Source organism: Strigops habroptila, chromosome 6 (genome assembly GCF_004027225.2).
Source record: "Strigops habroptila isolate Jane chromosome 6, bStrHab1.2.pri, whole genome shotgun sequence".
Classification (NCBI taxonomy): domain Eukaryota; kingdom Metazoa; phylum Chordata; class Aves; order Psittaciformes; family Psittacidae; genus Strigops; species Strigops habroptila.
Window position 1 is genome coordinate 40,864,279 of NC_044282.2, and position 72,089 is coordinate 40,936,367.

General features: G+C 38.1%; 1 long non-coding RNA gene across 1 annotated transcript; it reads left to right on the forward strand.

The window, feature by feature from the left end:
- The first annotated feature begins 29,884 nt into the window (after positions 1 to 29,884).
- Positions 29,885 to 45,472, forward strand: LOC115610022. Its single transcript, XR_003992078.1, has 3 exons — positions 29,885 to 29,895; positions 30,447 to 30,448; positions 45,383 to 45,472. It is a non-coding gene; the product is annotated as an uncharacterized LOC115610022 (long non-coding RNA).
- Positions 45,473 to 72,089: the final 26,617 nt, after the last annotated feature.

Genomic DNA, 72,089 nt, shown 5'->3' on the forward strand with positions numbered 1-72,089 from the left:
TGAAGGCATCTTCACATCTCATCTAAGATGTTACTGCCCTGTAAGAAAGAGATCAAACAGTACTGGAAATTTCCATTGTCTTCATCCTTTTAAGCAACTTCAAGATGCATCTGCAAGCATGAATTTGCATTACTGAAACTTTATATAAACCAGATCTGAACCTGTTAACCTTTCCCCTGTTAAGGTTAATGGGCAGTAGTACAAATAAATTTCTACAATTCTGCAGAATGTTTTAAGTGGGCCAATCCTAGACTCTTCCAGAAACATAGCTTCCATAAGTAGTCTTTAGTTTTTGGTAAGAACAGTTTTTTGAGATGGGCTTTCTGTGGGGAAAAAAAAAAAATATAAACCCCAACTGAAAAAAACCCTTCTGCTAAGCAGAAAATAAATGAAAATTTAGGTGATGTGGTTATGGTGACATCACCATGAAATAATTTTCTATAAATATGCCTGGAAAGTGGAAAGATCAAGACAGTGAAATGAGAGACCAAATTCTGAGCAGAATATGCTGTAACCCCAAAACGCTTTGTGGGCACAGACAACTAATTTACTTGTAGCACATGGCACAGATACTATACCAGTCTGTGAGATCTTAGAAATGGTATTTAAAGACTTCGTTTTCATTACGACTTTTGTTTTATGTATCTCCCCAGTACTGTATCATTTTAAGTGCCTAAAATAAATGAGCAAGTTCTTTTTATATTCATCTTCAGTATCAGGTAGGCTGTAGCTTTTAATAAATGTAATATTTATTTTAACTTTATACTTCTAAAGTACAGATGCCAAAGGAAGTTTTATGTGACTTGACAGCTACCTTCTGCATATTCAGGGCATTACAAAGCCTTTCTAACAAATAAAATCCCTTTCAGATAGATTTAACTGTAAGTTATCAAGCTGTTTGGTCTTTAATGAGTTAGATGTTTATTAAGTGAGAATAAATTAAATTATTTGCATCAATTTAAATATCTATGTTCCACTAACTGACAGATCTGAATTAGTAATGACTCACAAAAGGGAAATTTGTTATTAGTGATAAGAGGATCATTTTTCAATAATCTTTTAAATTATTCAGAGAAATAATACCCTAAGCATTTTAATACGCAACATGGATTTGCAAAAATATTTCAAATGAGTGGAAAATATTCTATGCAACAAGCAGAAAAGCATTATTAGATAAACATATAAATACATGTATAATCAAATTCAAAGCTAGCTTCATAAAGATGATTTTACACAAGACTAGCTTTGTTTTTCGGAAAAATTCGTCCTCAGCATCTGACGGAAATAAAAACACGTTTTTCCACATTTGGGAATCACTTCATTATAACGAATAGTAAACTCAGAGACCCTAATATAATAAAACTTTCTATCATTACACTAAAAATTGGACTTATTTTCCCTCATTAAATCTGTTTTCAAACCAGGAAAAAGAGTAGGGAAGCTATAAAATGTAGTAAAACTTTAATATCCCTATCAGGTTCAAAAATATTAGTTGGGGAATGTCAGGAATTAATATGGACTTACGTTTATAGAACAAGGCTGTTGTGGTTTAACCCCAGCAAGCAACTAAGTCTCACACAGTCTCTCATTCACTCACCCCCTCTGGGATAGGAGAGAGAATCAGAAAAGTCAAAGTGAGAAAACCTGTGAGCTGAGATAAAGACAGCTTAATAGATAAAGCAAAAGCTGCGCATGCAAACAAAGCAAAACAAGGAATTCATTCACCCCTTCCCATTGGCAGGCAGGTGTTCATCTCCAGGAAAGCAGCACTACATCATGGGTAACAGTTACTTGGGAAGACAAATACCATCACTCTGAGCATCCCCTTTCCTTCTTCTTCCCCCGGCTATATATGCTGATCATAATATCATATGGTATGGAATATCCCTTGGGTCAGTTGGGGTCAGCTGTCCTGGCTGTGTCCCCTCCCAACTCGTCGTGCACCCCCAGCCTCCTTGCTGATGGGGTGGGGTGAAAAGCAGAAAAGGCCTTGACTCTGTGTAAGCTCTGCTCAGCAATAACAAAAACATCCCTGTATTATCAACACTGTTTCCACATCCAAAACACAACCCCATGCTAGCTACTAGGAAGAAAATCAACTCCATCCCAGCCAAAAGCAACAAAAAGGCAAAAATGGTATTTTCATTCTGTGAAAAAGCATATGTTAAGTATGTAATCATGCATCACAGTACATTGGGAACTTAAAGTGAGTCTGTATCTAAGTTGAAGATAAAAAGCTAAATTCGACCTACCACTAACTACATATAAATGTAGCATTTCTGTTAATCTGTGTTAAAAGGGCATTATTTCTTCCATACTACTTCAAACCTCTGAAAAATTAATTTAAGTTTTATACTAATGTCATGATCTGTATCAGGGTAAGTAAGAGCAGAATGTATCCTATTTGTACTTCATCTAGGATCAAATATGAAGAAAATTCCCAGGGAGACATCTGGGTAGCTTAGAAGAAAATATATGGTCTTTTATTCTGTCATAACCTGGAGCACATCCCCCCCATCTTCTCTCATCTTGGTGCTCATAGGGCTGTTTCTCACATGTTTTCCCCTCACTCCTCACTGCTGTGCAGCTTTTTACTCTCTTACAAACCCTTGCTCCAAGGTACCACCATCACCTTGGCTGCAGGGTTGTCTCAGTCAACCTCACGTTGTGGTGGGTGGGTTGGATCTGCTGCCAACGCTTTGCCACCTACACTCAATGCATACACAAAGACAGAAATACAGCATGTTTTACCACAAGATATATTAAAATTTTGAGGTAGTAGATAAAAGTTTGTAAATACAACATCTACCTTTTTCTCTCCCTCCTTTCCTCCACCAACAGCTCACCGGGCCTTTAGATGTCATTTCAGTCAGAAGACAAAGTGGTTGAAAAGCAGAAGATGCCTGATGGTTCCTGCTGGGCTTTGGTTCCACACTCCACTACCTCAGCCCTCAGGCTGTTGAAACATCACTCAGATCTCTTCCACTCCTCATTTTCCTCAATAGGAAGGAAAGATTTTGTTATATTTAAAGAGATGCTGAGAACAAGTATCATGAATTATCCAAAGAGATTTTCCCCAAAATATTGTCTGTTTGCTCTGGCCTGCCACTTGAAGTTAGATCAAAAAGCAAGCTGAAACTCATTTTAGCTGGACAAGAGGGTGAAACAGCACTGTGCACAGATTTGGTTTCCTCTGAGGCTCAGTGTAAGAAGTCTGTGAAATAGCTGTTCTGCATATGTGGAGACTAAAAACAACAGAGACTAAGCATACTTTTGCTAACATTCAATTTGCAGTATACTATAAGGATCGCTTTCTTTAATTGGAAGATTAACAAAAGAATTCATAATAATCTGCTGATGCCAAATAATACTCATATTGCTGTTCAACTAAGTGAAACTCTGGAAAATTAATGGATGGCTTTAGAGAATTCTTTTGATTCTTCATGTATTTGTGTTCATAAATCCTTTGTTACTGGTGATCACACATATTCACTGCAGTTCTATTAAATTACATTATTTTGCATTTGTACAGATAAATGAATTAGCTACAAACCAAGTGATACTTCACACAAATCAAACTATTTAAATAAATATATATATTTTGATTAACCTCTAAAGACAAGAGAGTGGAAAATAAGGTTCAATTCTCCCATACACACTGGAAGAATTACAGTGCTTAACAGGGTGATATTTTGCAATGTATGATATTTTAATCCTAGATGTTTGATTTTCATCTGTGGTTATACCTTATTATCTTACAATGAAATTGTTAATTTCTATAAGAAATACTTTAGAAGTCCATACTCAGAGTAATGTCATCCCTTCCCTTCACGATATGCTGTAAAAGGAAGCATCTTTCCCATACTGATTGGTTTCTTTAAGAATCTATTTGGTTTGTGACAAAATGTGTCCACTTGTTCTTGAGTGCTTAGGAGATATGTTTTATCTAAGTTTCAAATTATCATCTTTTCTCTGACTTCAGGGAACATAGGGAGAATCATCCTTTTCAAGTAAATAAATACTTATTCTTTTACAAAATTACACTTTTTCTTTTTCCTGCAGTATTGAAAGATGGAAGTAAATATGATTAATAAAAACATAGCAGTTGTTCATAAGTATTTTGATGTACCCACTGCCTGTTTTTTGAAATGTGAATGTTTTTTAAATGGACTGGAAAACAAATATATTTTCCTAAAATTTTGGAGATGGAATCTGTTAAAATTCTGACTTGGACTTTGGATCAGATTCTGGTATCAGTTCCATTAATAACTACAAGTGTAACTAAAATTAGGATTCTTAAGAGTCGTTCTGTTTGACTGAAGTTGTTAGTTAAATCTCGGGTTTCCCCTAGGAAGATAAATAAGTAATAACATTGGAATATCTGAGGCAGTTCTGTTTGTTGACAGGGAATCGATACTCTTCTCCAGTACTCTCACCTCTCTCTCTTGTTGGCAGTTTGCTCTTCTCCCTATGTCTCTAGTTCTCACATCCTGCCAGCTGGTTGATATAAAGCTACGGTTGATTCAGAAGAAAGCATTAACTTCTACGACGTGGTGGAGTGAGCTCGGAAAGCAAATCAAACACCCACTCTCCCTTTCACTCATTCCCCTTCCCCTGTGGACGGTGAAACTTGTGGATAGAGGTAATGACAGTCAATTTCATAATAAAAGAAAAAACAAAGCAAAAGCAAAACAAAAAGAGAAATTCATTCACTACTGCCCATCAGCAGGCAGATATCCAGGCACTGGGAAGTGAGACCTCCAAATGCAGTTGCTTGCATGGTCTAGGTCCATTCAAGTATTTATGAAATAAAATTCAGAAAGGTTTTATGTCAAGATCTTACCCAGCACTCAAGAATGAACAAATGAATCTGTACTAGTTTTTGACTATCCCATCTTGGAAAAAAATTACATTCTGACTCCAGGCAGGATAATCAATTTAATCCAGAGTGTAAACAGGCAATTCATTTACACAGTGAACACATAATGCAATAAAACACACATGGCTTGCAAAGCCCCCTCCAAAATAACAACAAAAAGCCCCAACCACATTCCACTATCTTTTCAAGAAGCACATAGGCAGTGCAAAACAATTTCACGAAGTATTCTTGTCTCTGGGAATTGTTTTGCAAATGCCTTTAAAGGCTTAATCATAGAATCATAGAATCATAGAATAGTAAGGGTTGGAAAGGGCCTTAAGATCATCTAGTTCCAACCCCCCTGACATGGGCAGGGACACCTTGCACTAAACCACGTGGCTCAAGGCTCTGTCCAACCTGGCCTTGAACACCTCCAGGGATGGAGCATCCACAACCTCCCTGGGCAACCCATTCCAGTGCTTCACCACCCTCACTGTAAAGAACTTCTTCCTTATATCTAATCTAAACTTCCCCTGTTCAAGTTTGAACCCATTACCCCTTGTCCTACCCACTACAGTCCCTAAGGAAGAGTCCCTCCCCAGCATCCTTATAGACCCCCTTCAGATACTGGAAGGCTGCTATGAGGTCTCCACGCAGCCTTCTCTTCTCCAGGCTGAACAGCCCCAACTCTCTCAGCCTGTCTTCATACAGGAGGTGCTCTAGCCCTCTTATCATCCTCGTGGCCCTCTTCTGGACTCGCTCTAACAGCTCCATGTCCTTTTTATGTTGAGGACACCAGAACTGTATGCAGTACTCCAAGTGAGGTCTCACAAGAGCAGAGTAGAGGGGCAGGATCACCTCCTTTGACCTGCTGGTCACGCTTCTTTTGATGCAGCCCAGGATACGGTTGGCTTTCTGGGCTGCAAGCGCACACTGCCGGCTCATGTTAAGCTTCTCATCAACCAACACCCCCAAGTCCTTCTCTGCAGGGCTGCTCTGAATCTCTTCTCCACCCAACCTGTAGCAGTGCCTAGGATTGCCCCGACCCGGGTGTAGGACCTTACACTTGGCTTGGTTAAACTTCATTAGGTTGGCATCGGCTCACCTCACACGCGTGTCAAGGTCCCTCTGGATGGCATCCCCTCCCTCCAGCGTATCAACCGAACGAGGCTTAGCAAACTGTGCTTTAAAGTAATTTTGATTCTTTGCTTCACAGATATTCAGATGGTTATTTCAGAAGTTCCCTTGCCAGATTAACTGAAACCTTTGTCCTGGTTTCAGGATCCTTATCCTTATATAATATACAGTCTAAACTTATTCATAGCCATTTATGATATAGTAATATTATTCTTAAAACTGGAGGGCTTTTATTCCTTTCTATATCCAGTCTCAGTGTAGTTATAAAAAGTCATTATATTCCCTCTTAACCTTCCTCAGCTAGGCTAGACAAACAGAGCTCTCCTTAATCTTTTCTTTGTAAGGTAAATATTCCATTCTTTTAATCATATCTCTTATTTGAATCTGATCCTATTTAAATTAATCATTCCTGAGAGAAGTGATTGGAGATGTATACAATATTCCATATGAGGCCTTGCTAATGCCTTATGTAGTGGTATTTACATTCTCCTTTCTCTTAGAAGAGCCTGTCACTCAGTGCATTCTACAATAACAATAGCTGTGTTTCATAGCTACATTAGTCTGGCAGTTCATACTCAACTCCAACAAATATACCCAGATATTTTTACCCATTTTGTCACATCAGATTGACAATGTCCCTTTTGTAGCAAATTTTTATTAATAATTCTTGAAAATATGCCTCTGAACTTTCCAGCATTAAATTGCATTCCATTTGTGTGATTTCTCTTCTTAGGATGACCAAATTCTCTTGGTGAAGTCTCAGCACCTTGTTGCTTAGACATTTCTGAAGTGTACCTCTTGATGTCACAAACAAATACAGAATATGATCAGGCCCAACACTGATGTATCTGTGGTATGGCCCAACACTGAGAGGTATCTGTACTGATTTTACTCCCACCTGTCTAGCTGTTTTGACTATAGCTGGGGATGGTCTCCCTCCAAACAAGTTTCTTTCTTTCACACCTTGTATTAATAACTGCCACCACCATGTTCAATACTAATTCTCTTTCAAGAAATTTTATCAAAAGTTTAGCTTCAATCTGAATAGAGTAGCTTTATTTTATTAGTTTCTCTAGGAAGTCAGTTATCTAAAAAGATATTAAGTTAGTCTGACACAATCTGTATGAGATAAAACCATGTTATAATATAAATTCCATTTACCTCTATGCCCCTAATTAGTTCTCGTTCAAAATCTGCTCCAATGTTTTGCACAGCATTATAATCAAACTAGCTGCTTGGGTTGTGTTCTTCCCCCACTGCTTTTTATTCCCACTTTATATTACATTTGTTCTTCTCAAAATTTACTAGGAACAGATTTGCAGATTAATTTTAAATGGCTTCTACTAGATTTACAATACTGTGTGCTAATTCCTTCAGTTGATTTGTATAGCTCTTTAATTTGTTCACACTTAGAAATGACAGTTTTGCTTCTAACTTCCATACTTTGTGCCATGGTCTTCCCATTTGAAGCAGAAAATGTATACTGCCCTCACAATGACCTCAAGTTAAAAAAAACCCTACATGCATACATATACACACACACAAACCCCAAAACAAAACACGAAGGGTAGGATTAATTAAAATTTTTGGCCATTTCTAGATCTTCTTTGCTGCCTTCTAAGTCCAAGCATACAGAAGCTTCCTTCTTTTCTAGTTTCCTCTACTTATGTAAAAAATAATGCATAAAGACTAGTGTGTAAAAAAACCATTTTTTCGTTTTAGTTTCTAATGCTAGGGTAAGGCCTTCAAAATATTTAGTCTTTACACCTTTAACCCCTGAAACATTGTCTTTCTCCTAATGAAACCCTTTCCCCCATTCTTGTTGTCTCTGTTCTTTTTAATGAATCCCTTTTACCCTTTCTTTTTGTCTCCATTTTTCTTATTTAAACCTTTTTCACACGATTATTCATCTTGAAAAGCCCTTTCATACAAGTATTTACTTTTCTCTTTGAATATAAGCTCTGATTGTGTTGGCACATTTTACTTAAATCTAAAGTAAGAATTCTTCCAGGTCTTCTCTGAATTCAAATCTTTAATTTTCCCAAACCAATCAGTCCAATTTATTTGCCCAGCACCCCAAAGTCTGAATTTCTGAAATCCCAAGGATTGTTTATAGACTTATTTTATGTTTATCTTGAAGTTTAACATCAACTGAATTTGTTTGTGATTGCTGAATCATATTTAATTTACTGCTGCAAGGCCACAGTTCCGACGAACAGCTTCGTAACGATGGCACAATTGTCCAATTACAGCTTAATAATACATTGTTAACTGAATTCCTCACATTCGTCTTGGTTGTATCATTTGTACAACCATACAGTTCGTTTCTGTACCTACCATAACTGAAGAGATGCAACTCTTGAATTTTTGTAGTATTGCTCCATTTATCTTCCATGCTGCTTAATTTTAGCCCTCTCTACAGCAGGACAACTCTGAATATTCCGATGAGCTCCCACTGGGATCTCAGAGAATAACCCACTCTATTCGCAAACAATGCATACATTTTCCTCCCTCAGAATTAAGTATGTTAACTTATATTGTCAGTTCAGTTTCATTCTAGAAAAAAACCCATTCCCATGGGTAGCCAGCTTTCCCTAGAGTGAACTTGCCTTAAATGAGCAACAGTCTGGGCTTAGTATAAAAGCACTTTAGGATTCATTCCTCTAGATTTTTTCTTTTAATAAAATTGTTAAAAAAAGTAATGCTCATTACTTTTTAGTTTAAAAAACAGTGTCAGAAGTCTTTTATTTTTCTCACAACCTAGATATAAAACTCACAAGATATTTAATGTATAAATAAAAAAGAGCAATTTTTTCCTACTTTTTGATTGATTAAAATAGTATCAAAATTAAAAGTGACTGCAGTCACTGAAGATCTCAGTCAAGAAATTCTTCAGAATATATAAAAAGAAATGAGGTTTTCTTCTCATATGCAGGCACAAAAATTAAGTGGGAACTGCAAATTAATGGAATTATATGGTAATTCAGGTTTGAAGAGACTTTAGGAGGTCTCTGATTCAGCCTCTTGCTCAAAGTAGATTGCTTAGGGATTTACCCAGGAGGGTCTTGAAATCTTCCAGGATGCACTCTGAACAACCTCCTCCACAGCTGGGCTGTTATCTTGGTGAATAAGGTATTCAGTATATTAAATTTTATTTCAACATGTGACCACTGTCCTTCATCCTCCCACCATGTACCTTTGCGGAGTGCCTAGCTCTTCCTTTTCAGTAACCTCCACAGGGCACGGTCAGGCTGCTAAGTGCCCCTGAAAGCATCTCTGCTCAGGCTGAACAAGCCCAGCATCCTCCACTATTCACAGGACAGCTATCACAATGCTGATGGCAATCTCTGAATTCACTTCAGTTTATCTAAATCCCCATCCTTTCACTAATGAAAGTCCAAAATTTCCAATAATCCAAAGTCCAATAATCCAAAAGTGGATGCAAGATTCCAGGTGTGGTCTAGCAATTGGAACCATATAACATGATTTGTGAATACAACTTTGCTAAGAGTTAATTCTTTGTACTTAAATAAAGTACCCTTTTCCTTCTTGTAGGTATTATTGAGACTTCATTCAGTAAGAAATGTAAGTTAAACAGCTGTGGTTTGTTGCTTTTTTGGTTTTTTTGTTTTGTTTTTTTTTTTTGTTTTGTTTTTTTTTTTGTTTTTTTTTTTTGTTTTTAATAACTATGTTTCCTTGTTTTGAATCCAGGTTCTTCCAATTCCAGGGGAATTAAAAAAATCAGAATTACTTTCTAATAACTACAGATAGAAAATCAAACTCTTCTTTGAAAATTCAGGCATGGCTAAGAAACCTCTACACTTACAACAGTGAAGATGATAGCAAAGAGCAAAACAGAAATCTTTCTGAAGTGTTTTATATGCATGTATATGGACAAGTCAAAAATTTCAGCATGCACTTGACAGAGAAAACAGTTTGTCCTGTGTCATGAATATTTGTTCCAAATTCTTGTATAACAACTTCACTGAGTTTGTACAAAACCTTGAACAAATATTTTTATTTTTATGACCTGAGAATGATAGTTTAAGTGAATTGGAATTATTCTGAACCAGAACAACAGTGTTTAACATCAGATATTATGCATAGGATTTAAATCTGACTCAAAATAGAATTTTAGATATAAAATTCTAAGATATTCAAAAAAGGAAGGATTTCTCGCCTTTCAGTATACACGATGCAACTAGTTCAAGGTTTACTAGTTTGGTATCCTAAGCAGCAAATTATGTGTGAATGCAGCTAAACTTAATAAGGTAGTATCTTTCTAATGATTCAGCACTTGACTGCAAATAAGGGCTCTTTATTCTGTGTATGCTAATTTGTTTAGAAATAGGAAATCCAAAAAACAGACAAGAAAGCTATAGAGCTGGGTTAAACATCTAGGACTGGAAGATTATTACTATTATCTTCTGAATTGTAGAAGATAATCAGTTAGCACAGCCACCTAAGATATGGGAAAAAACACAACACGTGTTGCCTCCAAGTTGGAAAAAACATCATCTTTTTATAAGAGAAAATTTTTATCAAATGGAAGGCAAACACTGCAAAATTTTAGAAAAGTATAAAACCAGTGAATCAACAATATAGATACAGTAAGTGAAATACCTAATCTAACATTTTTTACTGCAATTCATAGCCTTTATTTCCACAGATCTGTGTTTCCATCCTCGAAAAAATACCTTTGAACCTTATTGTACCTTTCCTTCCTCTTTTTGTTTCTCATTTACATTCCAAAGTCAAGAAATTCCCGGAAGAACAAATGGATGCCCAGCTCCTTTCTCACTACCACCAGCCTCCATTTACTGTTGGGAGGCTCGTTCTTTACACGAGACTACTGTGGTATAAAGGAGAAATGGTTAGCATGGATGCTTTTCCTGGGCTAATAAGCCTAATGTTGCTTTTTTTATGACTATTGCCACTGAAATCTCCAGTTACATACATTTTTGTGTTGTAAATGCAAAACCTTTCTTACAGTTCATCCAGTTTTAGTGATATTCTCCAACTTCAGTGGAAAACTTTCACAAGTTCCTTATAAACAGTTCAGATCTGGATTTTTACTTTCATTATTTCATAGCATACACATGGTAAACACATTATTTCCAAAATATGAGCACACATTTTTACACAGCATTATTTGCACATAAGCCTGCTACACAGGCTTGAGCAGGGGGTTTTCTGAACAGAGCCACTCAGGGGACAAAACGACCAATCCCAAAACAAAACAAACCCCTAACTTCAGCAGTTGCCTGTTATATCTGAGCCTGCTCATTTTGTTTATTCTACCATTTTGTTAGGACAGGAGCAGGGACCTTCTTACATGAGCCCCAAAACCAAGTTTTCAAGTCCTTGCAAGGTCATTGTAGAACACAAAGAATTCAGAGTGATTTTGTGTTTTAAGTAGTAATATATTGGTCTGCTTGGTTTCCTATTTACAGTCATCATTAAAAACCTGTGTGATATTCCTAGACAGCTAGAACACGAATGCATTAAATATTTAAAATGCTCAGTATTCAGCAAGACTTTCATTTTGCAGTATCACTAATTTCATTTTACCTTAGCTGTTAGGAGTTTTTCTAAAGAAAGCTTCCCATTTGGTAGTCTTTTAGTTGGTGAAGAAAGTGTTATAGTGGAAAATTTTACAATATAGGTCTGGAAAGGTCATCTAATTCCTGCCCTTAGGCAGAATCAGTTTTACTTAATGGTTTACTGAGAAGGTCAAAAGCTGCTTTTATTGCTGTCCTTGTTGAAATCAGATCTTCCTTCACTCAAGATAGAAGAAAACAAATTACAAAAAAGGTTGGACAAAAGAACAACATGCACAACAGGCAGTCTGAGCTGCTTCTTCAAGACCCTCCAAACTTGTAGAAACATCGGGCTATGTAAGAGATGGCTTTTTAGCTGCTCTTTCCCTGTCGTTCACAGCAGCACTGTGATAAAGATAGTCTTGGTTCACTAAACTGACTTTCTTTATCAAAGGCAAAAAAGACAGACATAGGGAAGAAGAAAACAATAAACTAGACAAAGAAAGCACATGAAAATGTTTGTAGCATTTTGCAGACATTTTTGACACTCTAGATTATGTCCAAGATCTTGCCAAAGTGAGTCAAGACAGCAATATTGTAAGAATACTGTATCTCTGCTTTTATTCAGCAAGTTTGATGCTAAAGATCAACTAATTGAGACGGTTGAGTAAGTGGAAACTGAAAGGATTGAATTTGCTGCCAGATTTCCCATTAAGACACTTTTAAGACTTCATAAAAGAGCAATAGATGAAAAAGCTCAGCCGCTCAGTATTTTATCGAAAGTGCATTCTGGAGAAATTTTTAACATACCACTTTAAGTGCATTGATTTTTGCTTCCCTATTTCTCCAATGTATGATACATGGTTTCAGCTTAGCTCTTTTTTATTTAATCAGATTTCTTATTATTCCTATTCACAGTAATTCAATCTTCTCTATTAAAATTTATTTCAATATGCAAAATTAAGGTTTTGTTACTGTAACTTGTAATCCTCCTCTTTACATTATCTTTATGAACATTCACATAGGAATATTCACATCTGTTGTAAAAAGGAAATAGATTTTACTTTTGTGGTGTTATACCAAGTAAACAGGAACAGGATAGAGAGGCTTAGCTTAAGATGTAAACCAGAAAGTATCAGTGATAAATTAACATAAGAGAAAGATGGAGAAATGCTATATGTATTCAGTAAACTGTGTGAAGTAGTGTATAAAAAACTGTCATAATTTTAAAGCCTCATTTAAGATTGCTTGTTTGAAGATGAGCTCTGAACTGCCAAATATTCAGGCGACTGAGGAACCACAGTATCTACATATTTTCATAAGTATGCACAGAAGCACTAATAAAATCTTTAAAAATTAAAAAAAAAAAAAATCATTGACAAATCACAAGACAAATTATAGTCCCCTTCATTACCTAGTTTCTTTCAATGTGTCATTCATGGAAATTCATAAAATCTCCATAATAACATATATTCCCTTCTAAAGTTGCAGATCTGAGAATTTGCACATCCAGACTGCCACAAGGAAAATGAGACACACAGCAGGTGGGTTTCTGGTTCCGACTTACTGGCTGGGCTTAAACCACACCACCTGCAATTCTCATTACATAGTCTGATGCAAAAAGTTATCCCCCTGTGCATGGTGACATGATCAGAGGCATAAGACAATGTCCTGATTTTTCTTCAAAAACAAAAACTCTCTCCCACAAGTTGCCAATCTTTCACTCAGTCAATGAAAATGCTAATAAGATTCATTAAGAGTAATTTTTGAATTACCTGTCTCAAAAAATTTGAATGAAAAAATCCCTAAGAGACCTCTGGTCTGCTGGTGTTACCAGAAGGCAGAAAGCGATTGTGCCAGTACTCAGAAAATATTGTGTCAGTACTCAAAAAATAAAGGAAGGCTAGCCTACTAGCTAGAAGTTGATTAGTTTAACTTAAATGCGTATGGAAATAGAAGAAAATTCGTAGAGGAGTAAATTACTAAACAAGGGACAAAAGAGTGTCATTTGAATAGTTTTTTGTAGATTTGTCAAACACAACTAATTTTAATATACGTAAAGATTAAAAATTAGTAACTGAAAAGATATAATACACTAAAGCTTTTAAAATATATTCAGTATTATACATATATTTCATTTGCCCTAGGAATTAATGTAAATATCAATAAATACAGTGTTCAAACAGTTTGCAAAACTGTTAGTGAACATTTCACACAATACCTTACCATTTCTGGTAGGGTCTTACTAATATTGACATTATAGCTGATAATGTCCAGCAGTTGTATCAATCTAGACCTCAGACTTAAGTTTGATGTTGCTTTCAGATACTGCAAAGTCTTATTTGAAAGATAAAAAATGGCAAAAGACAGCCAAAAGAGATCCTGTGTCAGAAAGACCAGGAAAACATATTGACTGTCCAGTGGCTCAGCCACTGGGTCTACAATTAACCTTTAAAATTGTCAGTGAATTAACATATTCTAAATAAAGTTACAGATGGGCAGAATTAAACAGAATTCCTGTGGTTTATGCAGACATCTCTCCCAAACTCTCAAGTGTGGAAAAAAATGTCTTTAAAAATATAACCAAATACAGAATTATGTTTCTGGGAGAAATGAATGTTGATCTATGGGAAAACATTAGCCATAAATCACAAATGTTAAGAAATCTTTGTAAAGCCTCAGAGTGCTGTAGTTAAAAATCACCTAGCGCAGTTGCTGGGTTGGTGAAAAGGATGTGGAGCAAGTAGGAATACTGAGGTGATTTCTCTCTTCATGCACTTCTGATGAAACTAATACTGAAACAAACACACAAAAATCCTGCATGCAGTTGTGGGGTTCTTTCATTATAGCTGAAATATCAGACAACATTTAGAAAACCTTGAAGCCACAGCACCACTGTAATGCTTTAAGGGATGAAACAAATGCCACTCATAATTATCTTGTCATGCTTACAGTATGTTTAGACATCACTGAGCTCAGATGATCCAAGTAAATATTCCAAGTTTCCATGCTGCATGGTTGCATGACTGCTGAACCCAGTGTGCTGCAAATGTCACATGAGTAGACAGATGGGTGAATAGCCAAGTGATAATGCCAGGTAGAGGCCTGTGTTCCCATCAACATGTGACTTCTAATACCTGTATTAACCAGCTCATAAGTAACTTGTGTATGACTGAGGGGTAATGAGTTTGGTGTAAGCTGATATCACTGGTGTCAGAATAATACGAAATTTGTAATTCCTAAAAGCATCTAGGAACAGTCTGTGGCGAAACCCTCAAGTAGTTCCCAGCAGTATGAGTTAGGTTAAGAAGTAGAAAATCTATTGTTTTTCAACAGAGAAAGGAGACCTATTATTTCTGATTGTAGTATGCCAGTACTAGCATCCTTGCAACATCATGCTACACAAACATGATGACAAAACAGTCCAACTGCAAGGCAAGAGAACACATGCAAAATTATAGTCAAGACACAATATCACTTTAAACTAGCTATGTCTAAATGACTTAAGTATAATGCTAACAAAATCAGAAATGTATGCAGTAATAAGGAAATGATAAAATAATAGAGTACCACCAGTGATGAAATTGTAGAATATAGCATTATTTTTGGATGAAAAAACATGAAATTAATGTTTGTTATTTTATAATTTATGATGTGCTGATGAACCAAAAATCTGTTCAGATAACTGATTAATAGAAACATTTTAGAATCTTCTACCTATTATGCTATTAGATTATTAATAAATAAAATAAATCTTGTGCTTGGATCCATATCTATTGAGGAAATAAACATAATGTCTCAGTCTTTTCATCTGTGTTTGGGAATAACAGTGATTTTTTGGCAACAGAAGAAAGAAAATATTTGTGTAAGTTATACATGAATTACAGTCAAATGACATTCGTAACACCATAGGAGAATGGGGGTTAGCTATTCTGCAGTGCCAAGCGGTGTATCAAGTAACCTCTGCAATACTGATGTATTCATCCTTTACATGAGATCAAGCAGCCCGATATTTTTTGACTATTATAGACACTTGAAGGTCTTTATCCCTGATCTGTAGATGTGCAAGAGCTCTCTCTGGGAAATGCCAGCTGTCTGGTTATGTAAATGACTGTATGCCTTCTTGCTTTTATGTAATCTAGAGTCTTAATTTGCTTAAAAATGCTGCAGGCTAAGATGCTTTCCTCAAAAGTGTTCTGCTCAGGTGTTCAGCTGTTCTAGGCAGATGAGATATTCTGAGGCATTCTGTCCATGCAGAGCAGACACAACGGAAACACTTCAAAAAGGTGTGCTACATACAGGCCTTTAAGCCTGTTTTCAAAAAGCAGTTTGCACTTCAGTGCTGGTTATCACATACCAGCTGGAACACAAAGTCCCTGGGGAGCCATAGGGAAATATAGAGCTCTTGTTCCTGTACTAACCAGAGTACTCACATAACGTGGAGTCTCTGGAATGTTAGGATGAGCAGTAGGCAATAGTTTAGCCACAATACTCAAGCATACTCAGCATACATCTTCCTGTTAGCGAAGGATGGGATCTGTATTTGTTTTTGAATACAGACTTGATTAAGGTTCAAACTTTTTAAGCATGCATTGAGACTAGGTAGGAATCTCAACCTCTATTACCAGGAAAAGGTCAGGTACACACAGAGTGCTTCTATCAGTCTGAGCAGGTAGAACAGCTAAGGCACAGATAAGGCCAAGCATGTTACAGCCCAGCCCACAATGTTTTTATCCCAAGGTTAAGTTCTTCTTAAGCCTGCTAGAGATAAGCTGAACTACAACCAGGCTCAAAGCACATCATGAGCAGAAAACGTAGACTTGATGTATGATACGTGTTCCTTTTCTCAGCATCTCATATGCCATAGTAGTACCATGATAAAGTACCACCAAGACCTGCCTAACTACCAGTGAACATGTGCTGCTCCACAGTGGGAAAAAAGAAAGTTGCAAGATACAATAAATAAAACTCCTAAATTATATATATATTTTTTCCCCCAAAATATAAACTACTCCTCTCACTGACAATTGTTTGAGTTGCAGGGCTAGTCTGACCATTTAGCTGCATAATGCAGAAGAACTGAAGAATGAAGCAGAATAATGAATGAAGGCGAATAATGGTAAGGAAGCACAGCAAAAGGAAAACAAAAAGGGAAAAGAGAATTATAAAGGAATAACATTATTCCTAACTATAAGTCCATGCCAGTTTGTCATTCAGAATTTCATATTAGCATAAGATGACAACTCAGACCTTACTACTCTAGAGCTGAAAGAATTAACACAGACTTTATGGACATGCTCTTCAGCCAGATAACAGCATAGAGCAAACAAAAGGCAAATTTACTGCATTTTTAATTAAATCTTTTAGAGGACAGGTGTAAATACCCTTTTTGTCATCACATGCATTGAAAAAAAGGCAAACAACATCACAATGAGCTGAACGTATTTCCATTAATTATTCCTTATTTTTATGCTGATTTTTTTTCCAAAATGTCATTTGGCCAGAATTTCTCCTTTTTAAGTAGTGAATTCTATAATGCAAATGAAGTATTTTAGGACACTGAATCTTGCACTGATTTCCACTATAGTATGTAGTGTAATTAACATACATCTTTCATATTTAAACTGGTTAATGTAGCTGGACAGATTCACAGTCCTGACAGAATTTTAAATGACATATTGAAAAAAGCTTTTAAAATTACTTAAAGTTTTAGTTGCATTTTGACTATTATATACCCTATGCCTCTTGGTATAGAAATTGAAAGTACTATTCTTGTTTGGATTAAACTATTTTCCATGCAGAAAATAATTTACTGATTTAAACAAAAGGGAAGTGGAGAGGGGAAGGCAGACATTGAATGCTAAATATTTGGAAAAATAAGCTGAAAATAATGAATAAAGGAGGGGGGAAAAAAAAAGGAAGAAAAAAGCTCATTGATTTAACAGAAAAAGAATCAGAGGCAATGTAGTTTCCCTAATTTTCCAGAAAATCATTATTTCACACATCTTCACATTAAGAAAGAACTGCAGACTTGATGCTAGTCAGTGGATGAAAAATTAAGATGTATGCAACACAGGGCATCTTGGATGCTCATAAGTGTCTTTTTTTAACCAAAAAACTACATGCAGAAAGATAGATCATGAACTGAACACATTGATTCTTCCAGACAGAACAATAAATATGTGACCATGGCTATTATGTCAGGCCAGGACAGAGATCACCTTTGTTATTTACTTTGTGAAATAGGATTTTAAGAAACTTCCTTTTTCAAACATTGTAATGCTGAGTATGTGTGATGTGAAGGTGAGGTCCAAAAATTCCAAAGTCTGTGAATATACATGTGAACAGATCTTCCATGTTTGCTGGAGAGGAAAATGTGTCAAATTCACATTACGCTAGTTTGATTTTACTTATGAAAAATGCAGTTTAGTAACTGCAAGTCTGGTGCATTTACAGTTAAAACAATGACCTAATTCAGGATTTCAACAATGATCAAGTAGCAACAGCAGATTTCAAAGTTTTTTAAAAAGGAAGTTCTGATTTACAATGTAAGACTAAAAAAGCTGTGGGATTTTTATATGGGTACCTAAAGACAGAAGTGAGAGAAAAATGATCTAATACAGCAGAGGGAGAATTTGTGTTAACTTTGCCCGAGTATTTCCCAGTTTTCATGTTGCAAGTTCTAACATTCTCTGTCAGTACAGGAGACTTCACAATCTGTACAAACCCAGCTAATGACTGCCATACTATTCCTGCTTCAGAAAAGTATTATCAACGCTTTTATGCAGTCTCAGTTTTCTTTGTGGTCACCATAACACAAGGCAGGAACATTCATAAGCATCTAAAAATTAAGAGAACCTAATCTTTTTGAACTGTTTCTAGTAGGTCGTATTATTAGGAAAAGAAGAATATTGTTTGGAAAAGCCGGGAGTTTATTTGTTAAATGGCAGTTCTCAGAAGTGCTAAGTTCATTTGGTGAAAAAGGAGGGGAAGCTAGCAAAAAAAAAAAAAAGAAAATAATAAAGCAAATCATAAATAACTTCGTTTATAAGAACTAATCTAGATAGCTCGGAAGGAAAGAAACTGTCCAACTGGCTAAACCAAATTAAAATTCAGAATATACATAACCAGATGAAATTAAACTAAAAATCAAACAAGTATAACATTCAGATAACACTATACTACATAACAGGTATACTCAGTTCTTCAGAGTCTACTTCCCCTTAGAGTAGAAACAATCATAAGCAATATATGCAGTGGGCATTTATAATATTATGGAACTTTTCAGAGGTCTTAAATCTAACTATTAAAATATGTATCAAGAGCATTTTCTTTTCTGAATGTTATTTTTCATGATACTATATAGATATCATCTATACTTGAAAATGCAGCAGAATACAAGACGTTATGGCCTGATCTGCTGCCATTTAGTCTGTGCAGTGTTATCACAATTCAGAAAACCCTTTGGTACAGGCCATAATTTATTAAAGCACATTTAGTATAACTAGGACTGGGTGTCACGGTCCCGCTCGGCGGGTCCGAGGAGAGCTGATCTTTCGCTACACTCTGTACTGTTCACAGGGGAAACCGCAGGCCCTCCAGAGGTTGAAAAACGAAACAACAATTAATTTTATTGTAAACTTCCCTAAAACTGCGTCAGGAGGAACAAAAGTCTTGGCAGGTTCTTATTCTTATAAAAGATACGAAGTAGAAAGAAAACAGAGAAATATGGTCACCACCTCGTGGATCCAGCGGCGTCTTCTCCATCAGCGAGTAGAAATTCTTCCAGCTGTGGCCCTTGCAATCAGTAAGCCTGCTGAAATCCAGGATGGAGAGATACACAGCACGGCTGCAGAACGGCTGCCTCTTTATATTATAGGGTCAGGCTGTCTTGGCCCCATCCCACAGGTGAGGCTCATCCGCAGGGGATCTGGCGTCCTGGAGCCTCAGACCCAGTTTAACGTTGTGCCCTGGCAGGCGCCGCGGTGTCTTTGCTGCTGTCTCCGGGCAGTTTGTTGCTGGGCAGTTGATCTTCGCGGCTTCAGGGCAGACAGCACAGGAAAACATCCCCCACCTTGGTGGAGCAGGATCCTGCTCTACGCCTGGCTGTCTGCCCGCGCGACATCGAGCTGTCAGTTTCTTGTCTTTTTAGTTGTTTTGAGACGAACACTAGAAGGATCTCTATAGCATCACAGCGGGCTCATTCATAACTAAGTTGAGGATAGCCATAAAGAACTGCTCTTTGAAAATGTCCTTCTACCTTAAACCTTTGAAGGCTCCCTCCCTGCCAAACTTCGTCACCTTAGTCGTTTTCAGACGCAGATCCATTGGGCTACTGCCTCCAAATCTTGGTGTCTGTGCGAGTTCTCCTTTATCTGCTATACTTGCCACTTTTGCTAGTCCAAATACAGTGCTAAAATAGAATAGAATAGTAAGGGTTGGAAAGGACCTTAAGATCATCTAGTTCCAACCCCCCTGACATGGGCAGGGACACCTTGCACTAAACCATGTCGTCCAAGGCTCTGTCCAACCTGGCCTTGAACAGCGCCAGGGATGGAGCATCCACAACCTCCCTGGGCAACCCATTCCAGTGCTTCACCACCCTCACTGTAAAGAACTTCTTCCTTATATCTAATCTAAACTTCCCCTGTTCAAGTTTGAACCCATTACCCCTTGTCCTACCACTACAGTCCCTAAGGAAGAGTCCCTCCCCAGCATCCTTATAGACCCCCTTCAGATACTGGAAGGCTGCTATGAGGTCTCCACGCAGCCTTCTCTTCTCCAGGCTGAACAGCCCCAACTCTCTCAGCCTGTCTTCATACGGGAGGTGCTCCAGCCCTCTTATCATCCTCGTGGCCCTCCTCTGGACTCGCTCTAACAGCTTCATGTCCTTTTTATGTTGAGGACACCAGAACTGTATGCAGTACTCCAAGTGAGGTCTCACAAGAGCAGAGTAGAGGGGCAGGATCACCTCCTCTGACCTGCTGGTCACGCTTCTTTTGATGCGGCCCAGGATACGGTTGGCTTTCTGGGCTGCAAGCGCACACTGCCGGCTCATGTTAAGCTTCTCATCAACCAACACCCCCAAGTCCTTCTCTGCAGGGCTGCTCTGAATCTCTTCTCCACCCAACCTGTAGCAGTGCCTAGGATTGCCCCGACCCGGGTGTAGGACCTTACACTTGGCTTGGTTAAACTTCATTAGGTTGGCATCGGCCCACCTCACAAGCCTGTCAAGGTCCCTCTGGATGGCATCCCTTCCCTCCAGCATATCAACTGAACCACACAACTTGGTGTCATCAGCAAACTTGCTGAGGGCGCACTCAATCCCACTGTCCATGTCGCCGACAAAGATGTTGAACAGGACCGGTCCCAACACCGATCCCTGACGGACACCACTCGTTACAGGTTTCCAACTGGACATCGAGCCATTTACCACAACTCTTTGTGTGCGGCCATCGAGCCAGTTTTTGATCCACCGAGTGGTCCATCTATCAAATTGATGTCTCTCCAATTTAGAGACAAGGATCTCATGCGGGACAGTATCAAATGCTTTGCACAAGTCCAGGTAGATGACGTCAACTGCTCTGCCCCTGTCCATCAGTTCCGTGGCTCCATCATAGAAGGCCACCAAATTGGTCAGGCAGGATTTCCCCTTAGTGAAGCCATGTTGGCTGTCACCAACCACCTCGTTGTTTTTCATGTGCCTTAGCATGTTTTCCAGGAGAAACTGTTCCAAATTTTGCCAGGCACAGAGGTGAGGCTGACTGGTCTGTAGTTCCCTGGGTCTTCCACCTTCCCCTTCTTGAAAATGGGGGTTATATTACCCTTCTTCCAGTCATTGGGAACTTCACCTGACTGCCAGGATTTTTCGAATATGATGGACAGTGGTTTAGCAACTTCATTCGCCAGCTCCTTCAGGATCCGTGGATGGATTTCATCAGGTCCCATGGACTTGTGCATGTTCAGATTCTTAAGATGGTCTTGAACCTGATCCTCTCCTACAGTGGGCCTAAGGTCTTTATTTTCAAAGCATTTGCTTTCCAAGACTTTCGTGGTGTGGTCAGAGCATTTGCTGGTGAAGACTGAGGCAAAGAAGTCATTAAGAACCTCAGCCTTCTCCAAATCCATGGTAGCCAGTTCTCCTGATAGCTTCTGGAGAGGGCCCACGTTATGCCTAGCCTGTCTTTTATTTGCTACGTATCTATAGAATCCTTGCCTGTTATCTTTTACATCCCTTGCCAAACTTAATTCTAGCTGGGCCTTAGCTTTCCTAACCTGGTCCCTAGCTTCCCGGGCAATGCTCCTATATTCTTCCCAGGCCGCCTGTCCTCGCTTCCACCTTCTATAAGCTTCTTTCTTCCCTCTAAGTTTCCTCAGCAGCTCCTTGTCCATCCATGGAGGTCTCCTGGCCCTCCTGCTGCACTTTCTTCTAGTTGGGATGCAACACTCTTGAGCATGTAGCAGGTGATCCTTGAATATCGACCAGCAGTCTTGGGCCCCCGTGCCCTCTAGGACTGTATCCCATGAAACCTTACTAAGGAGGTTCCTGAAGAGGCCAAAGTCTGCTTTCTTGAAGTCCAGGGCAGTGAGCTTGCTGCATGCCCTTCTCACTGTCCTGAGGATCTCAAGCTCAACCATCTCGTGATCATTAGGGCCAAGGCTGCCCTGGAGTGTCACATTTCCAACCAGTCCCTCCCTGTTGGTGAGCACAAGGTCCAGCATGGCACCTCTCCTTGTCGGCTCCTCTACTGCTTGAAAGAGGAAGTTGTCTTCCACACAATTGAGGAACCTCCTGGATTGCTTCTGCCGGGCCGTACCGTCCCTCCAGCAGATGTCAGGATGGTTGAAGTCTCCCATGAGGACAAGGGCCTGCGAGCGTGAGGCTGCTCCTATCTGTCTGTAGAGCGCTTCATCCACAGAGTCCTCTTGATCACGCGGCCTGTAATAGATCCCCACCGTAATGTCCCCCATTGCTGTTTTCCCTTTGATCCTGACCCACAAACACTCTGTTACCTCATCACCCGTCCCCAGACAGAGTTCCATACTCTCCAGCCTATCACTGACATAGATAGCAACACCCCCTCCTCGTCTGCCTGGCCTGTCTTTTCTAAACAGCCTGTAACCTTCCATTCTGACACTCCAGTCATAAGAGCCATCCCACCATCTTTCTGTGATACCAATGACATCATATTCCCGTAGCCTTGCACACATCTCTAATTCCTCTTGCTTGCTATACGACGGGCGTTTGTATAGAGGCACCTTAGCCGAGCTCCAAATGCAGCCGACTCGATGGCTGGGGCAGCTGGAACATCTCTACATCACTCCAAGCACTTATTACAGGTGCTGGCAACTGACCAGGAGTGTTGGGATGGATCAATGCTCCCATCCCCCAACACATCTAGTTTAAAGCTTTCTTGACCAGCCTGGCAAGCCTCCTGCCAAAACAGCTCTTCCCCTTCTTCGTCAGACCAGCTCCACCAGCCTCCAGTAGACCTGGCCTCCCAAATGGAGCCCCATGTTCTAAATAGCCAAACCCCTGACTATGGCACCACCATTCTAACCATTCATTAACCTGCCAAAGATGCCTAGCTTTCTTAAGGTCCTCCCCTTTGTCCTGGAGAATCGATGAAAAAACTGTCTGAGCTCCAGAGCCCCTAACCACCTCTCCTAGGGCTCTGTAGTCCTTCTTAATGTTCTCCAGGCTACTGCTATCTATATCTCTAGCACCCACATGGACCACTAGAAGGGGGTAATAATCAGCAGGACTTACTAGAGCAGGCAGCCTCTCAGCAACAGCCCTGATCCGAGCCCCTGGCAGGCAACACACCTCCCTCGAGACTGGATCAGGCCGGCAGATGAGTGCCTCTGTGCCTTTTAAAGTAGAGTCCCCTACTACTATGACCCTCCTCTTTTTCCTGGAGGCACCAGTAGTGATCCTCTTTACTGGTGCATCAGCAGGATGCTCATTAGGTGTGGTGGGTGCTTTCTCATTAGCCCCCTGCAGAACCGGGAAGCGGTTCTGGGTGGGGACATCAGATTTAGGAGGAAGCCCCTTGTTGTTAATTGTCCTCTTCCTCCTTTTTTTGTTAGTTTTTCTCGTGACTAATTCCCAGCTTCCTGTGTTGCTGCCCTCCTTCTTTCCTATGTGAGCAACGCTGCACGTTTGCAGCTCCTGCACAGTTTGGGCCTGGAGCAAGCAGCCCAGCTTCCTCTCAGCTTCCCTGGCATCTTTTAGCTCTCCAACAGCCTCCCGCAGCTCAGCCACCTGCTGCAGGAGGACCTCCACCAGGGCGCAGCGAGTGCAGCCCTGTCCGTTGTGCACCCTCGCCTCAAGAGACCAGTCGAGGCACTTTCTACACTCCGAGGTCTGCGCCGCAGCCTCCCCGCTCATCGGCTCTGTCTGGGTGCCTGCGCTGGCCTCCGCCGGGGCAGAGCTCCCAGAGCGGACCCTGGTCCTGAGGCGAATGCTCACTATCCCGCGCGCTCGCCCGCTTGCACTGCCCGCGCGAACTGCCGCGCCACGCCCTGACTGCCCACCCTGTTCGCCGCGCTCCTGGTCACTCGCACCCCCTGGGATGGGTTTTTAGCCACTGAGGGCTGGTGCCGTCACTCCTGGCGCCGCCCCCTGTGAGTCAGATGCTCGCGTCAGCTGAGCTGCCGGCTCCTGGGCAAGTCGTGTCGAGGACTTGAGGCTCCCTCGGTCACTCTTGCCGCTCCGAACTGAGGCTCCTGGACGCTGTGCTTCCCCCCGCTCCGGTGTTAAAGGCGTCCTCTCTGGAGATACTCACCTCGGCAATTCAGATACTCACCTCGGCAATTGAGGCTTGTTTCTTTGAACGTAATTGCTTTGGGAACTTTAAACTTCAGTAATTACTATAGATAGACAGACAGACAAAGATGTGTGGTCTCCACTTTCAGCATCTGTCAGACTTTTAATCACACAATAGGATATGAGCGACATTTCATAAACTATTACCTCTGCTGTCTGCTTCATCTTGCATACAGACCTGCCACCCACAAAAGAGCATAACAAATTTTCAATGGGAATTATCTTCTTATCAGATAAGCTCCACAAATGCATCTGGGGACTTCTTTAATAAATATGTATCTGAGATGTTTTATGGGTGATTTGCTTTCCTGCTTGTGAAGGTTATTACTGCTTTACATATTCTTCATGGAAGAGGCATTTTGTCTAGTAAATGAGTGTAAGTGGAAACCTTACAGACATAGTAAGAGCTCATTCTGTGTTGATCTTAGTACAGGCTGAACAGATTGATGTGGAAAATTTTTTTGAAAGTGACCTATGATTTTGTTTACTTAGATCATTAAGCTTATTTATAACTTTATTCTGTCAATTTTCAGTCCACGCTGTTGCCAGTCTGTTTAGGTATGAACGGTTAGACACTTGATACTTTGCTAAGCTTGCGCAGATGAATCATAGAATCATAGAACAGTTAGGGTTGGAAAGGACCTTAAGATAATCTAGTTTCAAACCCCCTGCCATGGGCAGGGGCACCTCGCACTAAACCATGTCACCCAAGACTCCATCCAACCTGGCCTTGAACACTGCCAGGGATGGAGCATTCACAGCTTCCTTGGGCAACCCATTCCAGTGCCTCATCACCCTCACAGAGTAAAGAACTTCTTCCTTATATCTAACCTAAACTGTCACTCTTAAATTACTGCAGGAATTTACAAGTTGGTATCAGCAGAAATTAAGGCATAAATTACAGTTCATTATTGTTGAAATTAATGTTGGTTATTCAACCAAACCTCAGAACACAGAAATAGAATGAGGCTAACTCCATTCCCACTGTCTATATTCATTCTTTCGTTTTTTCAACTGTCATGTGTAATAGGACGCAGATGTTAATAACCATTGCCCTGGAACCTCTCCAAGAAACCAATATAATAGACATGATGTTTTCCTTGATCAAGTATTCATTCGCTAAACATTTCTTAATCCATATTGGATTAATTCATTATGGTATCTAATATATCATTTACATTAATGGGAAATGTATATCATATCTAGATCACATGAAAATAATTCTTAATAGAATTTTTATTTATAGTGGCTGATTAATTTGGTTTGCATGGCAAGGTTTTGATAGCAGGGAGACTACTGGGGTGGCTTCTGTGAGAAGCTGCTAGAAGCTTCCCAGAGATCTGATAAAGCCAATGCCAGCCGCCACTGGCCAATGCTGATCCCAACAACCATGGTAGTAGTGCCTTTGGGATGACATAGTTAAGAAAGGGGGAAAGTTACTATGCAGGAGCATATTATAAAACCAACCCAAAATTTAGCAAATTTCTAACTAACTGAGCAATTATTTTTTTTTCCTGCCCAATCACAGGCAAGGTAATTTCTAACCGATAGTGATTTTTTAGTATGAACATGCATTTTATTTATTTAGTATGAATACACAACATTTATTAACTTCTCTTAAGTACCTCCAAAATAAACTTTATAGATTCTTTTTTTTTTTTTCCTGCTTCCATTTCCATCAATCTGTAATGTGTTTAATAGTGGGTGCAATCCATATGATCTGGAATGCATATCTGAATCTAGTACCATTCTAAACTCACGGAAATATTCTTCTCAGCTTGTCTATCAACTATGGCTGGCCATGTGAAAATTACCTATTAAAAAAAAATTACCTGTAGCAGCCCAGTTAGGGAATAGTGCTCTAGTTCTTGATGTACCCACTAAAACTCTCTGCCTTCACAACTTCACAACTGTTAAACTTAATTTTTCTGAATTCCGTAACCTATGAAAATGCTCTGTTTAAATATGCAATATGTAGGAAGTGGAAGCAGAGACAAGTAACAAAAGGAGGAAATTAGAAATGCTACCCAGGCATACAGGGCCAGCATTGGGAAAACCAAAACTCAACTTCAGTTGTTACTTTCAAGGGACATTAAGGACAATAAGAAAGCTTCTACTGCTACGTTATTAAGAAAAGACTAAACCATAAAAATGTGGGACCATTGCTGAATGGGGTAGGTGATTCAGTGACAGCAGACACAGATAAGGCTGAGGTACTCAGTCTTCAGCTATGGGGTCTCCCAGGTTAGAACCTCTCTGCAGTCCCTTTCAACCTACAGTGTTCTGCAATTCTACAATTCTGTGATATTTTATCCTTCTTTTGTCTCCTCAGCTTAAGAAAAATACTGGTACAACTATCCGTATTTCCAGCAGCTTGCCTGAGAAGCTATGGCACTTGCTTTTGATAGCTGAAATGCTAGTTGAAACACAAGGGTCTAAGCTTCATGGTCAGCACTCCAAACAGTAGAATTCTCTGTGAGAACTGGACTCAGTGGAACATGACATCTTCTGAGAGAGGAAAATGTCCTTTTTTCTCATTTGGCTTGCAAGTGCGCCTGGCTACTCAGAGATTTTCTATTCCTCTCCATCTTGCAGTAAGCATTCATGTATACTAAGGATGAAAATGAAGAAATCATACACAACTCGTGCAACAAGTTTCTGCATAACACCTGGACTGTGAAATGGTGCTTGTGCTTTCTTAACAATAGTGTTTTCCAGTCATGTAGAAATCTTTTTTAAAACTTTTTTTTTTAACTTTGATTTGTTCCCTCGTCCTGAAAATTCTCAAACGTGCCTGAATAATTCAATCCTCTGGTGCTGCACTTTTATTCTAGCTAGATTTATGTCAGTACATTTTCTCATAAAAACTACATTCTATTCTCTTAGCTTCTGCTATGTAAAGATGAATTAGCCGGATTTTTCTGGGTACTAGTGCAGTCAATGAAGTCAGTGTGAGTTCTCAGTGCCCACTATATTTGCAAATGTGTCAGGTTTGGCTTTGTCCTTTTGCTTTCTCTATTTTTTTTCCTTTACAATAAATGCAAATGTTTATATCAGTTTTGTTTGGTTGTATTTTTGTTTTTGTTTTTTAAGAGAAACAGATTTTGTCATTCCCCTTTCATATTTCCTGTTCAACTGGAATGTTCAGCTGCCAAACAACAGTAATTGCCTGTTCCTTTTTCCACTAACATGAAGATTCACAACTTTTAGCTTTCCGCAGAATAGCTGTGTTTCCATTACTTATGTCAAGTCATTGCAGTGCAAATAATGTGATTCATTATCATCATGTCATTTGCAGTGTGAGAGAGATGATGAGACAAAATGGGAAAATACTGCTTCCTGTAAGAAAAAAGAAAATTGTAAACATTTGTTTCAGTTTGGGGAATTGCTGAGTAGATTTTGCAACTGAAAAATTAATACGTGATGGGGATAGATAATACTGTTCTTGGCTTGAACACACAAGCATGGCGCTTGCTAGTTGTCACATCCTACTTTCTCTAATAAGTCCCTAAACTTTCGGTGGCTGGAGTATGACTTGATGAGATCAGCTATTCACATTATTCAATGCTGTTTGAGAAAAAACAAACCACCAAAACTCTAAATCTGGAGACATGTTCCGATTCAAATAAAAAAATAGAGTTGGTAATTTGGGAGAAATGCTTATGGCCTGTCAACTTTATTTTGGGTATTGAAACTAAAGTTTTACAGTGTCTGTTACTCTAGTGTAATTGGACTTTTCAAAATACATTTAATTAGACTGCTCTGTAATGGAATCCAGGTGCACATCTTTATAGTTTTAAGTGAAAAATATAGGAATCTTTTATCCTACAGAAGGGCTATGATGTTAGTAGCATTAAATGGCAGTTCATACTGATAATTTTGTATTGGTTTTGTTTAAAAAAAGTACAAAATAAAATACAGGTGTGAATGTAGAGAAAACACGCTGAAATGTATACAGTAAATGAAACAAAGCCCTTACGATGTCTCTTGCTGTCATTTTTCTTAGTAGACACAATCATAATGATTCTCTTCTTTACAGCTGAGAAAAAAAAAATCACTGCAGTGCCATTTCCATTTTCTACACATTTTTCTTCTGTTCCCATCAGTTTTTAGGGATAAATCTATATTGCAGAGCTCAGAGTTAGTTTCGGTTCTGAGAGCAATATATCTGTGTAAGTAAGTTCAGTCCAGCAAATGGAACATTTGTCAGAAAATTTGCTTATTTATTGCTTTTGTAGGTATAACCTAAACTTCACATTTTTGCCTGAAATTGGACCCATCTGAAAACCCGAAGCAAAATTGGTGAAAAAAAAAAAAAGTCTAGGAGTAGTGAAGCCTTAACCCTGATGGATTTCTATTGACTTTAGTATCTAGCTATGATTTTCAAGCTTGCACAGAAGTGAAGCCAAATTCCTCCTTTTTTTTTTTTATTAAGTTTCATTTTTACAACAAATCCCAAAATCAGCAATTGTAAGAGGTGGGATACAGCAGATTACAGTTGACTATATATATGTATATGCGCATTCCTTTAGTATGAGCATAGTCTGTGACATTTTAAACAACTGAACCTGAACTGTAGAGTTCAGATAGTTTTTTATGCCCTGCATGACAGGTTGTAACTTTGTATTTGTATGGTGAAAATTCAGATAAGTTTTAATATTTATGGTGGGTGACAAACCACTAAATTAACTAATATACAAAACTATGAGCATTTTCAGTACAAATCTTATATAAATAAAAGACCTAAAAAATCTTCTAACAACACCTGGCAAAATGTTACCTGTATTTCATGCATGTTCAGCTCAGGGGAATAAACCATACTCACTGTATAAATTTAAGCTTATTTAAGCTGTCAGGAAAGAGATAAAGAGAGGAGAAAAAGAGAGTAAGGGAATTCTACAAATTGAATGTGGGCATTTTGTTTTAAAAATAATATAACAAAGAAATAGTGGAAAATGGGAAAAAACCCTGGATGGCAACTGATAAAGCAGAAAAAACAGAATGTGGTATATCACCAAATACGGTTATTCTTTCTTGCAGATCTAATGTTTGCAACACTGAAGGATTTTTCCAGTAAGAACTAGCCATGAAATACCCTATTTTGATTCAAAATTAAAAGGCAAGTGACAAAATGTTGATTTATCTAGTATATTTTTTTGCTTCCAGCCATGCTCCATCATGCCTCTACAAGAGTTCTAAAAGCATAGGGAAAAACTGAAACAGTGATACATGTACCTTGTATTTGATTAATTTATTTTTTAGCACTTAGGTTTTGCATACTTTACATTTCAAAATACTGTCCGGAACAGAAAAAAAAAAAATTAAAAAAAAATTGTAAAATAAGTTGTTAAATAGATTAATCAATTCAGCCTTACTCTTTCCATGTAGCAAACACACGCACGGAGTTCAGTTTCCTGAAATTACCTGAAATTGAAAGATTTTTCAATGACTTTTCTGTATTTCCTAGTTCTGAGACTTGTCCTGTGTTCTGCTGAAGATGCACAACAGTGAATATTTCAGATTTCCATGATGTTCATTAATAAGAATCAATAATTTTCATAATCTGCCTACTTTTTTCCCCATCTCACCTCTAATAACATAAATTATATTTTTGAAGAAGGCAAAGAGCAGAAATGAGAGACTGATAAGAGATAAATAATAACCAGAACAACATTATTACTAATAATGTGGAGTTTAAGTTACATGTGGAATAGGGGAAGAGAGCACTGTATATTTTGTGTTCCTATTTATGGGTCTCAATGTGTATTAATGTGGTTCTGTGACAATGGTGTACCAGAACGGCTTTGATGGAGTGACATCATGTCTGCTCTGCCCCGAGTCTATCACCTGTGTGTCACCCTAAAGGCCAAATGGCCGTCTGCAACTGTCTCAGCATTTTAATTAAGTACATGATTATCTCCTCCAAATTCAAGAAAGGTCCCTCCCAGCAAACAGGAAATCAAGAAAAAGCATCAGGAAACCTGTATGGGTGAGCAAGAAGCTACTAAATGAACTCCTAACTGAACTCAGACTTAACAAGGAAGTACACAAGAGATGGAAGCAGGGGCAGATGATCAAGGAGGAGTAAAGAGATGCTGTCCAATCGTGCAAGGATGAGATTAGAAAAGCTGGGGTCCACCTGGAGTCAGATCTGGTGAGGGATATGAATGGCAAAAAGAATGAACTCAAAAAGTACATAAACAACAGAAGAAAGATTATGGAAACATGAGCCTGCCACTGAATGGAGCAGGACACCTCACAAATGACGTGGAAAAGGCCAATATACAGAATGCCTTCTTCATCTCAGTCTTTTCTCTTTTCAGGAGTCCCAGGCCCCTTAGGCAAGAAGGAAGTCCAGAGCCAGGAATTTTTATCCTCAATGAAGAATGACTAGGTTAAGAAGAACCTAAACAAACTGGACATATATAAGTCCATGAGGCCTTATGGGTTGCACCCATGCTGAGGGAGGTGACTGATGTCACTACACTGCCACTGTCAATTATCTTTAAAAGGTCATTGTGACTGGGAGAAGCTTCTGATAACTGGAAGAGATCAAATGTCATTCCTATGTTCAGGAAAGACAAAAAGGAGGATCTGGGAAGCTGGAGCCTGGTCAGTCATACCTCAGTCCCTGGGAAGCTGATGGAGTAATTATTCTTGGAAACTATTTCCAGATACATGAAGGACAAGAAAGTGATTAGGAGCAGTTCACATGGATTTATGAAAGGGAAAATGTGCTTAACCAATACTATAGCTTTCTACAATGAGGTGGCTAGCTTGTTAGGTAAGGGAAGAGCAGTGGATTTTGCTCACCTTTAATAAGGCTTTGGACACTATCCTATAACATCTTCATAGGCAAGCTGACAAAGTACAATTTAGGTAAGTGCACAGTTTGGTGAATTGAAAACTGACTGAACTAGCAGACCCAGAGAGTTGTGATCAGTGGCATGGAGTTCAGTTGGAGGCAAGTTACCAGTTTTGATACTAGGGCCAATATTGTATAATATTTTTGTTAAGAACCTGGACTCTAGGACAGAGTGCACCCTCAGCTAGTTTATAAATGATACAAAACTGTGAGGAGTAGCTGTGATGAGTATGCTGCTATTCAGAGACCTTGATAAGCTGGAGAATTGAGACAAGAAGAATCTCATGAAGCTCAAAAAAAAGGAGATGCATCTGGCTCGAAAAAAAGTCCTTCATCTGAGGAGGAATAACTCTAGGTGATGGTAGGTACTGGGGACCCACTGGCTAGAAAGCAATTCTGCAGAGAAGAACCTTGGGGATCCTGATGGGCAGCAAGCAGAACAGCTAGCAGTGAACCCTGGTGGCAAAGGCAGCTTGCAGCATCCTGGGCTGCATTAGGAAGAGCATTGTCATGGCCAGCAAGTCTACTGAATAAGGAATAAATGCTCACAAAATCATCTTATTAAAAGCAATTCCTTAGAAAAAATATATTCTCCAAGGTGTTTTGAAGTAGAAGACCCTGTGTACACAAGTAGAAGAGAGCAAACTTCAGTGCTTATTTTAATTCTGAAGACTGCTTGCTCTACAGAAAAAAAAAAAAAGTGTTTATTCATATCATTTGCATCTCATGGCTGCAAAAAAAAAAAAAAATTAGTTTCCTACATTTAATTTGCTATGTATATTTAAGAAGGGAAGAAAATACTCCTTATGCATAAATTTGCTATGTAATTAAATGCTTTAATGAAGATTCTTCTAACCTTCTAACCTTATGTCCTCCACCCAAATACCTATCATTCTGGAATATGGCTTCTTTTTTTTTTTTTTTTTTTTTTTTTTTTTTAAGTTAAATAAAAGGTAAATAACTTTTTAAGGACTCAGCAGATGAGGAAGGGAAAGAATAACTCTTGACATTTACATTGTGAAATTCCTGAAACAGGAAAAGTCTCTACAGTCTTTCTTTCTTTCTCCCTTTTGCTCATTTTCCACTGCAGTGGTCTGGAGGAAGGAGACCCCCAATATTCGGTTTTCACCTCTGGATTCTGCAGGAGTTTCTATGGTTACAAACTGTCAGATATGCCTGGCAGTTCTACGCACACAGTAATTGTGCTTTGCAAAAAGGGAACTGCGAACTGAGCTCTCCCATATATTCTGCTCCTCCCCACCCTCACCACCCCCTGCTTCTTTCAGGACTGTACCCTTTGAAAACTCTTAAGGAGGTCTGCTTAATTAGGGACATGAAATATTTTCCAGTGTTAGGCTAACAATGGTGACATTTCTTTCACGTCTAAAGACAGGAATTTGTAACTGCAAATACATGCACACAATTATGTATGACTCCTAGTCCTTTGGAGTTTAAAAGACCTACTCACATAAGGAAAGTTACTTGTGGCTGTTTGTTTTATTTGTCACTAACATTATATCCTTCTCTTCAGTTAAGATCGCTGAAAGATGGTTCTACCAGAATATCTAGGACACTGTTTAATGTAGAAATTGTAGACTGTAATGAATTCATTTGATAACCATGTCAATGCTTATAGGTTATATGTACATCAAGATATTGGGTTATAAAAACACAAATATGTTTACGCTTTTAAAAATATATTTGTCCATATGAAAGAAAAGCACTAACATAACATACATCGGCTGTTTTGAATACTTTTTCCTTCAACTAACAAAGTCCACTTTTAATGTAATCAAACACTTGAAACTGCAGTAGTTAAAACTGGAAGGTGATTGTGAAAGATATAACTAGTTTTAGGATCACTTTAGGGCTAAAAAATTATTTGTGCACCCCAAAGTTCAAAAATCTTGTGCAGGTTCATTTATGGTCAGTGCAAATTTTAAAATTAGTTTCTTTGCCTCAAGTGTTTTCATTGCTTTTTAAATAGTTTTGGTTGGAATTTTGTAGTTAATGTCATTTGGACACTGGTGAGCTGGGCAATGTTTATAAAAAGTCATTGAAATATCACGTCCCCATGCCATGGTTGACTTTGACTTTAATTTATCATTTTTGCTGCTCAGGATTTTCTTCTTCCTAGTGGTGCTTGCCATCTAACTAGTGCAGCAGCTTCACAGCTTCTGTCATTGGTAATATGTTACCTGTGCTTATCAGGTACTGCCTGCTAAAAAGGGAAAAATGAAGAATTTTTTCAAGCATTTTGAAGAATGAGAGGTGGTTGCTTTGACACAACTGCCATGCCTCATCTGGTTCAGCTTTTCCTTGCCCAGTTTTAGAGGGACTTTGAGCAGTTCTACAATAACCTTAAAATCTTCCAACCTGGCATCAAAATAACATTCCTTCTCATCAAAAAAGCCATCTATAGACTACACTGGCAATTGCACATTCCATTCTCCCACAGTGGACACTGCCATCCTGTGAAAAGCAAACAAAAACTACAAATTGATTTCTTTTACTTATCTATAATTGTTCTTTCCTCCTATATAATTCTGAGCTTTGGGTCTTATAGTCTACATGAAGTAAAGTGAGGCTTATTTTTCTTCCCAATCTGCTCTGAAAACTCCCTTAGTGATTCTGTCTGCTAACAGCACAAATACAGAAACTTGTTCACCTCAACATCATTCAAGCCTAGGTCCATAACAGGCAATCAGTCTAGGTTATCACATCATCATGTGAGTGCTAAAGCCAGCTGCTGCTGAAGAGACAAGGGGATTTAAAAAAAAAAAAAAAACAACTTTAATAAAACTCTCCAGACAAAACTTTCTAATGAGTAAATTTTTCTGGTATTCCACAAGGCAGAGATATTTTTGTCTTGTTTTGTTCTCAGAAAATCTTTTGTGTATTTGTTCTGTAACAATAAGCACAAAATAGACAAATTTCAGCCAGAACTAGATCATCGTCTGTAGGTTAGATAAAAGCACATGAGTACATCCACATGTGCTGTTACTTACGAAGAGAGGTTTTTCTGTTTGTTTGGTTTTGTTTTGTCAAGACTGGGGTATCTCTGTGTGGCTGTATGCATCTTCTGCACATGTTTATGAACAGAAAGAATCCCCACATGTTCAAGGTCATGTTTAGATGCAGCGCTTGAAGACAGAATTGTAAAATCTTATAGATAGAATCAGAACCTTGTTTTATAAGAAGACTTACTTTTAACTTTCTCAGAAATATGAGTTCAAGAATCTAATATCTCTTTAGCAACTACTGACTACAAATTCAATTTTGGTGACAAGATTGCCTGATCTGTGGCAATTTAAGAACTGATCAAACAAGAAGAATTTGACTAGTCCGTTTAGACATTTATATTGTTTTGGGGAATAAAAGGTGTCATTTTGGGCGGCAAAAAGTGTTTGTAGTTCTGTGCAGAACAGGAAAGACTTCTTGGTAAATATCTGAAAAACTCTCAACCATAAGAGGAAGCTGTAGACATAGATATAGACAGCTAGATATAGATATATATAACAGTTATTGCAGCCATGAACTCCAAATTTCCTAGTTCACCTGAGATATTGTAGGGCATTTCAAACGAAGTTTCTCATGGCTAAGCAGTTGAATCCTGTCTTAAATCAGGAGGAAAGAATGGGAACAAAATAGATGGGCTAACTGGCCTCTGGATCCACTGTTGAACACCAGTAGATTTAAAATCTGCATTCCTGGAAATGACTGGATAAAATTCAGTTTGACAGGCATGCTAGAGGCTAGTTTGAATGAGGCTGAAAGGAGATCTGGCAATACTAAACATATTTAGTGGAGCCTATGAAAAGTGTAAAATATTGTTCCCAGCTATGGCAGCAACGATCTGTCAAAGTGTAATAGATAAAATGTGTTAAGGACACATCAGACTTACATATCTATGTATCTTTTCATAACGATTCATCTTTTATGTTCTAAGAAATTTCCCACATATGAGCTGCACATCAAATATGTGCAGCAGGAAATACTGGACAGAAATAAAGGGCTACTGCTACAGGGTCATCAAAATAAAATGTAGCATCAATTTGCCCAAAAGGAAAATATTTTAGATTTATCTTCACTTTATAAAGAACTTAGCACTAGAAGATGAGTAGAAGATTTCTAGCAGTCAGAAAAAAAGTCCCTGATAAATAAGGTACGTAATGTAAATTGAACACAGTGAAAAAGCTAAAAATTCTCATTTTTTATCTAATCAATAAATTACCTGGTCCATCCAGATTTGAATTGCTGACTGTTAATAGTGAGCAATAGTGAATCTGTATTATCAGCAGGCTCTTCAGATTTTAATTTATATAAATTAAATCTTACTTTCTAAAGACATGAACTCCCACTGATTTCAATGTGAATAACACCATTTCTTCGAGAAACTGAAGCAATGCATAAGACTAGATGTAGCTTGACATGGTACAACAAGGCACAGAGTACTTCCAGTTAGTTTTGTTTTCCTGCATAACTAAATAGAAAAAGAGGAATTAGAACAATATTTTGTAGGCTAAAGAAACTGTTTAGATCTCTGTAAAATTTGAAAATTTATTTGTAATTTTTGTCTGTAGTCCATACATTTGATGTATCATCATATGGTTTCTGCGAAGCCAAGTTAATGGTGCAGTAGATCAATAACTTTATGTTAGCAATAAGAATTCAGTTAGGCCTGGATTCACCCTGCTGGTTTTAGTCACCACGGCATCTAACTTTCAGTCTTTCAGTAGTCAGCAGAGAGAGACAAATGTTTTCAAACAGTGATTCAAATAGTAAGCAACTCCAATTATAAGAAGGTTGAGTTGCCCTTTGAATAATGTCTTTTCCTTATAATTTATTAGGTAAATATCTACGAATGGGCAGATAACTGAGCATCTAAAATCAGGTCAAATAAATACTGTATGTTTTACTGTGGTTAGAGAAGTAAACAAACAGACTGGGCACAATGGGCAGGAGTCCTCCATCCTCTGCTGCAGAGTCAGTACAAGGAATGGTTCTTAGATACTTCTGAGCACAAGCTGCATCGTTGCCATGTGAACGGACGTACTCAGGCATAAATTTAAAAGACATGCCAAGTATCTTCCATGCCAACCTCCTGTCATCAGAGCCACTTTTGCTTGTTACCCTAGGTAGTCATTTACTTTTTCTTGGCTGGACTTCAATCAGGCCAGTGTTTCTCATCTTCACAATTATTTTTCTGTGTGTGTGTGACTAGCCTGATGATTCTGACATTAGAGGCATTGCCAGCTCCCATGCAGGGGATAATCCTCCTCCTTAATTGAAACTGCTCAGTGTAACAAGAGGAGTAAGAAACTGCTGCTGCTGCAAGATCACCTGCTGGCTGAAGAGGCATTTCAGGCAGCCACAGGGAGCTGGGATCTAGCCTGTTTCACTTACTAAATCTTTACTCCTGTAGTAAATGACTATCTTGCCTGTGTACTCAATGGAGAGGAAGAGTACTAAAGACCTTCAGAAGGAAAATTAGTTCCTTTCAGACTTTCAGCGCTCAGTTAGAATATTGCAGAAAGGATATATTTCTATATAAAAAAACATGATATTTTTTTTTTATATCAACTTTGGTAAAACTATTTCCCAGTAGGTCACAGATCAGTTAATAGGTTGCTCCTGTTATAGCCAGGCTTGCTGGAGACTCTGATACCCTGAGATATATCATAGTTTACACTGCTACCACTGAAATAAAAATAGAACAAAATTATTCCCTTTTGATCAAGGAAAACAAAAAAAAAACACAACCCCAAACACAGAAAAAGAAGGAAACAATAAAAAGTATGCTTAAGTATAAAGGAATTAAAACGTGTAAATAGATATAAACACGTGATCAAGGAGAATCAGACTGGTAGGAGAATAGAACTGGTAAATCAAGGAGAATAGAACTGGTAAAAATATAAGCCAACGTGCATCAAAATCTTTTTCTAATCTAAGGAAGACATATGTGTGTGTATGTACAAATTCATGCATGTGTAGCTGAGAATTTCAAGAATCAGGAGAAATTTCTGTAAAGGGAAAGATCTGCATAAGGAGTTCAGTTATAATAATCTCATTAATGAAAACTCTCCTTTCCTGGCTAGCCTTGACCTGCATAAATTATGCAGGCTTCAAACAGCTTTTCTACCTGTTTTGCTGAATAGATGATCCTGTTGCATAGCTAAAGCACATGACTTTCGGATACTTTTTCAGAACAGAACTAGTCTGTCACACAGACTGCCAGAAAAAGAAAAAAGAGAAAAAACCCCAAACAACTCACACAATAGTAGAACTTATTTTCTGTTTAAGTGGGAATCTTTTTTTGTTGTCATTTTTTCCAGGGCTAAGGTAAACCTGATCTATAAAGCAACTTTCTAAACAGAGTAAGTGATATTGCAAGATGAAATTTTTTCAGTTTTAGTGATAAACTGTAGGGGTTTTGATTACCATTTTCTACCATAAATTATGTGTCCTTTGCTGGCTGTAGTCTTCAAAGAACTTAAGAGCTTTCTCCTCAGGACCCTCTTAGGAAAAACTGCTGAAACTTCCTAAATGTTATCTTAGAATTTTTATAGTCTGTTTTAGTAATATAAATGAAATCAACACACTGTAATTGCTGGAGTGTAAATAAGACTCCTAAATCTGTCTAACGAAAAAGCTAAAGCAAAATACCTGTACTCAACAATACTTCTGTGCCTTTTATTTATTAGAGAGTACCCCGGGTTGTACTCAGACAGACATTTTAAAGGTACACTTTCCTCGAGAATATGCTAATCTTTATCCTACTTTATTATACTAGGCTAAATTATATTGGCTACTGGTAGGAACCCATGTTGTGTTTTTGTTTTATCTTACACTCTAGTACATCCAGCCTTAAATGAAGATCCTATTACCTGTATAAGTGCAGACCTAAAAAGACTTCCCTTACCCGAAAAACCTCACAGCCTGGTATAAGACACTGATGCTTGATATCTGCCTATGTGTCTTAGGATCTGGTAGAATTTAAATGTAAAACTGGCAGAATGATGGACATACCAAATGATTTCAATTTGTGGAATAGATGTAGTCCAGGTTTCCACCAAAAGTTGTCTAGAAATTGGCCATTTCATTCACAAAAAAAGATTAATGATGATTTGAAATTCTCATATACACACATTGACCTACTGGTGATGCTTCCCATATGGAATGAATTTGCATCAAAGTCTTATTTACCGGAACACAGAAAAGGAGGGAGTCATCTGAGTCCAGTGCAACTACTGCAACCGCAGACATTCATAGAATAAGTGTCCTGCTCACAATGGTTTTCTGAATGTCTGCTGCTCACAGCAGTATGAAGACAAAAGTATTTCCAAGCTCTTTTAATCAATTTATGTAAAAAAGCTCAAAATCTATAGTATGCCAAAAGAGAATAGGAGGCAGCAAAAGCCTACCCAGCATCTTAGAGCACTGATATATGAATTTATTCAACTAAACTCTCAAGATTTTATTATGAAATAGATGGTCCCCCTATCTACAAAAATGGGACTAACTTCCCCTTCTGCCCAGTATAAACCCTCTTATAGTACATTGGATTATGAGAAATCATTCTTTTAAACTCCAGATCTAGCACTCAGTTTTAACCTTGAGCACATGAACAAAAGATACCAGCTATATAGTTGTGACATTTTATTCATACTAGGATTAACAGTACACTCCTCTCTACGTCATCCTCTCAAACTGTAGCAATCTTACAACCTTTAAAAGAAATGAAATTCTCTTCTTTCTCCCTGTCTGCCTTATGGAATGGCAAGCTTTTTCTGAAGGTGAAAAATATCCTCTCTGCTCTTCCGAAAGGTCTTTTCTGGTCTTCAGAAGAATATCTGAAAAAAAAAAAAAAATGAGAAAAAGTGTTTATACCGAATATGTAAATACAATTCAAACAAATATAAGTCCACTTTAACTCTTATGGCAAATGCCATCGTATAAACCTATACTAGATATAGAATGAATGACATCAGACCAACATTTTAGTTTTTGCTTGACATGCCTATTTATGTAAATTTACTTTTATATACATCTGATATACATATTTTGATAGTATTCTGATCAAGATCTTCAGCATCTAGGTCTGTATGTAGATTTTCGGACCTAAAAAATCTAAAAATTTATCTAAAACAGGTATTTAGGCATGAAGTGCTTTAGTTTAAAACTGGAGTTCTAATATGTATTATTTCATGCTTAAATTGTTCATCTCTTCTTTCATCTTGCCCCACCTTTTGAGATAGATAAACATGTTCATTTCTGAATTTTACATGTCAGTCGTGGAATCACTTGGAAAAAAAAATAGGTTGGTAGGATCTCTGGATGTTTAAAGCAGTCTAAGTTTCATCTGATTCCTCAGGGTTTAGTCCAAAAATTTTAAAAATCTCCAAGGGCCGAGATTCCATGACATCTGTGTGAAACCTGTTCTAATGCTTGATATTCTCATTAATTATTTTTTTTTGTTTTTAATTATATCTGGAAGAAATGCCTCCTTTGACCATACGAAGATGCTGTACTAGACTGTGTTGAAAGCAATACTACACACAAGGGTGTAGGAAAGCACCTTCATCAGCCTGAGATCGCAGGCACCTAGCAACCATGAAGACAGAGGCCTCTTTTAATGATAGAACAGGTATTTGCATATAGGCTGGTGATTGCTAGTCAGAAATAAAATCAGAAGTGAGCAGTTACACAGTTAGACCTTCTGCTCTTGCTTACAGAACAGATGTGATTTTGCTATCTATATTTTTCTAAAGTTAGGTGTTCACAACACCAGAGCATGCTGAACCAGCTGTCACAACCCAGATCCATGGAGAACTAGTTCTGTTTCTGATAGCAGTTTAACTCTCTGATATATTAGTGTGGCAGCATATGCAGTCTGATTAGCTGGGTTAATGGCGTATGTAATATAGCTATACATTTTCCAGTCCCAAAGCTTGCTGGTTCAGATTTAAAATCTAGTTTGAGGTTGTATGTTGTACATCCCATGAATAAGTAGAGGTGCTGTGGAGTTTCCTCTTTTTTTAATTAATAAATGTAGAAGCTTGTCAAACTATAGGAGTTTGTCAACAATAATGTCAGATTCCAAGATAAAAAATTTCACAAAATACATTGATCAGACAAAAAGAATTCAACAGTTGATCTGAAAATTTCAGCAACTAGACCAGATGTGCTTAGTTCTTTATGCTGATCATCATGGTGCAGCTGTTTCAGCTGTATCACTTTGAATACAGATGCCTTTTAGCAACTTTCAAATCCTAAGAGTGGCAAGCTTAAGCTGACATGATGTTTTGCATCCCTACAGTTAAAAATTACCACAGATGCTTTACAGGCATTCTTCCAGTGTGACAATGCTTGTTTCCTGAAAGTGTGGAGCAAATGTTCGCTGTTAAACTGAGTTACCCTTCACAGTGTTAGCAGTTTCTACAAAGTATTTCAGAACATCCAAGTTATATATCATTTTTCAAGCTGGGAATCTGTAGAAGCAAAGACGAGACTTACTTTAATTCAAAACCAGGAAGAAAACAAAGTATCTGATACCTTCGAGAACCACTCAGAAAAATATCCTCCTCTACTGGTATTCTCATATTTTCTTTAAAGGATCATTTTGTGCTTATCATTCCCCTATTTTCCTGAATTGCTTTCTTTTGGTCTAAAGTGTGCTATTTCAAAGTATCTCAGGATGTTGGTTTCTCCTGAGTTCGAAGACATGGTGTGCGTTATTCTTTCTGTACACAGCCATATGCTATACAAACTGAGCTGGGGATTAAAAAACAAAGAAAACGACCTCTACTAAAATATTTAGCAGTATTTTCTATCAATCACTTTGGCAGGAAAATATCTTATGAACAGAATTTTTCAGTTTTTCTTTGAAGACATAGCAAACTGAATTCTGGCTTAGGACATAGTAATCTATGCAGGAAGTGACTCAAATGAAGCCAATAGAATACAAAAAATTCAAAACTACCTTTGGTAAAAATTGAACCAAGCCCATTGAATTTCATTGGATTTTTATAGACATTTTTCTTAAATACACTGGAGACATTTTGCTTATAAGAAAGGTAAGTAAACCTAAATTGTGAAGGTGTTAAATAACTGCGGTGTCTCAGTATATGCAGGTCTGGCTCAGTCAGTGTTCTGAGATGGAAAAATTAAGGGCTAAGGCCTCCATAAGAAAGGAATCAGTAGGATTTTGTCTTTTAAATACCAGTCTTTTTCCATGGTAACCTAAAGGCTGAACTATGAGCACAGAGATTTTACTTATTACTGCTTCTGTTACTGTTAAGAAACGTAGATAGAAGGTACCATATCAGCTAGTGAATTATTTCTGAAAACAGTTATCACTTTATAAACACAGGCCCACTAAAGCTCAGAGATCTCAATTACTTTAAAAAGAATATTTAACACAATTCTTGATCTAGATACAGTGGATAAATAGAACATAACCACAATGAAGTTAGTGTTCCTAAAAGTACCATGTGAACATTGGTAAAATTGAAAGATTCTCAAAGAAAAATCATTAAAATGAAAATGTTATGGAGTGTGTACTTTAAAAATTTTATAGTCTATCCAAGAGTTCAGGTTGACTTTTAACCACAGTTGTACACACCACAGTTGTACACATATGGGCAAGAATGGCCCATAACGGATCAGAACATAAGGTCCTTATGGCCCAGTATCATGCTTTAGACAGCAGCCAAGTGGGTCAGTAGGTAAGTGTGTAACAATGAAGCAAAGACTGCAAGATCCTATCCTGCACTTTGCATCCTTTCCTGTTCTGCTTTCTTACTCTCAGCCACACTTGTACTAGTATGCATATTCACAGAACTGCACAATAACATACAACTGGAAAATTACTCAAGTTTGATTTAATCCAGATCACTGCCCTGTGAATGAGTGTGACTAATTGATGGATTGTAGTTCATATATACATTTTACTTTTCACAATATAATGTGGCAATGCATTCTCCTTTTTGCACTTTGTTTGAAAAAAAATTGGGGGGGAGAATTTGGTTTGAACATGCTAATTATAATTTCTTATAATGCTCAAAAATGTACCTATGGAAAAAAATGAATAGTCAATCTCTATTCATGTTTTCTGTGACACATGGTCTTACCACAACTTCTGCTTGTGTAAAAATAATTATCCTAACAGCTTAACTACTTTAGTCAGGTTATACTTTATACTTCTTTGATTTTCCAAAGAAGAAAGAAGGGGGACATAGAAAAGTAGCCATTGATCACTGACTCTACTTATGTGATTGGAACATACACATGCTAATAAAATATCTATCAAGTATCAAGTATCAAGTATCGGTACTTGGAAATTAAAGCAGTGTCTTAGTAGCACATCTCTGTGTTGCAGTGTTCCTGTACTACTTGTCATGAAAAATTCTGCCTAAAACATTTACATTCATGAGGTCAGTTTAAGTTGTTTCAGTCCCATAATTGAGATAATATTCAAGGGCAACACTAAATTCATTTCTGACATCTCAAATTGAGGAGAAATAAGAACTAGCTCCAGCAAGACAGAAATATTAACCAACACAGAAGTTAATCGCGTATTTTATTCATCAAGATGCTAAGGAGGGCAGGAATTCCCATAGTGTTACTTAAATTGCAGGGAGGGATACACTTTTCAAGAGAGGATATGATAATTTTTTTTTCTGTGAAATCCTCACTGTTATGCACTCTATTTTAAATGTGATAACAATAGGGATTGACTGTTAGATAATTGATTTTCAGTGTGTGCTGTTATATATTTTGAGTAAATTAATCCAAAGTTAATTAACCTAGAGCAGATTTCCTCCTGGTTTCTTCAGGTTAGTTGATCAAGAATTAGAAGAGAGTAGCCTGAACAAATCCACATCTAGGGCGTAATGAAACATAATGTATTTTTCATATTGATGGAATGGCTGGCTGGGTAGATAAAGGGAGACCAATGGATGTTGTCTTGACTTCAGCAAAGCTTTTGACACTGTCTCCCATAACATCCTCGTAGGTAAGCTCAGCAAGTGTGGGTTAGATGAGTGGACAGTGAGGTGGATTGAGAACTGGCTGAATGGCAGAGCTCAGAGGGTTGTGACCAGTGGCACAGAGTATAGTTGGAGACGTGTAGCTAGTGCAGAGCCCAGAGGTCAGTACTGAGTCTAGTCTTGTTCAACTTATTCATCAGTGACTTGGATGAAGGGACAGAGTGTACCCTCAGCAAGTTTGCTGATGATATAAAACTATGAGGAGTGGCTGATACACCAGAAAGCTGTGTTGCCATTCTATGAGACATGGATAGGCTAGAGCACTGAATGGAGAGGAGCCTCATAAAGTTCAACAAAGGCAAATGTAGGGTCTTGCACTTAGGGAGGAATAACCCCATTCAAAAGTACAGGTTAGGGATTGACCTGCTGGAAAACAGCTCTGCAGAGGAGGACTTGGGACTCCTGCTGGACAACAAGTTAACTATGAGCCAGCAATGTGCTGTTATCTTGTTGATCACATCTGTGGGGATCTGGCAACGTCCATCTTGCCATTTTATTCCCAAAAATTGAATCTCCTGTGCAGGTCCCTTGACCTTACTCCATTTTATAGCAAAACCAGCCTTCAGCAGGATTTGGATTATCTTCCTCCCTTTCTCAAAAACTTCTGCTGTATCGCCCCACACAATGATGTCATCAATTTACTGCAGGTGTTCTGGAGCTTGCCCCTGTTTCAGTGCAGTCTGGATCAACCCATGGCAGATGGTAGGGCTGTGTTTCCACCCCTGCGGCAGTCGGTTCCAAGTGTACTGGACGCCCCTCCAAGTAAAAGCAAACGGTGGCCTGCACTCTGCTGCCAAAGGGATTGAGAAAAATGCATTGGCAATATCAATTGTGGCATACCAGTTGGCTGCCTTTGACTCCAGTTCATATTGAAGTTCTAGCATGTCCGGTACGGCAGCACTCAATGGTGGTGTGACTTCGTTCAGGCCACAACAGTCTACTGTTAGTCTTCACTCTCCATTAGACTTTTGCACTGGCCATATGGGGCTATTAAAGGGTGAGCGGGTCCTGCTGATCACTCCTTGGCTCTCCAGTCTGCGGATCAGCTTATGGATGGGAATCAAGGAGTCTTGGTTGGTGCGATATTGCCGCCGGTGCACTGGTGTGGTCGCAATTGGCACTTGTTGTTCTTTGACCTTCAGCAACCCCACAGCAGAAGGATCCTCTGAGAGACCGAGCAAGGTGAACAGCTGCTTAATTTCTTCTATTTCCAAAGCAGCGATACCGAAAGTCCATCTATACCCTTTTGGGTCTTTGAAGTACCTCTCCTGAGATAGTCTATGCCAAGGATGCATGGAGCCCCTGGACCAGTTACAATGGGGTGCTTTTGCCACTTCCTCCCAGTCAAGCTGATTTCAGCCTCCAGTACAGTCAACTCTTTGGATCCTCCTGTCACTCCAGAAATAGAAATGGGTTCCACCCTTTGATACCTTGATGGCAGCAGGGTGCACTGTGCACCGTGCACCGGTATCTTCTAGAGCCTTATACTTCTGTGGGACTGATGTGCCAGGCCATCTGATCCACACAGTCCAGTAAACCCGATTATCCCTCTCCTCCACCTGGCTGGAGGCAGGGCCCCTCTAATAGTGATCATAAGATTGTCCACTTATGTCTTGTAGAAAGGGATTAGTATTCCTTATCATAGGAGCTGGAGTAAAATCAGCTCTTCCACTCCATCTGGGAAACTGCTCATCAGAGACTGGAGCAGCAACTTTCATGGGAGGATCATCCTTGACCGCTGTTCTCCTCTTCAGTTCATGTACCCGTTGCTCCAGAACTGAGGTAGGTTTTCCATCCCACTTTCTCATGTCTTCTCCGTGATCCCACAGGTAAAACCATAGGGTGGCCTGTGGCATGTACCTCCTATGTTTTCTCTCTCAAGCAGTAGGGCGTCTTCTGTTAATAGTTGAGACATGGGTTGGTACATGCGGGGAGCTGGATAGATCGAATAAATTGTCTCACAATTGTTTGAACTCCTGGGACAGTTTTTCCACAGCAGAAATGATGGAAAGGGTGAGATTGTCTTCGACCTCTCGGAGTTGACGAATCAGTTCATCCACTGTTGGTGGTGCTACGTCATTCCAGGTCATTGATGCCTATGAGTGGTGCACTCCATGTAAATTTCCGCCACATGGGTCATGTACATTCAACTTCATCTGGATCTATGGATGCATTCCCAGCATCTGGCCTACGATAGATCATCTCTAGAATGGCTGATTCCTTCAGAGACTGGATGCCTTTCTCTATCGTGGTCCAGCTGGCTGAGCGACTCATAATCTCGTCTTTGTAGGGAAAGCTTTCCTTCACAGCTGCCAAGAGCCGCGTCCAAAGGCTGAAGGGTCGCTTCTTTTACAATCGCTTTGTCAATTCCTCCTTCCCTAGCAAGTGATCCCAGCTGCTTGGCTTCCCTACCTTCTAGTTCATGACCGTTGGCCCCATTGCCCCAGCATCGGAGCAACCAGGTGACAATGTGTTCCCCTGGAAGATGGGTGAAATCTTTTCTCATATTCCACAGCTTGGTTGAGGTCCAGGGTCAAGAAGTCACCTCTTCTTCTTCCTCTTCCTCTGATCCATGTAGTAGTAACTCTTGTTCATATGCTGTCCCCTGTAGTAATTGCATTGGGACTTCATCTTTCTTCACTGCACAGGTTGCTCTTTGTGCCTCTCGTCTGCTTTTGCTTACAGGGGCAACAGACATTGTCACAAACTGGCCATTTGGTTTAGCTGCAGTGTCTATCACTGTGGTTAGAGTGGCTGCGGTGTCTGCCACTAGGATTGGAGTGGCTGCAGCGTCTGTTGCCAGGGTTGGTGCAGCTGTTGTGCTTGGAGGTTGAGTAACACCAACAGCTGCGTTGTCTGTTGTTGTTGGGGTTTGAGTAGCTGTTGTGCTTGCCACTGGGGTTGGTGTTGCTGCGGTGCTTGGAGTTGGAGTAGTTGCGTTGTCTGTTGCTTTGCCATCAGATCCAGAGACATTTTTTTCCCTTTGAAGGTTAGTGTTGAGCAGGGCTCTGTAGGCATAGGCCAAGCCCCAGCACGTTGCCAAAATTTGTCCCTCTCTGGTATAACCAGAAAGACAGCACACCTCGTTTAAATGTTTTACTAGTTTTTCCGGATGTTGCACTTGTTCAGTGGTGAGGTTCCAAAGCACTGGAGGAGCCCACTGGCCTAGATACTTGCCCATACTATCCTACACACCCTGACACTCAATGACTGTCCATCCTCAGGGAAAATATCTTGGTGGTCCTCCTACATCATCGTCTAACCCTAGACCAGATTTGAACCCAATATTGCTTAACTTTCGAGATCAGACAAAATAGGGTGTTCCCAGGGCGGGATGGCCGTGGGTAAAACACATTCCGTATGTTTGCCAACATGCTGATCCCCAGCACAATCAGCAGGCAGGTCTCAAGGGTATTCAAAGGCCATCCAAAACCTTCAGAACTCTCAACTGCTGTTGTAAATAGCCTGGTGGGGGAGTAGGGGGTGTAAGGGAATGCCTCCTTCATAGGTTGACCCCCTGAGGAGAAAAAAAAAGATATGCAATTGCTAAAAAATTTCATTATATACCTTCCAAAGCATAGAGGTGATGACCACGCTGGGAACGCAAGCCAGACCAGTTTCATGATCAATGACCTATTGTATTACAAGTCATTACCATGAAGTAGAGTGAAACAAGACCCTTAGCCCAGGCCCCACAGCTGACAAACACTAAAACAGCAAATAGTGGCTGTAAGTAAGGTACGACATGCTGAAACTCTGAGATCAAGCACAATGACTCTGAGAGCAAATAAATCAACATTGTGATGAGTAGTAACAATGAATGCTTATCACGAATATGATTAGACACACTCTGGTCAGATCTGTCGTTATCCCAACCCTTCATGCCCCATGTTGGGCGCCACAAAGAACAGTCATGGTTTAAGCCCAGCCGGTAACTCGGAACCACACAGCCGCTCGCTCCCTCCCCTCCTTCTTCCTCCCTCCGCTCCCGGAGGGATGGGGAGGAGAATCGGAAGAATGTAACTCCCACGGGTTGAGATAAGAGCAATCCAGTAATTAAGGTATAATATAAAACCAGTACTACTACCACTAATAATAACAATGACAAGGGAAATAACAAGGGGAGAGGATAGAATTGCTCACCACCTGCCGACCGATACCCAGCCCGACCCGAGCAGCGATCTGCCCCTTCCGGGTAACTCCCCCTGGTTTATATACTGGGCATGATGTGCTCTGGTATGGAATACCCCTTTGGCTAGTTTGGGTCAGGAGTCCTGTCTCTGCTTCCTCCCGGCTTCCCCTCTTCCCTGTCAGAGCATGAGACTGAAAAAGTCCTTGATCAGAGTAAACACTACTTAGCAACAACTAAAAACATCGGTGTTATCAGGGTTGTTCCCAGGCTGAAAGTCAAAAACACAGCACTGCACCAGCTACTAAGAAGGAGAAAAATGACTGCTATAGCTGAACCCAAGACAAGAGCTTACTGTTGGAACACGTTGAGGAGAGAAGAGAGAGCCAAAGCTTGCAAGAGATCTGAAGTGGGTCCTTCCTCTAATAGCTCACTGAGATGTGAGGCAGCAGAGAGCTCTTCAGCTGCGTGTTTTGAGCTGTGCCAGCATGAAGATGTTTCTTCCCTGTTTTCTGAGTAATCAGCGGGGAGTCTTCTCTTGCTTTTCTGTGTTGTGTCTTTATCATAGGTGGACAGAGACCAAATGGTGCAACTGAGATGACAACACTGAAAAGTATTATGTGCAGCAGTGCATTTAATACCAGAGGAAGGAGTGAGTGGAGAAACATGAGAAACTACCAAGGCAACAGTGAAAACGGGAGGGTAGAAGAGAAAGAAGCATAAGTAAACAAGGGACCCAGGAGGAACCTACAAGGAAGAGATGCATTTCGAGGAAAGGAACTACAGAATAAAAATTATTACATTAGTAGAAACATAAATGAGTGTCAGAGAAGAATTAAAAAGAAATGACATATCTTTGAGAGGAAACCCAAGAAGAATGATATCTGAAAGGCAGGCAGAGTGTGGGAGAAGAGCTGCTGGTCTGGTCACATTTTACCTGAAGTATACAGGGAATCTCACTTTCAGGCAAAGCTGCTACGAAAAATCCAGTCTCAGTTATTTTCACTTTCTTGCCCTGTCATTCTCATTACTCACTCAATGAGAGCCACAACGTAAAAAAATAAGTGAAGTCATCAGCTTCACAGCATTTTATATTGATCCACAAATATGAATGTCATGTGTAGTTTTTGCCAGGATAAAATATCAGCAGAAATTGGAAAGGAAGGTGGCTACCTGGGGATACAGTTGCTGAAATATGACTTTGAAAAGAGCAAATGTGTTTCACCTATAAAGACAACATGACCAAAACTTAGGTAAAGAGTTTTCAGTTCTTATGTTGTTCTATTTTTATGTATTTTTTTTCTTTTCAAAATTTGTTTATCGATCACCACTACAACAAACACAAACTTGAAATAAATTGAAAAATGTAATGAATGATCACAACAAAATATTTTCTACTTGACATTCAGAATGTGAGTAAAAGATAAAATACGTTAATCTATGTCACTGTGTTTTGAGACAAGAAATTCTGTAGCTAGTATTATCATGGAAGCAACTTCTGTGGAAAATTTTCATTACTTGCTTTAATGAAACTTGTAGAACATAAATGCATAAAATCAGCAATATATTAATATTTTATTTTCATGGAAAATTCAGATGCGCTATTGTTGACTGTTGTTTGTTGTGTAAAAGCAGACACATTTGTTACACAACATGCTTAACCAGAAATGTATTTTTAAATCAAGTTTAACGTAACCCAGTCTTTTCATTGATGCCACTCTGGAGATGAATTCAGCCATTTTCAACTGTTTCACACATGCTTCGAAAAGTTTGGAAACCACTGACATATTGTTTGGGCTATTTACAGAATATTTTTTTCAAGTGTTTCAAGTGTTTCTTTAATAACATATTTTAGAGATACCCTATATTTGACATAGAAGCACACAAAACACTTAATACAAAGTAAGTTCCATTAATATTTCCTACAAAATGAACAAAACTAAGTTCTCCAAATCTTGAATAATTTCAGGGTATTCTCGCTTACATTTTGAGAAGAATTAAATTTAAGCATCCACAATAAAATCAAACATTAGTTTAATGTATAATTTTATTTCTAAATAACATTACTCCTATTTATATCTTCCTCATGGAATTTGATATCAACTTTACAGATAACGTGCAATATTTATCTGTCCTTATAGTCTCCTTGTTCATGTTTATATCCGACATGGATGCTGAGTGGCTCTTTCCTGCTCTTTAGGAAATAAGACACACCTGGAAAGTAGCTGTTATAATTGGCTTTAAGAGGAAGCATTCAGCATATCAGCACTTCTGCACATTGGTAAAACATTCTAAAAGAGACAATCCACAAATTTAGAACTATCATTTTCAAATGCTACTCAAATAAGTTAAATGTACAGAGGAAGTCATATATCAAATGTCTGTTTTGGCTGATCTCTGTGTTCTGATTAGAGATAGACTTGAACTATACATTTTTGATCCAAATTAATTTTACAAAGTTTGGGAATTTCTGAAAGTAATTTGATTTAGTTTTAGAATTTTATTTGTCAATAACATATTGTTGACGTATGCATAAAAATCTTCAAAATAAAGTTCTTAATGTTATATGAACTTCTGAAATTAGTAAGGTAATTTAAGGTATGTAATGACCAACTATTTAAAGACTAATTAAATATAAACACGAAGTGCTAATGCTTCTTTTTTTTTTTTTTTTTCCCCCCCCAGTGCTTTCTGCTATTATTTATACTACAGTAATGCCTGGAGAGTTCGGGCTAGGACCTGATGAAAGAGGTATTATACTAATGCTAGCAATAAAATACTTTCATTCCTCTGAACATCCAGAATTATGAGTAAAAGGAAATTAGAAAAATTATGGAGGACATTATCCTTAAAGATTCTTGGTTTCACTGAACATACAGATAGCCCTTTAGGTAAGTTACACTAAATTCTCAATTTCAGAATCAGTCTGTGTTAGCATTCCGTCTGTAGAATAGATGAAAGGAATGATGATTACTGAAGAAATAAGTAAGTCCTTTTTCTGCTTGGGGTGTTATATGATTGTGATTATGTGGTTATTGTAATGCTCCATGTGTTTAATAACAGTATGTTCTAGCACATATGTGAAGCAATATGATAATAAGAAGTCAAAAGCTAGAAAGTTACACATTCGCTCTGCTTTGCTTCTCAGTCCTGTCACTCAGACATGTTTTCCCTCTATTTTCCCACTGGATTCTACAATGTAAACATTACTAGCTCTTCCAACTATATCTTCTTTAATAGTTTATTAAGCAAATATTCCCTTCTGTTGTCCACTTTCAACAAGATGTGCAGCATTAAAAACAGTGGTTATCCACCAGTAAGAAAATTAAAATGAAGATGCTAGGCTATCCCATAAGCTGACATCCTGAAAATATATGGATAAATGATCAGTTCCAGCTGAATGCAGTTTCCATACAAAATATGGCTTTAATGGAGATCAGATGTGTACAGTCGGTAGAGGTAATCACGTTGTTTGACTAGTTTTTATCACACCTTATTTAAAATTGTAGTGGAGTAGGTCATTCTCTTCAAAATAGTGAAGGAAATATTTGCTTTTTTGTTTTTAAATTAGATACTCAAAATGAAATCTGCAAAACAGTAAATTTTTCTGGTTTAATATTTTTAGAAGGCTATTTGATACTACTTGTACTAAAGGAAAGGATTAGAGAAAGAGATTTTTTTCATGTGAGATTCTGAAAAGGATCTGTAACTATAGTCTCAGGATACCTTTTAATATTCCTGAGATTTGCCCTGAAGCACTCGACCGAGAATTTCCTTTTTACATCTGTTGTTATAGAGGTGGCTGGTTTTTTAGTTACATCACAATCATTTCATGCCTGAATCTGAGTCTATGATTTTATGTCCTTCAAATCTTTTAGAGAAGAATGTTTTATATTTCGAAAAAAAAGAATATGAATCATATGTTTCTCTATTACCCAAAATTGAGACTTTTATTGGTACAAAATAAGAGATGTGCAAGTGTTTTAGATTCAACACAGTTCATAGAAGCAGAATAGCCCAGGTTGTAAGGGACATTGAAAGATTTGTTTCAACCTTTCATGGAAAAGGGAGGCTGGATGAGATTATCCAGCTCTCTGTCCAATCACATCTTGAAAACCTCCAGTGATGGAGATTCCATCACATCCCTGAAGAGGTTTGTTCCAGTGACTGTTCTTACTGTAAAAAATACCTTTTGCATGTTGAGATGGAACCTCTCCCACTGGAACTTGTACCCATTGTCTCTTGCCTACTCCATGTGGCTCCCTGTGAAGAAAGAGGCTCTGTCCTCTTTCTAGGCACCCTTTAAATACTAGAACCCTTTGATGAGGTCTCCTCTGATTCTTTTTTTCATGCAGTAAAAACTTAACTAAGTCCTTCAGTCTTTCCTCTTAGGTTCTTCAACTCTTTGATCACCTTCATGGCCCTCCTCTGGACCATCTTCAGCCTGCCTGTGTCTTTCTTGAATTGTGGGAACCAGAACTGGACACAGTATTCCATGTGCAGCCTGACAAGCTCTGAGTAGAGTGGGGTGATCATTTCTCTATCTCTGCTAGCAATGACCCTCTGGATGCAGCCCAAGATCCAAGTTTTTAGATGGCACCAAGTTGGTTGGGACTGCTGAGCTACTTAAGAGTAGGAAGGCTCTACAGAAGGATCTGGACAGCCTGGGTTCATGGCCCAAGGCCAATTTTATGAGGTTCAACAAGGGTAAGTGGTTGGTTACAACAACACCATGCCTAGTGTCACAACAACTACAGGTCTGGGGAAGAGTGAAAAACTGCCTGGAGGAAAAGGACCTAGAGGTGTTGGTCTACAGATGGCTGAACATGAGCCAGCAGTGTGTCCATGTGACCAAGGCGGCCAATGGCATCCTGGCCTGCATCAGAAATAATGTGGCAAGCTAGTCCTTCCCAGGACTAGGGAAGTGATTGTCGTCTTGTACTCAGCACTGGTGAGGCTACACCTCGAATCCTATGTTTGGGTTTGTGCCCCTCGCTACAAGAGAGGCACTGAGGTGCTGGAACATGTCCAGAGAAGGGCTGTGAATGGTCTAGAGCACAAGTCTTGTGAGGAGTGGCTGAGGGAACTGAGGGGGACCCACTCAGGGGACTGGCTGCCAGCTTAAGTAAAAAACATTGATCACAGCTTTCTGAGTACTGTTTGTTAGCCACTTTCCTGCTGTTCTCACAGACCACCCATCCAATCTGCTTTTTGCCTGTTTGTCCAGGAGAAGGCTATGGGAAACAGTGTCATACACTTTGCTGAAGTCCAGGTAAACAACTTCTACTGATCTCATCTCATCTCATCGACAAAAGATGTTATTTTGTAGCAGAAGGTGATCAGGTTAGTCTGGCATGGCTTGCCCTTGGTAAATCTGTGCTGGTTTTTCCCCATCATCTGCTTCATGTAGTTAGTAATAGTTTCCAGGAGAACTTGTTCCATTACTTTCCCAGGGACTGAAGTAAGACTAATGGGTGGATAGTTTCCTTGGTACTCTTTTTGGCCTTTCTTATAGATGGGTATGACATTTGCGCTCTTCCAGTTGCCCAGGACATCCCCAAATATGACTTTTCAAATATTATAGACAGTGGACTTTCAACAATTTCAGCCACTTGTCTTAACACCCTGGGTTGGATTCTGTCCAGGCCCATGTATTTATGTGGGTTGAGCCCTAGCATGAGACTGCAGACCTACCCTTCCTCCACTACTGGTGGGTTGACATATTGATTGTTGCAGCTACCTCATCTTGTGACCTGGGGTCCAGCTATGCCAGTAAAGGCAGAGGCAAAGAAGCTATAGAGAACCTCTGCCTTGTCAGCATTATTAGTGACTAGTTTCCCTGCCCTGTTTAATAATGGGCCTATGTCTTCCCTGTGCTCCTGTTTACTGCTCAGGCATCTGAAGAACCCTTTCTTGTTGTACTTGACATCTTTGGCTACTTTGAGTTCTAGCTGAGCCTTATTCTTCCTTATTGTATCTCTGCCCTAGCTGGCACGCTTCTTTTTTGCTTTTAAGCACACCAAAAAGCTCATTGTTAAGCTAGGGTGGTCTCTTGTTCTACAGTTCATGTGGTGACTATCACGCCTGGAGAGTTTATTTCCCAGATTTCAGTGACAATATCTTAAGCCAATGTTTCAGCAAATTTAATTCTGAACACATTAATGTGAGTTTGGGAACAATGAAAAGTTTTAAAATTACAACAGCTTCTACTCACAATATGAATAAACACCAGGTTCTTTGCTTACAGACTCAGGTAAGGGCAGGAGGATTTTTCCTGCAGTTGAAATCTTTGTACTTGGTCCTGAAACTACTTTTAACCCAGAAAACCCAACAGACTATTTTTTTAGGAAAAAACCTAAATACCACTTTTAAATCTGAAGTGTGAGTCTCTGTGAGAATCAGTTGTAACAGATATTTCAAATGAAAGACATATATCTGCCTTTTCTCTAACAATCCTCAGTGTCGAATGTTCATGGGTGCTCTTTTCACTACAGAAAAGCCATGGGCTTGTAAAAGAGAATATAGCTGGAGGTACTGCAAATAAACATTGTCAAAACCAATACTGTGGTTATGATTCTTCTTTAGCAGTTCTGTAAACAAGGAACAAATATTGTGACTTAGTGCAGTAGCACCTTTGTGAAACAAGATATAGTAAAAAAGTAATCGTGCTTTCTGTTCTAGAAGCATGCTTTCCTGTGCTCCGAACGGCAGATACTGCTGAAATTTAAAAAATACCTTAAACCCTGTATGTACCATTTTTTATTTCAAAAAGGATATCAAAGAACTAGAAAAAGTAAAAAAAGGAATAATGAGATGATCACAGATATGGAACAGCTTCTTTTGGGGAAGAGGTTAAATGAGACAGTGACAGAGTATTTTATAGGTAGAAAGCTATATAACAAAGAAAAGAACAGCAGGGAAAAAGCTGGGAAAAAATTAAAAAAAAAAAAAGAACAAATCCTAGTGATTCCAATATGAAATTCTCAAGTAGCAAAATTGAAAAAAAAAGGCTGTATTGCCCAATACAACATGAAAAGAACTTGGGTGAATAATTGTCACAGTATAACAAGTCCATAAGTATAAAAAGGCTAAAGAAGAAATTAATGCAGGAAGTTGAAAGTGTCCAAAGCAGTGACCTACATGAAACCTCCACCTCTGGAAGTATGTGATGTGCTTAGTCGCAGAAGCTTAGGGAAAATAGCAGAGAAGGGATCAATTTTTTCTCATCTTCTTCCTCGTATTTTTACTCTAAACACCTAGTATTCTAGCCACTTCTGTAGTCAGAATTCTGAACTGGACAGAAACTTGTGTTCCAATTCCAAAGCTCTTGTGGTCATGTAACTTTTACTGTTATAAATCCACAGAAGCTCATGTATGAGCTGGAGAAATTATTTTCCTTCCCACTACTATTAAAGTTTTTATATTAAAAAAATCTAGTTTCATTTAATGTAATTTAAAGTACACTTCTGCATCTGAAAATTGGTTATAAAATAGGCTATATTTAGAACTCACCCTTTCTTAATTTTGAAAGTTACTTCTAGATTTATTTGACACAGCTAAATATACTGAAATATATTACACAGGAAAAAAATCTGGATACAATGTGTTAGCTTCATCTTACAAATAACAAAAAATAATGGGGTCAAAGAGCTTTTAATGATCATTTACTTTCCATAACTTTATTGTTTCTTTACATTCACAAGATGTTACAGATGCTAGGGGCTAACAGCTTTAGCAATCGTGTGCTGATGTCTGTTTAAGTTAGGATAGTCTTCACCAAATCTCTGCTAAAATGGTGATATTGGTATAGAAAACTGGACAGCTTTTGAGATAATGGGAACTACCAGTTAGATGGTGTTATGAGTTAAACATTTCTAATGACTCTATGCTTGAGACACCCTTTTTTTTTTCAGTGTAAATGAAGTAGGCTTGAAGTAATGCAAGCAGAAACTGATGTCCTGTAACATACTGTAAGAAAGAAGACAGGCATGTTAGCATAGAATGGTTAAGTCTGAAAAGCACAAGATATTAAATCTAAAGAGGTGTACCTGAAAAAAAAACCCTAATAAAGAACCTAGCACAAAACCCTCACCAAAAAAAAAAAACCCACCCCAAACCCCAAAAAACCAAACAAAACCCCAGAACAACCAAACCTATCTGAATTGAAAGAAAGATTTCTTTCTGCCAGAGTTGAGAAAATAGAGCTAGCAAAGCCTTTTTTTTTTTTTTTTTTGTGCTAATGTAAGATATACCATTAAAAGAAATGGAATGGAAATAAAAGAAACAAATTTCACATTATAGTGAGACAGAAAATAGCACCTTCTTACGAAGTAATATTAGATTCAAATAAATGTGTACAGATGCAATTCTCATTTTTTTTTTTTAGTTTCTTTTTAGTCATTATTCTTAGTACGATTAGCTGCTCATGTTGTTCACCCAGGCAAAAATGTGTTTTTAAAACACAATATTATGTACTTAAGATCAAGATAAGCAAAGAAATTTGATTTCTAGGTCTTTGTTTCATCTTACATCATCACTTTGAGTTTATGATGTCTAAAAGAGATATCTGTGACCATAAAGAAAATTTTAATTATTTTTTTTTTAATAGTATTTCTTGTCAAGAAAGCTTAAGTGCTGCTATTTGTAACTTCATGACAGTTCAGAGAAGCTTTTACAGTCAGGGAGAAATAGCATGAAAAATTGTTATATTTTACTCACCTTTGCTCTTTCAACCACATGAAATAACTCTTGCATCTTGTGAGGAAATAAATACTAAAACTGCTTGTGCTGATATAACTTGATTTAGAAAAGTTAAGGTAATTCGGTGTTTTGAAAAGACGTCTTTGCATTCATTTCAAAGTACACCTTGGTTTCTCTTTTCACTCATATAAATTTCTAAAAGAACTGAATTAGACTATATCTGATATAACTGCTTTGGTGATAGCTGTTATTTGAATATTTATCTAAAATTGTTTTTATCTCAAATCTGATGTTATATTAGACGTAGTGCACAGGAGTCACTGAAATCTCCGGATTTTCAGTTGTGTAACTTAAACTATTAGACCTCCTCATTTATTACATTATATTACAGTATTTATCTGTGATAATGCTTTAGTCCATGTCTAGATTTTATTTGACTTTTTTTCCTACCCCTTCAACTACTTTTTTCTTTTTTTTATTCCTTTTTTAATTTTTTTTTTTTTTTTTTTTTTTTAATTTCAGATGATGGTTACAGATGTAGATATGAACAAGTGAAGTGATTTCTGTGTCCTTAAGAAGACAATGAATGAAATTCCACAATATATTATTTCTTCATGAGCATGGTGGGGGCAAGTATTCTCCAACAAAAGTAGAGAACAGCTGAAGATTAAAGATATTTTTTTTGAGAAATTCAGTACAAGAGGTTTTTATCTATGCTAAGGGTAAAAGAGAAAACTTAGTACATTAGCATTAGAATAATTGTACAGGTAGTGTTCCTGTCAAGTCATTTGCACAAAGCTATGTGAATATTAAAATAACTCAAATCAATAACGAAGATTTCTGTTTCAAGTAATTTGGTGAAAGTTTTATTCAAGTAAAATATGACGACTTTGCCTTTCCCCACTTTTAACCTTTAGTATGAAGTTAAGAACCACTGGAAATTTCTATATAGTGATACCTAACTAGAAAGGTAAGAAGAAAAGGTAAGTGAGATAATAAGAGAAATGATCGATCTTTTGTATTTTATATTTTATATATAGATACTTAAACCAAAAACTTTCTAAATCTAGTTGGACAGAAAATTGAGTTTCTTATTTGTCTGCTTACAGAGAATATCTTGATATAAATTAGAAGAATAATCATTTAATAATTGTTCAGCTGATCCTGAGGGTTACATTAAAAAACTAAATCTGAAATATGTTTGACCTTGTACTTCCTTTATTTGAAGCAGCTCTTGACAACATTGAATTTTAAATCTCGGCCCTGTGAAAATCATGGTCCACAGGAAGAAGGTCAGCAAAACCTCCACCTTTGACTTTCAGAGGGCTGATGTTGGCCTGTTTAGGAAGCTGATTGGCAGAATTCCTTGGGAAACATTCCTAAAGGACAAAGGGGTCCAGGAAGGCTGGACACTCCACAAGAATGAAATCCTCAAGGTGCAGGAGCAGGTGGTGCCCATGTACCGAAAATCAAACCAGCGGGAAAGACCAGCCTGGCTGAACAGGGAGATACTGCTTGAACTCAAGAAAAAAAAGAGAATTTATAACTTGTGATAGAAGACACTGTCACACCATGAAAAGTACAAGGATGTTGTTAAATTATCTAGAGAGAAAGTCAGAAAGGCAAAGACACAGATGGAACTAAACCTGGCCACTGCCATAAAAGATAATAAATAGTACTTTTACAGATATATTAGCAATAAAAGGTGGGCCAAGGAGAACCTCCATCCTCTACTGGGAGAAACCTAGTGACTGAGAGTGAGGAAAGCACTCAGGTAGTTAATGCTGCCTTTGCCTCAGTCTTTAATAGTCACACCAGCCATCCTCAGGGTACTCAGTTCCCTGAGTTGGATGGCAGAAATGGGGAGCTGAGTGAAGTCCCCATAATTCAGGAAGAAATGGTTAGCAACCTCCTGCTCTGCTTAGATGTATACAAATGATGGGTAACCGATGAGTTATACCCAAGAGTGCTGAAGGAGCTGGCAAAGGAGCATGCCAAGCCACTCCGCAATTTATCAGCAGTCCTGGTCTAGTGGGCAGGTCTCAGGGGATTGGAGGTTGGCCAGCGTGATGCCTCTCTACAAAAAGGGCAGGAAGGATGACCCTGGAAACTGCAGGCATGTCAGCCTGACCTCAGTGCCGGGGAAGGTCATGGAGCAGATAATCCTAAGTGAGATCACATAGCATGTGTGGGAAAATGGGGATGAGGCCCAGTCAGCATGGGTTCATGAAGGGCAGGTCCTGCTTGACCAACCTGATCTCCTTCTATGATAAGGTGACCAGCCTGGCTGATGAGGGAAAGGCTGTGGGCATTTTGTATTTGGTACAAATAAAGCATTTGACAGTTTCCCACAGTGTTCTCCTGGAGAAACTGGCTGCTTATGGCCTGGATAGGAGGATTCTTTGCTGGGTTGGGAACTGGCTGGCTGTCTGGCTGAGCCCAAAAAGTGGTGGCAAATGCTATCACGCCTAGTTGGTGATGGGTCATTAGTGGTGTCCCTCAGGGCTTGCTGTTAGGGCCAGTGTTGTTTAATATCTTCACTGATAATCTGGGTGAGGGGATTGAGTGCTCCCTCAGCAAATTTGTGGACAACACCAAGTTGACTGGGAGTGTTGATCTGCTAGGGGATAGGAAGGCTCTGCAGAGGGGTCTGGACAGGCTGGATCGATGGGCTGTGGCCAGTGGTAGGAGGTTCAACAAGGCAAAGTACCAGGTCCTGCATTTGGGCTGCAACAACCCCATACCATGCTACAAGCTTGAGGAAGAGTGGTTGGAAAGCTGCTTGGCGGAAAAGGACCTGGGGGTGTTGAACATGAGCCAGCTTGTGCCCAGGTGGCCAAGAAAGCCAACAGCATTCTGGCCTGTGTCAGAAATAGTGTAGCCAGCAGGGCCAGGGAAGTTATCATCCCCATGTACTCAGCACTGGTGAGGCCGCACCTCAAATACTGAGTTCACTTCTGGACCCCTCACTATTGGATATTAGGAAGAATTTCTCCACCAAGAGGGTAATCAGGTATTCAAACAGGCTTCCCAAGAAAGTGGTGGAATCACTGTCCCTGGAAGTGTTAAACAACGTGTAGTTGAGGCCTTCAGTGACATGGTTTAGTGGAGGTCTTGGAAGTCCTGGGGTAATGGTTGTAGTTGGTGATTTTAAAGGTCTTTTCCAACCTAGCCGATTCCATGATTCTATGATTCTACGAATGCTATATCAATGTGCTAGGTCTAGTTAAGATAGAATTAATTTTCTATATAGCAACCCATTTGATGCTTTTATTAGATCTGTGTTGATAATACACCAGTGTCTTAATCATTGCTGACCAATGCTTGCACAGCTTCAAGACCTTCTGTATTTCTCAGTCTGTCCTTGCAGGTGAATAAGCTGGGAGCAGGCAAAATGTTGGGAGGGAATGCTAATGACTAAAGAGATATTCCATACCATATGACATCATGCTCAGTATGGGGGTAGTTTTTCCAAGGTAGCCTGTGCTTGGGCACTGTCTGGGCATCAGTCTGCTGGAGGGAGGTGGTGAGGGATTGCCTTCGTATCCCTTTTTTTTTTCTTTTTTTACCCTTCACTTATTAAACTAGAAAGTTTTTCTCACTTTTGTCCTTCTGATTCTCTCTGCCATTATTTTGGGGAAGACAGAGCGAGTGGCTGGTCAACCCACCACTATCAGTCATTTTAATAACCTGGTTCTGATGATTATCATCCATCTTTGAAGTGCTAATATAATTTTAGCTTTCTTCCTATTCCTTAGAACTCCTGAAATATAACAAAACTTTCTGAATATTAGCATTACAATTCTGAGGAATCATTTAATTATCTGCTTTGGGTGGCAGGTGATGATAAAAATCTCTGATCTTGATGGCTATGTTCTCTGAGAACAACTGTATGTTCTCAGATGTGTGAACATAGATTATCTGTTTTCCTGTAACACATTTAACACTAAGTGAAAGAATACAATGGCTCTGACTTTGATTCTCTTTATGTATGAAATGATGCTCTTGTCTTGAAATATTCATTACCTATATGTTAAATCTAAATTGATTCTGAATATGGTTTGGTCACTCAAATGAGTATCTGCAGTATAATAGCAAACAGGAATCACAGGAACTAGTGAAATTTTAAAAATTTTATTGTGAAAATGCGGTCTCTTTCAGTGGCAAACCTCTTCAATTAAAGTTTTTCAGTCACTTACTTACTCTTTGTCCTCTTTTATGTGTGCTTACTTTTTGGTCACAAGCCATTTTGTATTCATTGCAAGAAAAGGCATACCATGCACAGAGTGATAAAGAAGTTTATAAAGAACATAATTCAGTGACTGATGGGCCCAAAGGGTTAGACCTGCCAAAATACATTAACTATCATAATGTGATGTAACAAACTATGATGTGACTTGCTTGACATAATATAGTATGTCACTTAGGAAATTAGATGAACAAATGAAAGATTAAAACTAGAAAAAGTCTAATAGGGAAAAAGTTGCAAATTTAACTTCAGTTTTTATAGAGAAGATGAAATTTTGTTATCACTGGATAACAGATTGGTGTCAGGCGAACTGTTTAGAAGTCCAAGATAGTTGGTACTCTAGGTACACACAAGGTACTGAGTACATCCTGCCAAATGCCAGGAAGTAAGACCACCATCTTGTAGGAACTACTCCCAGAACCACAAATATCCACGGTAAGGTACTGATTTAACTTCTAAAAATAATAAAAGTGAACAACACATGACACATTCACAACCTAAATTAAAAAATACTATACAGTTATGTACTCAGAGAGATTTGACCCCTACTTCCTGAATACGAAGTAGACATTTTAATCCGTGGGTTTAAATTACTTGCCCAACCATAGATGAAAAAGATCTTTCTTTACCCTTTTATCAACCTTGAGTGGAAAAAAAAATTCAGACAGGTAATACTTTTCCAGCTGCTGAATATAACAAAAGTCTGCATGATACTAGTACAGTAGGCCCTAAAGATAGCTGTTAGAAACCAATTACTGTTGTGTTTAGGCAAGAATGTAAAACATTATTTATGTCTACCAGAATCAGACAAATAAAATGTATGGGAAAGAAAATTTATCAAAATACTCTGAGAAGTCTTGAGGAGAACTGATTTGCACTGACTTGTGTGCTTGGTTGCAAGACCAAGAACACTGAAACTTGAAGAAGCATCTTATAACAACAGCTTTTTACTTTCTATTCTTATTGCTGTTATTATTACTATTTTACATTGGAAGGATTGCAAGGAATTCTTCAGATGTTTTGGAAACCACTGGTCCAGGTAAAATTAGGAGAGATCAATATAATTTTGCTACTAATTTTCCATTAGTACCAAAGGTTTCTTCCATTACCTCTTGATTTTGAAAATGTAACCTTATGTTTAGGCTAGGATTGCTTTTGGCACTTAATCATGACAACGTAGTATTTAACATTGGACTGCTTCCATGTTTGGCAAAACAAAGTATTGAAATACATTTAATACTGATATCTGAGATGCAAGTAGCATCTGTATTAACTCGCATCAGATACATAGTCTTGTCTTCTGACATTAAAAAAAAAAAAACTTCAGGCAGCAACACAATTACTGCTAAAATCCAAAATCAGTCAAGATAAGTTAGTAATGTTGACACTCACTTAAAATCTGCAGCATTTCTGATATACCTTCTGACAATGATGAATACTTCGTAATGATTGTTCAAAAAGATATGTAAAATATAATTAAAACATACCTTTGAGCAGGAAGTCTAAAGCAAAATGAGAACATGCAGCCTGACTGCAAGCCTATGTAAAAATGGCTTTATCACAGAGTGAATTGAAATACAAGTTTTCACAAGCACTTTTTTAACATGCGTAAATTTATTAACATGATGAATACCTTACTGAGCTCATACTTTGTATCTGGACTTCTGTATATATGCATATATATACATATACGGGTGTATGTATTAGATAATGAACCCAGTTTTTCTTATTTCTAATTTGGAATTGAAATTGAGAATATCCTTTAGAATTCTTAATATACAACTGCAGAAAGATGTGAGGATTCCTGCCTACGTGTCCATGTACTAAACTGGAAATTAAATTAATGATTTTATGTAAAATAATGAAATGTGTTTATTGAATATGCTGCTCACATACTCCAGAGTTCTTACCCAGTAAAACATCTTTGCCACTGTGTGCTCTTGGTGGGGCGTGTGCAGCCTCGCAAGGGAAACATGTTCCTTGCTGTATGATTGTCCCGTCACTGACAGATAGCAACCAATAATGCTACTAACCAGGGAAAATGTTCAAATAGATCAGAACTGCTCCGTGATGTGGTATTTCTGTCTTGCTGCTGTGTGGATCTCAGTGCAGGAAAGACCCTCACCCCAACTAGGACAGTATAACTAAGTTCATTTAAAATACAATATTCACATAGGTAGAATGGTAAAGATCTAGAAATCTATGTGGGAAATGCAACTCTTTGATGGAAACTATTACAAAACTCATGATATTCTGAGAGGTATAAAGAAGAAAATAATTGCCTGGTGTGTAAGTGGAGATAAGTGCAGAAGGGATTGTGCAACACTGGGGTTGCAAGAAAGTTTTTTTCATGAACTAATACAAAAATTACTTGGGAACTGTGAACACATAATACTGAGTTAATTCCGGAGGAATAGAAGGAGTCAAGATGGGGCTTCAGCCATGTTGTCTGGTTGGCCTATACACTTTTAGAGAGTCATGAAGCTTTCAGGAGTTGGAATCAGAGTAAAGATGAGATTATTACCTTAAAATGATTGAAAATTGAAAAGTTTGAGGTGACTAGCCTGTTTCTATAACAGAAACTGAGAAATGGCAATTAATATTTGTTGAAGACAGAAAAGAAAGACACATCTCTGCTGTTTCCTCATTAAGAAGCGTGTATACCTTCAACTGATTTCAGTTGTTTTCTGACTGGAGGGAGATGGGCTCCCCAGCATCGGTGATGAGGGATGCCTGAACACCTCTCAGCAGCAGCAATGAGAACAGTATAGGATTTGGCAGTAAGTCTCAGAAGGGATGTGAGGGGGCCCAAAAGACGTGTCTGAGAGTTCATTGGACCTCTTGTCTGCCTTGTCAGTGTGGGAAAGTGATGATATTCCCAGGAACCAGCCAGAGTAAACACCCTGGTTGGCTGGAGACCTAACACAGATGGTGCTCCAGAAGGGAGATGTATCTGCCCAGGCACAGAGCCATTGGGTGAAGGAGCAATAAGGGTAAGAAAGCAGACACCGCAGTGTAAAAAAGAGCAAACAGAAAATGAAAAGATTCTTTGGAGTGGACCTTGGAGAGGTTAAAAAAACCCTTGAAAACCATATTTCACACAGGAAGGAACAATTAGAAGCTGAACTCAAACACTTGTTTGGCATGGACAGTCCCGAAATCAGCAAGAGGAGGAAGGCTCCTTCTCCACTTGCAATTGTGCATTAACATTATAGGGTACTGGCAACAGCTGAAAAAGAGTGAATCTCCTCAGGGCAGCATCAGTGCTGCTTAAAACCTGATCCACCTGTCAGCACCAACAAGAAACAGTGGAAGATAGTGGTTGAAGACATCCATCTGCCAACCATATTACCTGTCTTAAGAGGTTTATTGCCTGCCAGGAGTTGATATCCAGAATGTTTGTAGAGGCATTGCCAAAATTTATCTGGCTTTCAAACTGTTACTCTTTAGTGTCTATGTGGCACCAATGATACTGACAAGGAAGACCCCGTGTACAAGAATGACTGCAGAATTATGACAAAGTACCTTTCAATTGCCTAATGGGATGGTATAGAGAAGATGGATCCAGAATCTTCCTAGAAGTTCACAGTGAAAGGTCATGAGGCAATGTCTATGAGCTGGAACAAGACAAATTTGGATCAGAAGCTAGAAATAAATTTTTTACCATGAGGGAAATCAAACACTTGAACAAGTTTCTCAGTGAGTTTGTGAATCCATGGGGACGTTAACAGTTAGCTCTAATATGATCCTAAGCGACATTATCTGACTTTGTAATTAGGTATAATTTCAGTTGTCCCTTGCTCTGAGCACAGGGAGGGGTAGACCACTGGCTCTTCAGAGCTTCCTTTCAACCTGTCTCTGATTTATGAGACAATAATTAAGACAGAACAATTCAATTTTTTCTCTTAAGTTCAGATCAATTTTTTTTTAATGCTGAATTAGCTTAAAGCCCAGTATAGTATCTCATAGACATACAAACAGTACTTATTATATATTTTAACTGTTTACATAATGGACAGCTATTTCTGTAAGCAGGAGTTTCATACCAGTGACGCCCGTTCTCACTAGCCAGGTGTAGGTTATTTTTTCCTGTAAGTTAGATAGTCAAAGCTCATTTATCTCTTTCCCCAGACCAGATAGCTGCTAACCCGCTGCTTGCTTCTTTCAACTATTAGGCTTTCATCCTAAATGACATTTTTTTTCTCCTAACCTTAAGGCATTTAAATTGCTGGCATAAAGAAATCACAAAACATCATTGTGAAGAAAATCTGCATCTTTAAATTAGCAGTGGTGGAAGAACTGTAGCATAGAAAAAGAAAGCTTAATAGGCTAACAAACTTCCTAATGACTGATACATGGTTGTAGAGTTCAAACATTCAGGAGGAGAAGCGAGAAGGAACTGCAGAGTAAGGCATAGAAACAGAAGTTTGTTGTGCCCTCCCCAGCCTACATACACAAAGAGGCTTATTGTATTCAGAAAACCAAGTAATGCCTGCACTAGAGGGAAAAAAAAGAATCCCTGAGAAGCTCCAGTCTAGTGTCTATGGTAACAATAGCACAATGGGGATGATGACTGAAAATCAATGCTGTTGCTGTTCACTGTTTTTCTTTATAAGTAGAATATATCAGAGACAAGAGACAAAAAGTGCTTCTAAAGTTTGAAGTCTTAACTATAGGCTTTGCAGCAATGCATTGTTTTATTTTTATTTTATATTTTATAAACTATTTTATAAAATAATTTCATAAGCATTTGCAAAGTTTCAGATCATAAGTTGCAAAGAACTACTTTGTGGGAGAAAAATGAAAGAGGAATAAATTTATAGAAAACAAAAGATAAAAGTAATGTTTTAGATAACAGTAAAAATTACTGGAGCACAGAAAATTGAAGTGTAACATTAGTCCAAAAGTCACAAACAGTCTTTTTAAAAGTAAGATTTTTGACTTATGGAAAAAAGTACCAATAAAGCTATAATAAATTAATCAGAGGCAGGTATTTGCAACAAGCAGAAAATCAAAATGTCTTCAATTTTTTAAATACATCATGTATTTATAATAATCTCATGATAGAAAAATATTTGAAATTTCAGGTTTGTCTAGTATGGTTCTTTACAGAAGTGAATGCCTTTGCAGCTAAGTAGCAGCAATACTCAAAGTACTTTCAGTGCCATTGGAGTCTGATGGTGCAACATTCAGAAATAAGATAAATTAGGGGCCTTGAATAGTCTGAGAAAGGTGACTTCTGGAATGGCATGATATGAATCTGTGTGCAAAAGGATTAATATGATTTAACATTGTGAATGAGAGCAAATAACTTTGGAGGGAGGTAATTTAATTAAAGTAAGAGAGTTTAAAAGGTAAACAAGGGAATGAGAAGTCAAGAAAGTGACAGAAATTGCAGGATATCAACAGAACAACTGACTTCAGTCAGACTGTTGTCTTAATAGAGGAAAAACTACACTTTTATTTTAATGTGGTACATCTTTCTTTGATCAAATGTGGACAGATGAATATATGAGAACAGGATAAAATAAGCAAAGCCTCCATCCAAAAATGGAAGAAATTTTTTAAAATCCCCTTCTTGTTTTGAACATCTCAGCTCTGATTCTCAACTGTACTGAAGCACCAAGAGTGAGCTTATTTTGCAGCTAAGTCAAATATAACATACCCAAGAGACACTGATTTCCTGAGTGACCTCTAGAGTTTTTCAGTGCAGATATTTGAAGAGTGTACTTGAATCTATTTTCTAAACAGCTTCTTCCTCAGAATAAGTGAAGATACATTGTCCATAGACCAGTCTAGGAAGATTCATACTAGAAGGTTGTAGGTACTTTGCAGTTGTCATTTGAAAGCCCAGTGTATTATTCGAGAAAATGTTAAAGTTCGGGTATGTATGTTTACAGACACAAAAAGAAAAAGCAACAGCTAATTTTTGTTGTTCGTATTTTTACACTGAATTATTGTGTGTTTAGAACCCTATAAGCAAGCAATGATTGAAAGTTCCTCTCACTGACTTTATTCCCCTTTCTTGCAGACTCTTATTGTCTGTAAGAGAAATGCATGAATTAAAATACAATAAAAGAAAAGATGCAATACTTTCCATGAAAAAAAATCTAGATATTAAAAAAACAGTTCACAAGACTAAGCCAAGCATGCATATCCCTTGCCAGGTATAAAAATTGACTAGGAGCAGACATGTAAGAAAATCAAAAAGTAAATGAATAAGCCTCTTCATGACAACAGTAAGGTCAAGGTAAATGTCATAGAATTATATAATATTCTGAGTTGAAAGAGACTTGCAATGATCATCCAGTCCAAATCCTGATTCCATACAGGGCAGCCTAAAAGTTAAACCATGTGTCTATAAGCGTTGTCCAAACACTTGATGGATGCTGACAGGCTTGGGGCTGTGACCAATTCGCTGGGTCGAGCATTGTCCAGTGTTTGACCAATTTTTCAGTGAAGAACTTTTTCCTACTGTACAATCTGACTTTACCCTGACATATGTCCTTGCATTCTAGGAACACAGTCACTCCTTGACCTGTTTTTCTCTGAGAACAACAAACCTAGTATCCTTAGCTGCTCCTAAGTCGTGCCCTCTAGTCCTTTCACCATGCAGTGAACAAATTTTCAGAAGAAAACAAAATTACTCTTTCCCTTAAAAGGTCTTGAAAACTGGTGGAATGCTGTAGAAGGACTATCAAAAATGATATAATTAATATGAAGAAAATAAAATTGCCCTTTTTTTTTTTTTTTTTTTTTTGGTCTATGTGTGAAATAGAAGGGTTGGAAGCCTTAGCATTGTCTTATATCTACTTCATGAATGGGGTATCTTCTTGCTTTCTGTCTCCCTTCCCTTCCCTTCCCTTCCCTTCCCTTCCCTTCCCTTCCCTTCCCTTCCCTTCCCTTCCCTTCCCTTCCCTTCCCTTCCCTTCCCTTCCCTTCCCTTCCCTTCCCTTCCCTTCCCTTCCCTTCCCTTCCCTTCCCTTCCCTTCCCTTCCCTTCCCTTCCCTTCCCTTCCCTTCCCTTCCCTTCCCTTCCCTTCCCTCTGCAAAATAAGTAACAGAACTATCTTAAAACCCCCAGACTTGTGGATTTTAGCTTGGAAGCCATTTATGCTCTGCAACATTACACAGTTTCATGTTTTTTGAAGTGGGACTAAGAGAGTATGACTCCTGTGGATGCTCATAGGCATATTGCCCAGTGTTTCCAGACCAGAGTATGCTTTTAGGACCTCTGATCAAAGCGTTTATCTTTAATCTATTTTTTTCACCATTCTCTGGATGTGTTTCTACGTTGATTAAGTTGTAGTCAATACTGTTTCCTTGAGCCCTCATATGACAAGACAGGAAGGAGTTCATCCAGCTTGCGCGTTTTCAGGGATAAAAGTAAGCAGTTCTTCTAAGCAATCTTTGACATTTTCCTCTTCACTTAAGAAAATATCCCAAGGTTTCCAAATATCTGAATTTTCCAAGCAGACTTTTAATCTTTATTCTGTGATAACAAAGATCTATCATAGCATTCTTTTCAATTTCTGCCCAGATAACATTCTAAAAAAATTGTAGTTGTTGGATAAAGAGGAAATTTACCATGTCAGACCTGTGAGACCTCCTGTCAGACCTCCACTGCCATATAAATTATAAATTGAGATCTTCAAAACAATCTTCATGACATTTTAATTAGTTTAAAAGCTCACTAGCTGATTTGCTGAATGTCCCATTTACACTTCTTATTGCCTATGGCATAGGCAAGGAAGTAAGATTGCCTGCAAGTTCTCTTTCCACTCTGAAAAGACTTGACTGAACTTGAAGACAGTCACTGTTAGAGTCTGAAGCAAAATAACCAAACATTGAGTGATTTTGCCAAGTATCTTCTATCTAGGTATCAAAATGAACATTTGCACCCCATAAAAAGACCTTATAGTTTCTGAAGACAAACTGTGGCATTAGCTCACATATAGATAAATCAGTACTTTAGTGTTGAAATGGGGGAAATCTATTCAGATATGGCCATATATTTACAAGTAAAGTCTAGATTTATTCTTATTTAATAAATAGACTTAATGCTTCTGTTACTTTTCAACATTAGCCATACCAACAATGGTTAGAATAAGTAAACTAGTTAGCAAGTGGCACATTCATAATACAGATAAAACTTAATTTCACAACTCCTTCTATGCAACTTTGCACAGGCAGAATTGCGATAAAGATCACTAGACACTCCCCCAAATTGACAGGCACAAAAGAGCCTTTTTTGGTTTATTTTAATCGTACTTGCATGACAAAGATATTTCTGAGGAAGGAAATGTTCTTCTATAAAAAGAACAGGTAAGAGTGGTAAAGCATGAATGTGATGAATACTGCATTGCACAAAGAGAGCTTAGTCAATGGAAGATTCATCACACAGAGATACAGAAAGTAAAATATTTTTTCCTATTGTCATTACCACAGTATGGCAGTTTGGACAATTCAGTGTATTGCCAAAGCAGTTAAATGTGAATTCTCAAAAGATGAGACTTTTGTGAAAAATGTCCTGATGTAAAATTGAACTCTAAGTCAGAAAACAACATCATAAGAGGCCACACCGGAATAAAGTAAAGAAATTGACAGTCCAACAAATAAAAAGTATAGTATAAAATACAGATTTCAAGAAAGATTGAGTGACTCCTTTACATACAGAAATGTTGGTATGATTTCAAGGGAATCTCATTATTTACATTGAAATATACAAATTGTAAGTCTATGTATCAGGAGGACTTAAACATACTAAGATACTCTTTTCACTTTTTAATTTCCCTATCATAATCCTTTCCTTCTTAAACAAACATGTTTCTGTGGAAAAAAAAAAATATAAAAAATACAAGCTTATTACTGTTTTGTAATTCCTTTCTTATGTAAAATATCTGAACATCTGAATTTTAGAGAGATAACTGAATATTTTGACTACTTAATGACATAAAAAAAAAGCTGAAATACTCTCAGTAGATTTGAATTGTATGTAGATATCATGCAATGGTGAAGTCAATACCACACTTGATCAAAAACTTACTTCCCATACGTCCATGAGTGGTTTACCTATATCCACATAAATGGTGATTAATGAACAGGTGAGCACCCTTCAGAGAAAACTATTTCAGTAAAGAGTGATCAGGTTTGCAAGAGCTTCAACAGTAAATTTAACAGCTTTTATAAAAGTGGTTTAAATCAAAACACTTATCTCTGTCTTCTATTGTAGTCAACAGCAAGTCTCTATCCATGATTAACTTTATTTCAGGGAAATTATTTATCCTTTCAAATCTCTCCAATATTAATGGTAAAGCAAAATTATAACAGCTGTAATAAGAAATACAGGTAAATTTAAAAACTAGTTTTCATTGCAGAAAATACAGAATAAGACTAAATATTCTTTTGACAAAGGAGGGTTTTTTTAATAAATCATAAAGCAGGTTTAGTTAAAAAAATAATTTAATCATCATTCATGTCTCCTTCTAGAGGGTTTTACTTGCTCTTCAGCAGATTCGGGTCCACACTTTGGAGCAAAAAGTCCATTGCTTATCAAAAATCTATACTTACAACAGTGTCAGAGGTACCTACCCAAAAGCTGACTAGGTAACTAAGTAGAAAGCATAACTATCCCCATATTTATATACTTGTGAGAATGTTAGAGTATTTCACTTGTAAGGAATTAAAAAAGTGAACTTACTTTTAAAAGCAGCATATCATACACTTAGAATCAATAGCCTGTGATTCTTTCTGAAATGCAACTGACTTTCCTTTCTTAGAATCCTACTTCTAAACAAAAGGCACCAGATCCTGATCTGGTAGAAATTATTGCACTTCCACAGCAATTGGTAACTATGCTGATTTCCACCACCTAAGGAGCCCACTGTGGGAACAGCTTTTGATTAAAAAAAAAAAAAAAGTCTGTATAAACAGACAGTGATAAAAAAAAAAGTATGCCAGAAATATGACAGAGGCATCACATGTTAGTATACTGAATATTCTGTACTTCTGAAAACTACTCTAGCAGGAGCTACTGCTGTATAGCTAAGTAAAAACTATAATGCCACACATAAAACCAGTAGCTAGAGGTATAAAAGAGGTAATTTATTAGCCCAGATGATTTCTTTGAATTCAGTTATAATGAAAATAGTTAGTTCCTGGATTAAGTAAAAGCATTTTAGTGATGCCTAGTATGTCATGTATCAGTATTCCTAGTATATTTTGTTCTCTTAGGACTTTTTTTCATGCTATGTTTAATTCTACCTTTCCAGTAACTTTTCTCTTCTGTAAAATGAGAAAATTCCACATTTTTAAAAACAATTTACTCCATAAGCCATTTGCAGAAAGTGGGTGTCAAACAGTAGTGTATTTGTAGGTCCTGAAAGATGCTATGTCACAAACTATTGAATACAATGAATATTCAAAACAAAATAAAAAATCAGATTTCTTAGAGGCCATTTTCTCCTGTTTTGAAATACTGTTGTTAATCCATAGGTTCTGTTCAAAAGGTTTAATTTATGTAGCTGCCTAAACTTTCCAGTATTTTATTTGGGTTGATTAAAGGAAAATGAAGTCATGATGGTCTGGGGGATATGTGTCAGCCCATAGATTCCTTTTTGTTTACTGAACTATCCTGTATGATAGTAATCTTCAGTACAGATTAGGATCTCCATTTTCTATTAAGGGTAAATGATGTTTGGTAAGATGAATAAGATCATCCAGGAGTCATCAAAATAGATGTCTTGTTCTGTTCAGAAAATGTGGTTAGTATTAGGAAAGGCACTGACTCCTAATGACTTTGTGACAAGCAGCTGCTGATTACCTCCAGGGTTAGGTATAGTGGGAGATTAAATAACCTCAGTGCACAAGCAGGTAGTAGGGATGTAGGACAGTGTGACAGGCTGCCTCCAGTGACACCCCTTGTCAACATAGAAAGCCATCAGAAAACGATATCTCAGCTGGAGAAGGAAGGTCAGAAGGGAAAAAAGACAAAAGTAATTTTAAAGTTTAGCATGTAACCAATCTGACATAATTTTTGCTACTTATATTTTTGTAGAATAAAATTGAATGATGGGATATTGGTATCCAAAATTCTATCTGTATCAGAAACAACAGTGAAGAAAAAGATAAAAGCAGTATTGCATAATTGTATGTTTGCCCTAAAATCAAACAAGAAGTGAGAAACAGGAAGGAGATGTCTTGGGGTAAAAGGTAAAACTGAAAACTAAAAGAAGAGCCTTGGCAATATTGGGGTAAAGCTGATGATCTGTTCACAAAGAGGAGTCTTTTTCTGGGCAAACGAGGATGTTTCAAAGTAATAAAAAGTTATAGCTGTGTAGATAGCTATTGCAAAACCAGTGTGGAGTCATGTGAACTATGAATCAATCTTTAGAAAACAGTGTGCCAAAAAATAGTTCCAAAAGTGGGAGGACATTTTTACATGATGTTTATCTCATTTTAAACAAATGTTGATATATTAGTGATAGCTACGTATAATATAAATTTGTATTGCATTGAATATTTTCCTAAAAATTATTCTTCACATCAAGTGAAACAATATTAAATCCTAACATGAAAATTATTTTGGCAACAATGTATTATAATTTCAGCTCTATACAGTGATATCTGGAAATCAACATGATGATATATTTCTACATAACAAATCCTCTTACAGTAATAGATGGAAAAGTGCTACCCAACTTTCCTTTGCTATTTTTTTAATTAGTTTAACTG